The following is a 72,089-nucleotide window of genomic DNA, read 5'->3' as shown; positions in this document are numbered from 1 at the left end:
AAATATAAATATCATGATCTCTGCCAATAAGTACATCTTGTAATAACAGAAGCAAATGCTTCCTTGGTCATTTCAAATTTTCAACAATTTCTTCAAAATGAGGAAATTATTTGTCTACTTCGTTTTGTTTCAAAGTGGGTATTAACCTAATATTCTTACTAGCATCAAAACCTGAATTTTTATGTAAATTGGGGGACTATTTTTCACTTGCCAACTCTAATTCTTTTAATCTAGATTGAAATTCCCTTTTTTTCATTTTCTCTTTCTCTCTGCATTTGCATTTGTTTCTCTCTCTCTTTCTCTCTCTCTCTCTCTCTCTCTCTCTCTCTCCAATTGCACGTGTTTTTCTTTCTGCAAGTACATTTGTTCCTCTCTCTTTCTGCAACTGCATTTTCCTCTCTCTCTCTCTCTCTCTCCTCTTTATCTAACTGCGTTTGTCTTTCTTGAAGCTCAAACTTTCTTAACTCTATTTCATTCTTGTATTTTAATTTCAATTCCATAACTTGTAAGTTAGAATCCGATGGAGACTTACTTATCAAACCCAAATCACTTTTATCCAAAACATTCTTTTCTACCAAATAATGGACCAAAATATTTTTCTTGCTTCATTAAAGAAGCCTTTGAAAAATATGATCATATGTTCTGGCAAACTGAAGCAATTCATCCATTTTCCAGGAGTCTAACTGTTCCTGGGTGGGATTTGAAATAAAGATCTCAACTTTGGATGGCATTGTAAAAGATTGTTGGCTCTACTAAAGATTTCGAAAATGTAAACTAATACCTGGGACATTGGAAATTCCAAAACCAGGTAAATTTAAAATTTCAAAAATAAAGTTTTCTGAAATATTTTAGAGACATTCTAGAAACCAAAGTGAAAATTAAAAATAGAACATACGGTATTGCTAATTAAAACCCAAACTGATCAATGAATTACAAACACAAGTCCTAAAAATTAAAGTTATGAATAAACTTTAGCGGAAATTCAAATTAAGTCAAACGTTGAAAGTGTTGATGTGCCTATGATGGTTCGTAAAGTGTTGACGTGCCAACAGTCTTTTCAAGGATCACAATAATATAATCCAATAATCAAATCCTTATTTGAAATTTCACGGTAAAATCAAGTCTCTGTTTCCAAGAGAAGAAATAATTTGAATAATTCCAGATCAAATACTGTACACAGCAATGATAACTTGATTTTGCCCAGATGTTAAAGCAAGAATAACAGACTTTCAGAAGAAAATAAAAAAAACCATCAGTTATATAACAAAGACGCAAACCAAAACGGTGAATGAGTATCAAAAGTTCATTGTCCAAGAAGGAACATAATGTTTGTTACCATAAGGCACGTGACGGAAATCACGTAGTCAGGTGAAACTATATTATAAAAACTACACTATCCTTGACTCAGCTTAACATGGTGATCGTCACTTTGACAAAAATTAGTTGTTTACAAAATTGTCACTGATTTTGTACCAGGTCAGCAACTACATACGATGTTGGTTTCCCAGAACAAATAATGAAATAAAAAAAATATAAAAATTAATAAGAAACAATCAATGCGAATTAAATATATATATATATATATATATATATATATATATATATATATATATATATATAGAGAGAGAGAGAGAGAGAGAGAGAGAGAGAGAGAGATATATTGATGTAAGCAAATTACCATATAGTAAGTGTAAGAATATGTTATCTTTATTTATCTCAACATTTTTATTTATTTATGTATAGCTAGCAAACATCATCATCATCAACAATTACATCTCTATTGTGATCATCGTAGTGACTTATGTATAGTTGGGAGAGGATTATATTTAGTGTCATAGCGGACAAACACTGCTAGAATGAAATTAATTTTGTCATCATAAAGCACAAACACCACAAGAATGAAATTAATTTGGTATCATAAAACAAAGACTACAAGAATGAAATGAATTATCATAAAGCACAAACACTAATATCATGAAATGAATTTTATAATACATTCTATATGACATAATTTGGTACACATTTATTAACAATTAAAAAATAAATGGATTTTGTCACTCAAGAAAACGGTTTAATGACATTTGTTTCTCACTAAGGTGTTACGTGAAGGGTTTGCCAGCCCTTAATTTCCATTGTCAAATGTCATTTCAGCTCGTAAACGAGCAGTTTTTTTCTATCTTGAAAACTGGTAATAATAAACATATCCCGCCCTTTATCAATAGAAATTGCACATGGCATTCCTGGTGCTCCGATGTTGATCACCTGTAGAGCAGACCCATCAGGAGACAGCTGATGAATATTGCATGACAAATATCCAGGAATATAAATGTTGTCATCTCTGTCCACTGCAACTCCTAGAGGATTCCTAAGACTGCCATGACAGTAGGTAAATTGGCTCTGACCTTTCATGTCAAAACAATACACATAACTCTTTTGATACATAGAAACATACACTCGTGTGTTTGCATTATTCAGAGCTATGTAGTTGTATGTTCCGTATAAATAGTCATACTGATACGAAGCCTTTACCTCTCCTTCAGTACTCATCAGAATCCAGAAACCATTTTGACCATCCCAGTTACCGGTCACAGCCATATTCCCCTTTCCAGCAGATGCTAATCCTTGACATAAGTAGTTGGTTGTTATTGTTCGGACTGGACTTATCACGTCATCCTTTACTGACAAGATCTGAATTGTCTCCATCTGAAAAAAGGACACTGCCACCTCCTGGTCACCTGTTACACAAATGTCGAATGGATTCGCTATTAATGTGTGACTGGCGATAAACTGATAGGACGAGCTCAGTAGGATGCATTGTGTACTGTAAGCATCAGCAAGCATCACCCTGTCTCCAGGTAGGAAAGTGACGCCAGTATAGTATGGATTATTCACATAAGGGACATTAACATCAATTACATTGATTCGCTCGAGCTGACAGTCTTTAGTTGGTTTTCGGACACGCGGAGGGAGCGGTTTTAGGACAACTAAAGGGAGGTCATTTGAGCTTCTCGTAGGCACAAGTTTTCCAATCTCAGCGACAGACAGCGATAAAATGGATTCTATCTCAGGAACTAATTCCACCTTGACTGTTAATCTGTCAGTCATCTCGAACTTCTCTCTGACCAAATTCAAATATGAATGCAGTTGTGGCATCATCTTTTCCGCCGTCATAAATTTTTGTATTTCACTCCCGTATTTATTGACAGTTTTAAACAGAACACACGAATTTTTCACTGCATGAATGAGTGACAAACATTTCTGATTCTCTTCTTGTTTCCTGATATCTTCTTCTTTGTAGATTCTGCTTCCTTCCGTCTTCAGTTCTTTCTCCAATTCATCTAAAAGCGAATTGATTTTCCTTCTAATTTCACCAATTATATCCGTAATTTTACTGACTTGTGACTCAAGATTACGAACACTGGACTCATTAATCTCCATAAACTTCTGTAGGTGAGACTCTACTTTCTCCATATCTAACATAATTTCTTCTGGCTTGATTTCACAAAGCAGAGCAGGAACTTCTTCTTTCAGATCAATCTTATTAGAACAAGCACTATGGTTGTGGAAAAAGCAAGTGCCGCAGCCAGCGACTTTGTGATCTTTGCAATAGAATTTTATATACTCTCCTTTATGTTGAAAACAACATAAGTCCTCGCCAAGTTTCATCACATTTTGTGGATTTCCGTCGAATTCTTCCACTTTAACAATGGCATGATTTTTTGTCATTTTCTGTCTCCTATGAAATTTCAAGCAATCTTTGCACATGGCCTCCATGCATACGGCACAGAACCCTTCCGCCAAAACAGCTACGTCTTCAGAGTTACAAGAGTCACACATACGATCTGCTTTCAATTTCGCTGGCAACATTGATTCTAGAAGTGCATTGACTGGAAACAGAGACGCCCATTCACTTGTTGGTCTGTCCTTTATAGAGGGACTTGAAGTTTGTGTACATATCGGGCATTTGATATGTCTCAGTTCATTACACTTTGTAGCCTCAGTTGTTATGTAGGACTGTAGACAGTTGTGACAAAAGTTGTGAGCACACGGTAGTTGTCTGGGTATGTTGAATTGGCCCAGACATAATGGACACTTAGATCCATCTTCTTCGTCTATGTTAGCAGTCGCCATTACCAGTGTTGAAATGTACAATGTTATTTCCCTAAGAATAGTCCCTTATTTTCCCACAGATAAATATTTTCGCTGAGAACAATCTTGACCAACCCACTATGAATACTTTCTTGTTTATATGGCTCTCAGGTTAGACTGGTACACTTATTTGTACATCACTAACATTATAATAAAGCTGCCTACCGTGTATAACCTTAAAATACAAAATCCAAGTGTGAACCTGAGCAAGAAATACAAACATTAAATGTGTTTCGTTTTCTTACTAAACGATGCTACGATAATTGTTAGATATGATCCTTGGAAAATATTGTTAGTTTATCGCATTTTATGAAAACACGCCGCTTCTCTTTTCACGATTATATTTAATTGTTCTAACGAATATGGTAACAAACGCGCAAAACGCTTGAAATTGAAATAATTTTTGAGAAAGTGGCATCAGGAGCATATTTGTTGTTTCACTGTGCATATAAATAGATTCATCTTTTAAATCTATTTAGTTTTGATTAAATCAACTCATGCGCATTAATGAAAAAGAGGTTCTCTGAAAACTAAATACGATGGCGAAATTTTCATTTTATAGAAGAAAAAAAGTCTTTAAATGACACACATGTAGCGGATTCTTTTCTCCGGGAGAATTCGTGTAATAATAGCAGGGTAGGGTGTTAATAAGTGTTATAACTATTTGAAAAAGTCATCATATTTAGGCCGTAGAGCAGATCAACAGAGAGAGAGAGAGAGAGAGAGAACAAAAGAAAGTACGAGAAAGATGCTATAAGACAATTTCTTTAACCTTGCTAGTCATGCTACTAAGAGCTAACATAAAGGGATATCATTCATAAAATGTTATTAATCAACGAGTGCTAGATTATTGAAGGTTGTACATGGTGTAATTTAAACATAGTTCCCGATTCCAGAAAGTAGGTCAAACCCGTGTCAACATGAATATACTAAGCCTGTCTTGTTAACGAAGTGTGTACTAACTTACTGTTGTGAGATAAGATGAACACAAACTGGATACTAAATCAAAAAGCGAAATCAAAGATCCTGCATAATGAAATAAAATATGCATGAACATAATCGACTAAAATGCCATATCTTAATATCATGGCAGAAAACTCCACCACGAAGCCATGACAAGAAGTTTTTGAAATAGAGTTAAGCCCCTTCAGTCCGAGTTTCTATTGAGCTCGAAACGTTACCCATGCATCGGGCAAATTTATACCGAAAACAATTTGTAGTTCATACATTATTATTTCATTTGTCGTTACTTCGTGTGTTACAAACACATTGTTTAAAAATTTTTCATAATTATATACTGAATTCATAATCATATTAGATCGACTGAAAAAGAAAAATTATGGTGTGGAGGGCAATGCGTGAGGACGGCGATATGAGAAAATGTCAAGACGCAAAGGATCAGTAGTGACAGCAACTGCATTCACTTGAATAATGAGAGATATGCATGCAAAATTCATGAAAATAAAAAGAAATGATACACTTAGCTGGAATGCATGATTTAAAGGCAAAATCTATGCAATAATAATAATAATAATAATAATAATAATAATAATAATAATAATAATATTATTATTATTATTATTATTATTATTATTATTATTATTATTATTATTATTATATCCAATTGCTAGTATGGACCTTTCTAGTAAACATTTTATCAATAATAATAATAATAATAATAATATTATTATTATTATTATTACATCCATGAGTAGTAAATGGGTGCACCCTAGCATCAAGGGGAATTAGCATTACAAGACCCCTTGGGCAACTCTAGCGTCAAGGGAAAATTAACATGGAGAAAAATCGTGGGTCAGATTAGCGTCAAGGGAAATTAACATGGAGAAAAATCGTGGGTCACTCTAGCGACAAGGGGAATTTAACATGGAACTATAGTGTGGGTCTGTCTAGCGACAAGGGGAAATTAACATGGGAATAGAGTTTGGGTTTGTCTAGGGACAAGGGGAATTGAATATGGGATTTTTTTTTTAAATTTAAATTTAAATTTAAATTTAAAAAAAGGGGTAGGCAATGGAAAGGCTATCTCTTTTCGAGAAATATGGCTGGCCCTGAAAAGGGCCTTTGGGTTTATGTTAATATTAATATTAACATAGATGGCATCTGTCACATCTTCTTCTTCTTCTTCTTAAACTCCTTCTAACTGCCGGTCCATACACAAGTACCCTCTTGAGACATCCTTGTCTTTCTATGTAAACTCTCCTCATCCATTGACTAGTATCTGTCCTATCAACAACAGTCCACTTGGACCTGACATACATGAGCATGTCCGTCCTAAACATCATGGAAGACACAAGGGTGGATGACTCAACTGTGGTCCACATCTTGAAGCGACGAGAATAGGTGAATCAATGCAGTGAACTGCGCTTATTTATAGGTACAGGAAGGATTGAAACGGATTGAATTCATTCACCAATCCGAACACGCGTTACAAAATTCAGTCAGCTCGCATCCAATCCGAAGAGAGCAGTCTGTGACGTCACGTGGTCTATATAGATTCGTTAGCGCTTGTGTGCAGTCAATCTATGCGACAGTGATTCAACATGACGGAAACTCAGAAAACGATCCATTGGGGTGCACCAGCAGGGGAGACTGCCCAAGGGAACCCGGACTTACTTTCAGAAGAGGTGAATTGGGATTTTGTGAATTTTCTCTCCTCGCAAGAATTTGTTCCGGAACCTTCGTTACCTTCTTCATTACCGCAAGTGGAGAATTTTAGACAGAGACAGAAAGAAGAATTGGAGAAATTTATGCAACGACAAAAGGAAGCGGAACAAGCTTTTCTCCTACAGCAACAGCAACAGCAACAAGAAGAGGTAAGAAAAAAACAACAGCAACAACAGCAAGAAGAAGTAGCAGCAAAGAAACAAGAGGTTGAAAATCAAACGGCTACGGTACTGTTGGACATTTTAGCGGAGTTAAGAAGTCTGAAACAAATGTATCAGACTTCTTTATCACGACCGAAGAGAATACGACCTTCCCTAGCTAAACACGCCAACCCTGTGACTAAGCCTATCGTACCACCCTTAGTGATTTCAACCCAATCATCAGAAGTAGGCCTTGGCCGTGGCAAAGGCTTAAGGCAGTTAAAGTTGATTGGTTAAACTCACCCCTACACCAAAATAAAAAGGCCCTTTTCAGGGCCACCCACATTTCTCGAAAAGAAATACAATTTCAATTTGCCAATAACTCAAAAATAAACCCCACCCATTTTACCCTTATAGTACGTGTCTGTGTATGCGTGCGTGAGTGTAGCTTCTTATTTTAAAATCAAAACTCAAAGACACTTACCTTATATCATTCATGTATTCTTTTATCCATTTTTTACAATCCAATTCACAGCACAACACTTTAATTAAAAGTTCATTGACTTCTTCTTTCTTCTTGTTTAGTCTCTCTGTTTTTTGAATTTCTTCACCGTTTTTTCCTCATTTTCTTCCCTTCTTCTTTTCTTCTCCTGTTTCTTTGCTTCTTTTAAATAGAATTGTCTTCTTTCTTCCTCTGAAGAATCCCTCTCTTCTTTCGAAGAATCCCTCTCTTCTTCCGAAGAATCCCTCTCTTCTTCTGAAGAATCCTTCTTTTCTTCTGACTCCTCTTGTTTCTTTTTTGGGCAATCTGGAGACCAATGTCCTTTTTCTTTACAATAATAACAGGTATCTTGACTTTTGTCTTTTTTAGCCCCTGTTTTTTTTTTTTTTGACGGTCTGGACACTCTGAAGACCAATGCCCTTTCTTCTGACAGATATAGCAAGTATCCTGACTCTTATCTCGAAAGGAAGGAGAGTAGTCTGTCGGCTGGTCTGAAGAGAATTTTCTAATGACCCCTCTCAAAGCTCTGACGAAACGTTCGATTTGGCTAGTCTCTTCCATTGTTCTCCTCGGTTTGAGAGTGAAATGAATAGTGAAAGGACAAGACACACCCTTTTTATATACGCTGGTTTGCCATGACTATAAATTAGTCTATGGTGTTTGAACTTGAGTCATTTGACGTTTTGCACTCAAGATGAAACGATCCTATTCATTCGAGAAGAAAGAAGAAGAAGAAAGTAAGAGGCAGAAACGTGATCTATCGCCTCGTACCAGGGCTGAAATCTTGGCACAAATTCATGCCAGTGATTTTGAAGAGGACATGAGTGAACCAGAATCCGAACCCTCTAAACCAAGTTCACCACCCTTAGTCAACCCTGAAAAGTACTATTCCATTCGAGAGACGGAAAAGCGCTCCTCTAGAAAATTTAGAACCACGGCTTACACCTACACGGTGAAGTTTAAAGATTTCAAGGCCGACGTACCCTTGGAGAAAGCAGAAGGGTTTATCATCGAGATGTGGGATTCTTTGCTCACCGCACTCAAGCGACAATGTCAACCCAAAGAAGACGATCGCTTGACACTATCCATAGATCATGACGGTTTGAAATCCCCTGTTTGGATCGAGTTTAGCAGACCCGCAGAACTAACCCCTTCCAAAATCATGGACAAGATTCAACACATACAACAATCTAATGACCAGTTTGACATCACCGATGGTAAAGCCACACTGAAAATGGCCCACGTCTCTCTTCCTCAAGGGACAGGACGCAAAAAGATGTTATTGGTGGACAACCTTCGCAACACCAAAACAAGTCTCGTCCGAATTAACAACCCTCAAGACCAGATGTGTTTAGCCCGTGCCATCGTGGTGGGACGAACCTATGCCAACAAGAACGACACGGTAGAATGGAAAAGAACCTGGAAAACTATTCAACAATCCGATCGAACCAAACAACGAAATGAAGCAGAAATCCTGTTACAACAAGCCGGACTGTCCAAAGACACACCCTGTGGCATTCCTGAGATGCAAAAATTGCAAGATGTCCTAGCTCCACGCTACACCTTGAAAGTGCACCCTCAAGAAATGCGTGGAACTCTGTTGTTTCGAGGCCAAGATTTTAAGGACGGAAAATACATTCGTGTCTATTATCACGATGAACATTTCGATACCATTACCAGTATCACTGGATTCCTGGGATACAGTTATTATTGTGAGAAATGTGATTATGGTTATAACAATCGAGAGCAACACAAGTCTTGTGGATGGAAATGCCCAGGATGTTTGGCCTCTCCACCCTGTCTGAGCGAAGAACCAGTGCCTTGTTCAACTTGTCTGCGCACGTTTGTCAGCCCTACCTGTTACCAGCAACATTTGAAAACACAAGGTTCACAGAAGAAATGTGCTTGTCAACTCCTGAGATTGTGCCCTACGTGTGGACAAGGCATACGTACCAATAGTACCAAGGCACACGTATGTCGAGGAAAGAAAAAATGTCACATTTGTCACCACATCGTGGACTTGGAACACGAATGTTACGTGCAAAAATACCAACCCCCGCCAGAGGAAGAGGACGGTCACAAGAAGAAAGGCAATTTCATCTTTTTCGATTTCGAATGCATGCAAGAGACCGGCATTCACATTCCTAATTTCTGCGTGGCTCATCGAGCGTGCGAGAAGTGCATTCAAGAACCTATCTTCAGTTATTGCCCTCACTGCAGCAAGATTCCCGGAGGACGTGAAAAAATCTTTCGAGGACCAAACACGTTAGCCGATTTTGCCCAATGGGTCTTAGACCTCATCGACAAGATATGGAGCAAAGAGGACATCGAACGTTACGGAGATTGTCATCGTCATGCCACGGTGATGGCTCACAATTTCTCCGGATACGATGGACAGTTTCTTCTCAGATACTATACGGAACAAGGCACCGAACGTCCTAAAGTCACTTTGAACGGAGCCAAAATCATTTTCATGCAAGTGGGACAAGTACAGTTTAAAGATTCGATGAGTTACTTGGCCATGCCTTTGAGTCGAATGCCTAAAACGTTTGGAATGACAGAAATGGCTAAAGGGTACTTTCCACACTTTTTCAATACGGAAGCCAATCAACATGCCGTTCTACCACATTTACCTCAGGCTCACTATTACGACCCCGACAACATGCGTACCGAACAACGAGAAGCTTTCTACGCTTGGTACCAGGCTCATGCCTCTGACCCCTTCGACTTTCAGGAAGAAATGTTAAAGTATTGTCGTTCCGACGTGGACATTTTACGACGTTGCTGTGGAAAATTTCGAGAACTGTTCATGGAACACGGAGGGGTCGATCCTTTGAAAGAAGCTTGCACCATTGCCAAAGCGTGTTCCTTAGTGTACCGCTAACGATTCATGCCTGAAAACACCGTGGCTGTCATCAGTCCTCAAACGACCCACTATGTCAAGCGTCAATACTCGGTCAAAGCCCTACGTTGGTTACATTACTTGTGCGACAAGGAAGACAAATGGATTCAGCATGCCCGCAACGGAGGAGGCGAAAAGACCATCGGAACGTATTCGGTAGATGGCTGGGACTTAGAAAACCCCAGGATCGTGTACGAGTTTAACGGTTGCTTATTTCACGGATGTCCCATCTGTTACCCTGACCGTGACACTAAAAATCAGTTTTTGCAACGAACCATGGAAGACTTGTACCAGGACACTTGTCAGCGACGCCTAAAGTTAGAACAGCAAGGATACCAAGTGGTGGAAATGTGGGAACACGAGTACGATCACCGTTTGAAAACCGATCCCGAGTTTAAACGCCTCGTGGAAAGTTACCAGTTCATGAACCCGCTGAACCCGAGGGATAGTTTGTACGGAGGAAGGACCAATGCCACCTGTTTGCTGTACCAAGCCGACGAAGAGAAAGGAGAAGAAATCAAATACTTGGAGGTGTGTTCGCTGTATCCCTACGTGTGCAAATATTGTCGCTTTCCTGTAGGGCACCCGCAATTGTTCACGGAACACATCGACCTGAAAAACATTCGACAATACGAAGGCTTGATCAAGTGTAAAGTTTTGCCTCCCACGAACCTATACCATCCCGTCTTACCTCACCATTGTCAAGGCAAACTGATGTTTCCCTTGTGCCGTACTTGTGCCGAAACGTGCAACCAGGACCAACCTTGCCATCACAGCCAGGAAGAACGTGCCTTGACGGGAACCTGGGTCAGCGTGGAATTGTTCAAAGCTCTGGACATGGGATACCAACTGTTAGAAGTGTACGAAATTTGCCACTTTCCCAAGACACAACAGTACCACAAGGGTGACCCTACTCAGAAAGGCATTTTCGCCGACTACGTGGATGCCTTTTTGAAACTGAAACAAGAAGCCAGCGGCTATCCTTCCTGGTGTCACACTCCCGAAGACCAAATACAATTCAAAGAGAAATACTACGCACAAGAAGGCATCTCTTTAGACCACATCGAGAAAAACGAAGGCAGGCGATCGTTTGCCAAAGTGATGTTAAATTGCTTGTGGGGTAAAATGGCACAACGACCGTGTTTACCCAAGACGGAATATTTGACAGAACCTTCCCGCTACTTCCAGATGATTCACGACAAAACCAAATACATGAAACACGTGGACGTCGTTCGAGAGGATTTGATCTTGGTCAATTACGAAGAAGATCTGGACTTTGTACAAGACGACCCTTTTGGAAATGTCATCATTGCGGCTTACGTGACAGCTCATGCTCGCTTAAAATTGTACGAAGCTTTAGAACTGTTAGAAGAACGCGTCCTGTACTTTGACACGGACAGTTGCATTTACATCCATCACCCGATTCAACAGCACCCTGACATCGAAGGAGACCGTTTAGGAGCCTGGACAGACGAGCATCCCGACGACAAGATTCTAAGTTTCGTCAGTGGTGGTCCCAAAAATTACGGCTACGAATACCGGGACAAACAAGGAGAAGTGCACACGACGTGCAAAGTGAAAGGACTGACTCTGAATCATCGTACCAGTCGAGTGGTCAACTTTGGGGTATTGAAAGAAGCCTTCAATCGGGAGAGGATGGAAACTTTAAAGTGACCACTTATCACCCGAACAAGATTGTACGTTTACCCACTCACCACATCGTCAGTCGGCCCCTGGAAAAAATCTATCAAATCGTGTACCAGAAGCGAGTGAGACTTCCCAATCACTTTACGTTGCCGTACGGTCACATCGATATTGGTCAGCATATAAAAAGGGACAACGTCCAAGACCAATAGTTCATTGTTCATTGAAGTAACTTACCATGTCGTTGACGAAGAAGAAACCAGATTGGTTAGGAGTCAAATGTTGGACATCACCGAGACCAGGGTTTTGAGGCTTGGACACAAGAGGTGGCCCAGTATGCACGAGAGTTATTCAAGGAAAAAAGTTACTTTTCAACCTGTGTTAGTGACGGTGCCAGAAGAACCCGTCACCCAGGACAGGACTGTCGTGGACAGGCCTGAAAGACCCTTTCGGGAGGACACTTGAGTGACCTTACCCCCTACTATAGAACTGGTTAGAACTTTACCCAAAACATGTGGTTGTTGTACAGACACTTGTTTTTTATTCCACGTTCATGTGCCTTTTATTCTTGTACTTAAGTCTTTGGCTTTTATGTATTTTTGTCTTTCGTATTCATGTTTGAAAAAAACATACAATAAACGTGTTCTGAAAAAGTATATAAACTCTTGTCTTGTTTGTTTTTTCGTGTCACAAGTGACATTCCTCACACCATGGCTACCTCTACTGTCTCTGCTCCCTCTTCCTCTACTGTCAAAGTCATCGACGAACACTTAGATCGTGCCAGTTGGGAGGCTTTGTATCTTCGCCATCCCTTTAACATGCTCATTGCTGGACCTAGCGGTTCTGGCAAAAGTGAATTCGTCAAACGTTTGATCGAACATAAATATCATTTGATCGATCGACCCCCTCAACGCATCGTGTGGTGTTACAAAGAGTGGCAATCGGCGTACAGCCTCTTGCGAGAAAGTCAAGGCGATTCCATCGTGTTTGTGGAAGGCATTCCTAAAGAAGACGACGGCATCGTCTCTGACTCCCGTCAAACCCATTTGGTCATTTTCGACGACATGTTAGGAGAAGACGAAGAAGAAATTAAACTGTGGTTCACGCGCAAAGGGCATCACCGTAATGCCAGTGTCGTTTACATCACCCAAAATTTGTTTCAACAAAGTAAAGCCCATCGCACCATCAGTCTCAATGCGCATTACGTGGTCTTGTTTAAAAGCCCTCGAGATAAATCGCAAGTGCAAGTCTTAGCCAAACAGTTAATAACGCCTTGGCTGACTCAGGCGTACGACGATGCCACTCAAACGCCACACGCCTATTTACTCGTCGATTTGAAACCTACGACTCCTGAGGATTTGCGATTTCTTACCCACTTGTTTCACCACTGGTGCCAAGACGGAGGGCCTGTCCTGTACACGTCTCCGTCCTCGACTTCATTTCACTCCCCATAAAAAAATCTATAAAAACCTCAGACCCTTTTTCGTCTGTCTCACACAGTGTGAACATGACGTCCCTTCAGTCGCATCTTCCCGTCAAATTGATTCGTGCCTTGTATGGCATCAGTCGAGAAAAAAATCCACAAACACGAGCTCGTGTCTTAGAAGCTAGTCTCAAAGAAGTCTTACGATGGTTCACGGTGACGGCACGTCAATTACTCCAAGGAATCATTCAGATTCCTCATCAAACCAAACGCTTTTTTGATCGAAACAAAGTCGCTTTGGTCCAACTGGCCGATCCCCGCATCGACACTCAAGCCAAAAAACAAATCATTTTGAAACCTGGAGGGAGCGGTACTCTAGGAGGGGTCATCATTCGCTCACTCTTAAGATGGGATCCTAATGCCCCCAAAGTTATACCCAAGACAAAAGTCCAACGAAGCCCCAAGAAGAAAAAGACCAGGTCCCCAAGGAGAACTTCTCCAGTGGCAGGATCCTCCTCTGACCAGACACCACCACCACCCCGGAAAAAGAAAAGAAGCCCCCAGAAAAAGAAAAGTCCACAGAAAACTAGTCGCAAGAGAGGCACTTCGACCAGGACGCAACCTTACACTCGCAAACCACGACCTGCCACGGCGGTGACTGCGTCTCCGGCAGCTTCACGTTTGTCCACTTCTCCGTTAATGACACCCAGAACTGAAGAGTACTTGGAGACGTTGATCACACCAAGAACTTCTCCGTTGATGACCCCCAAAAGAACTTCCCCAGTGGCAGGACCTTCCAATTTAGTGGCAGTGGCTGCTGCTCACAAAGTACCTTTTCCCAAAATCAAAGTTCAAGAAAGATCGGGCATGTTACAAAGTTTACTGGATTTGTCCAAGCAAGAACTGGCTCGATTTAGTCCGTTACGTACCCCTGCACGACGTGTCATGCCTGTCCTCAAACTAATACGACGTAAAGACAATCAGTGGCGACGCGTTCCAGTATAAAAAAGGCCTGTGACCAAGTCGGGTATCAGTGTTTTTTGGTGCTCCTGAAGACTCAAAGATGTCACCCTCCAGAAAACCCCAAGGAAAGAAAAGGAAAGGACTGCCACCACGTTTAGCCAAACATGGGGACATGTTATCTGTCCTGTCCAAAGCTTCTCCACCCCTACGAAAAAAACTCATTCAAACAGCCTCCAAAGAGGTCATCGATACCGTGTGCGAATGTTGTTTGAACGTTTTGAAAGGCACGATCCCTTTGTCCAAATACCATAAACAATGCTTAGGCAAACATCGTCACGTTCTTCGCCAAATGGTTCAAAAGAAAATTCCCATTCGTCAAAAAAAGAAGATGTTAGTGCAACGTGGAAGTATTTTACCTCTCTTGTTAGGCCCCATACTGAAAGGATTCTTGGGAACCATGTTGGGAGGACTGGTGGGAGCAAGATAAAAAGGCCTCGGAAGTTCCAAGATCTCAGAATCGACCCCTGACAACCCCATGGAAGGACGAAAACTAGCTTTAGTGCCTTACAAACGATGGATGGAATACCATCGGTGGCAAGAACAACACACCCCGCATTTACCTCCCAATCCCCATTTGAGCGAGATGTCCCAGTTACAACACGAATTGCAGTCCTTGATGGATCGCCAAGATTTGTCCGAAACAGAAAAATCGCAAAAGTACGGTCAACTCTTGCAACGACTGCAACTCTTTCACCAGAAAGCTTTAGACGAAACAGCTCTGCCCACTCTGAAAAATTTTAAGACCTTGATGAAAAGTCCAGCACCATCACCCGTACCAGTACCAGTACCACCAGTACCCGTGACCAAGACAGAAAAAGGAGAAGAAGAGGAAGGGTTTCAAACTCCACCAGAAAAAGTACGCAAGTTAACAACACCACCTACCTCCAGAATTGGATGGATTAAAAAGATGATGGCCACCCCTTCTTCCTCGCAAGAGAAAAAGAAAGTGAAGACAGAAGTGAAGACAGAAGTGAAACAAGAACTGATATCCCCCGCTCAGACATCCTTCTCCTCTTCGACACCTATTGCTGGCCGCACACGCAAAGCATTGCAATCCAAGAAAATACCCCAAGAGAAAAAGAGTAGCATCCTCCAAGAGTGGGTGTCTTATTAACACACCAACCAACACAAAAAAATGGAAAAAGTCTTAGCCAGCATTTACTACGATCCCTCCCATCCTGCAGGTTACGCAGGAGTTCAAAAATTGTATCGTGCAGCCAAAACGCGACTGAAAAGTCTCCGTTTACCTCAAGTGCAACGATGGTTACAAGAACAAGCTACCTACACTTTACACAAACCCATTCGACGCAAGTTTGCCAGAAGTCGCACCCGAGTGGAAGGCATCGATCATCAATGGCAAGCCGATTTAGCCGATGTCTCTCATTTGGTCAGCTACAATCGTGGCTACAAATATTTGTTTTGTGTCATCGACGTCTTTTCCAAATTTGCCTGGGTCGTGCCCTTGACTTCCAAATCGAGCAGCGAGTTAGTGCGAGCCCTGCAACGGGTGTTGAAACAAAGCGGTCGTCACCCTCTTCGATGGCAAACGGACAAAGGCACCGAATTTCTGAACCAAGCTTTCCAAAAAGCATTAAAGAAACGTGGCATTCATTTTTTTACCACCGAGAATCCCGAAACCAAAGTCAGCATCGTGGAACGTTTTCAACGCACTTTGAAAGAACGCATGTGGAAATATTTTACGCATCACCACACTCTGAAGTACATCGACATCTTACCGCACCTGGTGCAAGCGTACAACCAATCTTACCATCGAAGCATCGGACGTGCCCCGCAAGACGTGACTCCCGACAACGAAGTGCTGGTGTTTGAGCGCCTGTTTGGTGCGTCCCCGACGAGGGCTGTCCCCAAGAAAAGTGGAGAGTTGGTCGTAGGAGATTGGGTGCGCATTGGCAAAACCAAACGCACTTTCGACAAAGGTTACTTACCTAACTGGACGACCGAATTGTTTCGCATCACTGGACGAGTGCATGGCCGTCATCCTGCCGTCTATAAATTGGAAGACATGAACGGAGAAGTGCTCAAAGGAACGTTTTATTTGCCCGAGTTACAACGTGTCACCAAAAAAGAAGACGACGTGTACGACATCGAAAGCATTCTCGAACGCAGAACCCGTAAAGTGGGCAAACGACGTGTCAAAGAAGTCAAAGTACGTTGGAAAGGATATCCGCCCAGTTTTGATTCTTGGATCGACGCTTCGCAAGTTATCGACTATAAAAAGAAGTGACCATCATGCCTTTTCACACAGACGCAGCTACGTCGACCACTCCTCCTTCACCCAGTTCTTCTGTGCAAGATTTACAAAAACAACCCTTGTGGGTGTGGTGTGGAGAACGTGTGCCTAAAACGCAAATCGTCTTTTTCTGCCAAATCTTCGTGGTGTATTGTGTCATCGGGGCAGCCATCGCCAATTTGAGTTTGCAACAAGGAGACAAACAATTGTGGACCATTTTATTGAGCAGTTGCATCGGTTACCTGCTTCCTAATCCCTCCCTGAAATTCACCTCGAACGGGAACCACGGGAACCTTGTGTCCAGTGCCAGTGCCAGTCACCACTCCAACCACAACCAGAACCCCATTTTGGGTGGAGACACGCCTCTGACGTCCACTAACCCCTCGGACAGCCACAGAACTCTGGAATTATGAGTCACCAAAACCAATTTTACTTAACCTTACCCAGTGACAGTTCCATGGAGGTGTTTCCCAAGAACACGTTGTGCTGTTACACGGCCAAATTACCTCAAGCCATCCCCTTAGATCACGAAGCCCATTGGGAAGTGGCTTTAGTAGAAATGATTCACCCGACCCAAGTCCTCAATGTCCTTCCCAATCAAACTTTTTTTGATGTGGAAATTCATGACGAACAATTGCAACAGTGGATGGATAGCAATGTCAAATATGACAAGAAAACCCGTACACAAAAGTACACCACCTATCACTTGTTCATTTCCCCAGTCTATTATTTTAGTGGTCAACGTTTGGTCAGCACCATAGCCTCCAGGTTTAATGCCGTGTTTCTGAAAGCTTTGGAGCATGTTAACAAAAGTGTCACCATGGAGTACCACAAAACAGCTCGTCGCTTCTTGATGAAATTTGAACGGAGTAAAATCCTGTCCATTTTATTTTGTCCTGAATTGTATGACATGTTGGGCGGAGACATGAACCTGAGAATGAGCATGATGAAGAAAAGCGAATTACCCATCGTTTACGACAACGAGTCTTTTAGCAAGTTATTTCGTGCCCCGGTAGAACTGAACCAAGGACTGAATTGGATGTTTGTGTACTCCGATGTGGTGGAGTATAACGTGGTGGGACACACCTCCGTACCGTTACTGCGTGTCATTCCTTTCAAAGTGGATTCTGCCACGAACACTGACGAGGAAGGTGGAAACACTGACCACGTCCACCGCGAATTTGTACATCCTCACTATTTGCCTGTCAGTAAGTCGTATTTGGACACGGTCAACATTACTATAAAGGGAGATTTGGGACAAAATATTCCATTCACCAAAGGAAAAGTCACGGTGAAACTCCATTTTCGAAAACGGTTTTCTCACGATTCGTAAGTCATGTATCCAGTGTACCGAGGGGTTGCTCGACAGCGAGGACACGGTTTAGGAGATATGTTAAAATCGGCCTTTCGTTCCGTGGCCCCGGTGTTGAAACCGATGGTGACACGCGGATTGCACGCCTTGAAAGATGCGGCACTGACGCAAGGCAAAGAATTTCTCCAAAATGTCATCATCGACAAACAAAACCCTAAAGAAGCCTTCATGAGGGCAGGCAGAAATGTCTTGCTGCAAACGGGCAAAGACATTTTAGGCCAACGAGAAACACCTATAAATGCCCTGCACGCTACCGAGACAGGCATTTAACAAGGACAAGGCAGAAAGAGACGACGAAGAAAACACCCTTTCACCAGACTTCAAGCAAGAAAGGCCAAGAAAGGAAGAACCGTTCGAGACTTAGACGTTTTCGATTATTGAGAAAAGAGACAAAAAAAATGATGCACCGAGAATCTTGCGCTTGTTCCAAGATGGAACTGGATCTGTTTGCAATGCCCCCCCACGATGATGACGATGCAAGAATCCCAGTGGGTGGAATTTCACCCCGTCTCCTCACTGACCGATTCCGCTCCCATCGAGTTTGAAATCAAAGGACAGCCCGAAGATTACATCGATCTGAATAGCAGTTACTTGTACCTGAAAGTCAAAATTCTAGATAAGACTGGAGGTGCTATAGACGATGAAGCAGTAGCTCCCGTCAACAATTTCATGCATTCCTTGTTCAGTGGAGTGGACTTGTACTTGAATAACAAACTGGTCAGTAGCAGCATGGATACTTACCCTTATCGTGCCTACCTGGAAAATCTCTTGACGTACGGAATAGATGCCAAGAACACTCATCTCAATGCCTGTGTGGTATGGGAAGCTGACGAACCTATCAAGTTTGAAATATTGGAAACTGATGAAAAGAAAGACAACAATGATGGATTTGTAGAACGAAGAAAGAGAATCACGGGAGCCGACACAAGTTTGCATTTGGACATGTGGTTGCAAGAAAAGTATTTGCTGAACGGGGTGGATGTCCGCCTGAGACTGAATCGTAGCAGTGCCGCTTTCCATTTGATGGCTGATAGTGACGGTTACAAAACCAAAATCCTAGAAGCCAGACTCTACGTACGCCGTGTGGAAGTGTTACCTAAAGTGGGAAACGACATCAGTCAGACGTTGAGCAGAACGACTGCCAAGTATCCCATACGACGCGTGGAAGTGAAAACCTTCACCATTCCCAAGGGACAGCGATCCATGATCGAAGATCATCTGTTCCAAGGACAGTTACCCAAACGTTTGATCGTTGTTATCGTCGAGAATACAGCCTTCAACGGAGCTGCCGAAAAAAATCCTTTCTACTTTCAACACTTTGGCGTGTCCAAAATCGAAGTCAGTCGCGATGGCAAGACCTTGTGTACCCGACCTTTCGAACCTGACTTTACCAAGAAGAATTACTTGAGATCGTACTTGTCCCTGTACGAAGCCACCGGACAGTTAGGAACCAATACCAGTCACGGTATTACGTACGAGGATTATGCAGGAGGCTACGCTTTGTGGGCTTTCGATTTCACTCCAGACCAAGGCAGCGACGAGGGACATTTCCACCCTATAAAATCCGGCCAGATTCGTGTGGAAATTCAGTTTAAAGACCGAGACCCCGATGAAACGGTGAACGTCATCCTGTATGCAGAATTCGATAATACCATAGAAATCAACAGTTTGAGAGAAGTCATCCTAGATTACTAGAAACCATGGAAGACTGTTATCCCTCTTTACCTAGTGGAGAAACTTTTAGTGTTGGATTATTGTTAAAAAATGTTAGAGTTGTTGTTGTTTAGTGTTAAGTGATTTTTGAATAAAAAATGTTGTGTTTTGAAAAAATTGTTTGATGTTATATTGTTGGATTATTGTTAAAAATGTTAGAGTTGTTGTTTAGTGTTAAGTGATTTTTGAATAAAAAAAGTTGTGTTTTGAAAAAAAAATGCCTTTGTCTTTTGTTTAGCTATAAGAATGTTGGATTGATGCTCTTTCATTTCTTACTATCCCTCTCATGACACTCACTAAACGTTGCGACTCAAAAACCGTGTGGGAGATGTTTTCCTTCACGTCCGCGCTTTGACTTTAAGAACCGGGTTGTTTCCAGTCTAACCATCCATTGTCGACTCATCCTCCTACGAAGATGTGCTCCAAACTAGCTAAACTCAACGAAGCCTACGTGAATTTGCATAGGGTCAGACACAGTCTGATACCGAAGCCAGAAGAAATAGAGAATGTGAGAATGTTAAAAATCACTGAAGACCTGATAGAAGAGCTCTTCAGAGAAGAAATGAACAGGGAAAAAGAAGAATGGACAGAGAAGTACAGACTTCAGAGACAGCAGCAACAACAACAACAAGAGCAGCAGCAGCAACCTGAAGCTGACAGAGGCTTTGTCGATTGTCGTATCGACACCAAAGAGTTCTTCTTCTCTTTCCGAAGAAGCAGACCTATCGCCAGAAAGTCTATCCTCAGAGGACATCGCATTCTTAGAAACTAAAAAGAATGCCATAGCAAACAAAAAAAAACCCAGCCCTTTTCAGGGCTACCCAATACTCTAGAAAAGAAATAACAATCGATTTGCCAATGTGTGTAGGTAGAGTAGTGTGAAAATAAACACTAACTCTTTTTTAAAAAAATGTGAGGGTATGTGTTTGTGTGTTTGTGTTTGTAAGTGGTTAAGTAAGTTGGTATGGATAGTATATTAAAATGATGTCTTTTTTGGTGTTTGAGGTGTATATTTGGAGTTAGATTGGATTGCTTTGCGTATGTGGATAGTCTATTGAAGTGATTTATAAAAATTTTTAAATAGTGATGGGTAGCATAAAAAAGTGAGTGAGTGTTTCTTTTAGGTCGGCGCGTTGTTTTATGGTCATGATCTAGGTAAGATCAATTTTATGTTTTTAGGGGATGTTTTCGTTCACGTCCGCGCTTTCACTATAAATTGAAACTCGTTCGGCAGTCCAGCTACCCTTGTTGATTGATCAACACCAAAAATGAACACGAGACTGGAGAAACTGTTGGAACTTCATGTGCATGTGGAATATGCCAGGCGCATATTAAATGAACTGGCCGCGGAAGCCATTGTGGAGGAGGGAAGGATAAGAGAGGAGGAGGAAAGAAGAAACAAAGAAGAGGAGGAGAGAAGATATAAAGAAGAGGAAAGAAGATACAAAGAGGAGGAGAGAAGATACAAAGAAGAGGAGGAGGAGGAGGAAAAGGAGAGAAGAAGAAGAAATTTCAGAATCCCAGAGAGCGAAAATTGGGATTCTGAAGCGACATATCCTGCCTCTGCTCTCTCCCCCCAAAAGGTAAAATGTAATTGGGGGATAAGATGTGTATGCGGCGCCAGGCCTGGAAGGTGCCACCATTAACCAGGTGTCCATGAAGTTCCAAACAAAAAAAACAGCCCTTTTCAGGGCTACCCAATACTCTAGAAAAGAAATAACCATCAATTTGCCAATGTGTAGGTAGAGTAGTGTGAATATAAACACTAACTCTTTTTTAAGATAGTGTGAGGGTATGTGTTTGTGTGTTGGTGCTTGTAAGAGCTAAGGTATGTTTGTGTGAATAGTAGATTATGGGTTTCTTTATTGTTTCTTAGCGTAGGTGAAGAGTATAGTTTGGGTTTTGTAAGCGCTCACGTACGATTGTGTGGATATTAGATTATGGATTTTGTTTATTGTTTCTTAGCGTATGTGTTTGTGTGTTTGTGTTTGTGTGTTTGTGTTTGTACCCGCTCACGTACGATTGTGTGGATAGTAGATTATGGGTTTGTTTATTGTTTCTTAGCGTATGTGGAGAGTATAGTTTGGGTTTTGTAACCGCTCACGTACGATTGTGTGGATAGTAGATTATGGATTTGTTTATTGTTTCTTAGCGTATGTGTTTGTGTGTTTGTGTTTGTGTGTTTGTGTTTGTACCCGCTCACGTACGATTGTGTGGATAGTAGATTATGGGTTTGTTTATTGTTTCTTAGCGTATGTGGAGAGCATAGTTTGGGTTTTGTAACCGCTCACGTACGATTGTTTGGATAGTAGATTATGGATTTGTTTATTGTTTCTTAGCGTATGTGTTTGTGTGTTTGTGTTTGTACCCGCTCACGTACGATTGTGTGGATAGTAGATTATGGGTTTGTTTATTGTTTCTTAGCGTATGTGGAGAGTATAGTTTGGGTTTTGTAACCGCTCACATACGATTGTGTGGATAGTAGATTATGGATTTGTTTATTGTTTCTTAGCGTATGTGTTTGTGTGTTTGTGTTTGTGTGTTTGTGTTTGTACCCGCTCACGTACGATTGTGTGGATAGTAGATTATGGGTTTGTTTATTGTTTCTTAGCGTATGTGGAGAGTATAGTTTGGGTTTTGTAACCGCTCACGTACGATTGTGTGGATAGTAGATTATGGATTTGTTTATTGTTTCTTAGCCTATGTTTTTGTGTGTTTGTGTTTGTGTGTTTGTGTTTGTGTGTTTGTGTTTGTACCCGCTCATTGAGTCATCCACCCTTGTGTCTTCCATCATGTTTAGGACGGACATGCTCATGTATGTCAGATCCAAGTGGACTGTTGTTGATAGGACAGATACTAGTCAATGGATGAGGAGAGTTTACATAGAAAGACAAGGATGTGTTAGAAGGAGTTTAAGAAGAAGAAGAAGAAGAAGATGTGACAGATGCCATCTATGTTAATATTAATATTAACATAAACCCAAAGGCCCTTTTCAGGGCCAGCCATATTTCTCGAAAAGAGATAGCCTTTCCATTGCCTACCCCTTTTTTTTAAATTTAAATTTAAATTTAAATTTAAAAAAAAAATCCCATATTCAATTCCCCTTGTCCCTAGACAAACCCAAACTCTATTCCCATGTTAATTTCCCCTTGTCGCTAGACAGACCCACACTATAGTTCCATGTTAAATTCCCCTTGTCGCTAGAGTGACCCACGATTTTTCTCCATGTTAATTTCCCTTGATGCTAATCTGACCCACGATTTTTCTCCATGTTAATTTTCCCTTGACGCTAGAGTTGCCCAAGGGGTCTTGTAATGCTAATTCCCCTTGACGCTAGGGTGCCCCCATTTACTACTTCCATGTGCTAGTATGGACCTTTCTGATGAATATTCCATCCATATTTACCTCCAACTCTCCACAGCTTGTTTTTAAGCTATTCAACCATTAGTGTACTGTTTAAGGGGCGCTCACCAGTTATTGTGTACTTTTGAGACAGTGATTTATGTAAGGTGAAGTTGTTTGTATTTAAAACGTGCAAAGTGGAGAGAATATTGCCATAGCTCTATGCTACCTTAATGTAATGTGGCTAACATTGCTTTGGATATTGTACTTTTGGAAATTGTACACAATCTAAGCACACTGATAACGAAAATGACTGCTCCCTTGTGTTAAAAAAATCAGCCTGAATTAGTCTAAAGTACCCTATCCATAGCAGCTATTGAAATAGAGAAAATGAATTTTGCCAGACTAGACAATACCAGCTTCTGAAAGTGCAGTGAATGAATTAACAAATATATAAGATGTAAAAAAAGTTATCGCCTCCTTTTTGTATAATTTACCTCTGAAGTTCAGAAAGTGAAAATGACTAAATGGAGCTAGTACTTTTGAATGGTGCACATCTGGAGTAAGGCCAAGCTGTATACTCTATAACCCATAATACACCCATCAATCATACACCAAAATAAAGGGAATTAAAGGTTCTTTGAACTATACCTAAGATATACAAGATATTTTTTAAAATGCCAGTATAACCAGTGAGGAAAACCAGAGAAATTCTTTTTCTTTAAAATTCTACGCAAAATACGAAACTATAGAGCGCCACCCTACAAGTACTGGATTATACGACCGCTACAATGGCCTATTAGAGCGTCCGCCTTGGATGCAGGACGTCGTGGGTTCCATCCCTGGCCGAGTCACACCAAAGACTTACAATAATGGTACTAACAGCAGCCTCGCTTAGCGCTCAACATTAATAGGTTAGTATTAGGACTGGTTGGCCTGGTGTCAGGATAATGTGTCTGGGTGGGACATCATGCTACATGTCTGCGACATGATGCCCCAGTGCTAGACATCACTATAAACTGCCACACTGCAGACATTGGTTAGTTATCGTTAATCTTTAATTTTTTGATGCATTTCTTTTTGATAGAAGATTTAAGGCTTTCTGGTGTTGTAACGGTATTTATGTTGTTTAGTCTGTTGATGAAATTATTTATAGCAAAGTGCTTAAGATTTTTCAGTTTTTTTATTTCAAGCCCTACAAAAGGAGACCAAGTTTGTCTTGAAAGAGGATTGAAACTCTAAATTACACGGGCGTGAAGGAAAACATCGTTGTGTTCATTCTAATCATGCTTGCCGTATCTCTTTGTGTTTTAGAGGTCATATTTCTTCTTAAGTAAATACACGCATCAATAGACAGACAGATTGGGTCATCATCCTTGAGGTTCACTGTACTTTCGGTTCTTTACTTCATGCAAACCCCAAATTTATTAGTCTGAAGAAAAAAGAAAGATAACATGCCCCTCAATACTGTAACACGTCTGTTCTGACTCTACCGATGTGAGTGTGAGTGTTTATCTTAAAATGTTTAAGTAAGATATAAAAAAATGGTCAGCTTGAAAACGCGAACCAATACTGTTACGCTCAGTATTTTGATGTGGTAAGAAGAAATGGTACAATACACAAAGAGGGCTTATAAGTTCACATTCCAGTCTATCTGCACTGTAATGGTAACAACGCAAGAGCATAGGGATTATTATGCCACACAGTCCTAGAACAAAACAATGTATCAGCCGTTGTAAGCCATTTCATTGGCTATACTTATTTTCTTACCGCGTTCACTTCGAATTGACTTGAGTAGCTATTCACACAGTAACGAGAATGGCCATGCTTTACTGGGTCTATCCTATAGGCGATTTATATAAAAAAATATTTAAAAAAATTAAACTAATGCACGAACAATCATACCATGGGCGATCCCATGGAAATTGTGTCCGTCGTATTGCAAAATACATCAACATTTAATTTAACCGTGCAGATCGCTAGAACAAACCTCTAATAATACACATTTTGAAAAGTGTTGTGTGACACGGATCGCCATTGTCGCTTGGTGTCTGCTTTCTTGTTCGAAAATAGATCGTTTCGTCTTGGCTATAAAAATTTAATTTGACTAAGTTTTACGCACTACTTGAACTCATAAATTTACGTTGTAGGTGTAAGCCATCGTTCTCAGTTTTCTGGAAGTTCGTTTTTGCGTTTCTCAGATGTGATACTATTTTTTATGGACCGAACGAAATTTCTTTTGGCGTGAATCAGGACTCGTGGTTTTGTGGCATAAATGCAGAGCATTGATTAAAGCTCAGTTATGTCGTCTTCGAAATCGCTGACACGGATTTGAACTATCACTTCAGGTCTTGTGTGAGGCGATACGGTACATCATTGCCTTTTACTTTCTCAATGAAATCGTTTCATCTTATTGCAAAATTACATTTGACTAGGTTTCATACGCAGCAGGTCCCGGTATATAGGGAGAGTGTCTTAGCGTCAGAGTATTCATTCCACTCTCAAACGATCAAGAATATAGAAGAGTCAGCACAGATCGACCTGCTGGTCAAATATTTGCTAAAAGTCATACGAAAGCATAATTCACAGACGAAATTGGCAACAAAACTTACTCTGTTGGTCGTTGATTTGATGAGTCATACGAAAGTGTGTAAGTGCTAATGAAGTTTGCTATATCTGCAAAGGTAAATGGGTATTTGTCTCCAAAATACCTGTTTCGTCTAAGAAAGAGAGACAAAAGTCAAGATACCTAACATCGTTGTCGTGAGAAAGGACACTGGGATTCAGAGTGCCCTACGAGAAAAGAGAAGAAACAGAAACAAGACGAAAAAGAGAAGAGGGATTCAGAAGAAGAAGAAATTGAAGATGAGGAAGACCTTGTGCCAGTGAAGACATGGAAATGGAAAAAATTGACAATGTGAGCCGATGCAATGGCCCTGATGTGAAATTTCATACTACCTTCTAAAAGAGAATAGACCAGAAAGAAAATGTAAGTGTCTCTTGTCTTGACATTGTATAATAAGGATGGCGTGTTTTGTTTTTACTCACGCTTTATGAAATTGTGCTCTTTCACCTCTCTCTATCCCTCTGGATCATGTTTTAGTTTAACTTGAAATGGAAGGATGTTTTCTTTCACGGACGATCTTTAGGCATGCAAGTCGGTAAACAATGGTCAGTCTATTCATCCATCATTTTGTGTCTTGATGTTTCCTAAATCACACACTGATGCCATAAAATAACGGGTTAAATGGGTTTTGTAGTGTTGGGGGTGGGGGTGGGGTGTGTGTGTTTGACAGAGTTGGTCATTGCAGGTGAGGGCTTAGGTGATTTCAAACAACTTTTTCTTCTTCACTCTGTGTTGATGGAATATAATATGCTTTTTTCTTCACTCTCTGTTGATAGTATATATAAAGGGTTATTTCCTCACTCCGTGTGGATAGTGTATAATGATTTTCTTCTTCCCTCTGTGTGGTTAGTATATTATGGCTTTTTCCTCTTCCCTCTTTGAGGATAGTGTATATTGGGTTATTTATTTCTTCTTCCCTCTGCGTGGATTGTAGATATGGGTTTATATTTTTACATCTCACCTACGTGTGGATAGTAAGTATGGGATTTGTATTCTTCCTCTTCCATGTGTAGATAGTATATTTGGGGTTTGTATTATCTCCCTTCTGTGTTGATAGTATATTTGGGGTTTGTTTTTTCCTCTTCCCTGTGTGTGTGTGTGTGTGTGTGTGTGTGTGTGTGTGTCTGTGTGTGTTTATGTGTTCGCGTACGTTGTGTGGATCGTATATTAAGTTGTTTTTCTTCTTCTTCCTCCCGAGTGTGGATAGTATATTTGGGGTTTGTACGCGTTAGCGACGTTGTGTGGATAGTATATTTGGGGTTTGTATGCGTTCGCGTACGTTTGTATGGACAGTATGTTTGGGGTTTGTATGCGTTCGCGTACGTTTGTGTGGATAGTATATTTGGGGTTTGTATGCGTTCGCGTACGTTTGTGTGGATAGTATATTTGGGGTTTTCTGTGTTCGCGTACGTTTGTATGGATAGTATATTTGGGGTTTTTATGCGCTCGCGTGCGTTTTTATGGATAGTATATTTGGGATTTGTATGCGTTAGCGTACGTTTGTATGGATAGTATATTTGGGGTTTGTATGCGTTAGCGTACGTTTGTATGGATAGCATATTTGGGGTTTGTATGCGTTAGCAACGTTGTATGGATAGAATATATGGTGTTTGTATGCGTTCGCGCAAGTTTGTATGGATAGTATATTTGGGGTTTGTACGCGTTAGCGATGTTGTGTGGATAGTATATTTGGGGTTTGTATGTGTTCGCGTACGTTTGTATGGATAGTATATTTGGGATTTGTATGCGTTAGCGTACGTTTGTATGGATAGTATATATGGGGTTTGTATGCGTTCGCGCAAGTTTGTATGGATAGCATATTTGGGGTTTGTACGCGTTAGCGATGTTGTGTGGATAATATATTTGGGATTTGTATGCGGTCGCGTACGTTTGTATGGATTGTATATTTGGGGTTTGTATGCGCTAGCGTACGTTTGTATGGATAGTATATTTGGGGTTTGTATGCGTTCGCGTACGTTTGTGTGGATAGTATATTTGGGGTTTGTACGCGTTAGCGACGTTGTGTGGATAGTATATTTGGGGTTTCTATGCGTTCGCGTACGTTTGTATGGATAGTATATTTGGGGTTTGTACGCGTTAGCGACGTTGTGTGGATAGTATATTTGGGGTTTGTATGAGTTCGGGTACTTTTGTGTTGATAGTATATTTGGGGTTTGTACGCGTTAGCGACGTTGTGTGGATAGTATATTTGAGGTTTGTATGCGTTCGCGTACGTTTGTATGGATAGTATATTTGGGGTTTGTATGCGTTCGTGTACGTTTTTATGGAATGTATATTTGGGATTTGTATGCGTTAGCGTACGTTTGTATGGATAGTATATATGGGGTTTGTATGCGTTCGCGCAAGTTTGTATGGATAGTATATTTGGGGTTTGTACGCGTTAGCGATGTTGTGTGGATAATATTTTTGGGGTTTGTATGCGGTCGCGTACGTTTGTATGGATTGTATATTTGGGGTTTGTATGCGCTAGCGTACGTTTGTATGGATAGTATATTTGGGGTTTGTATGCGTTCGCGTACGTTTGTGTGGATAGTATATTTGGGGTTTGTACGCGTTAGCGACGTTGTGTGGATAGTATATTTGGGGTTTGTATGCGTTCGCGTACGTTTGTATGGATGCTATATTTTAATTTTGGTTTTATACTGCGATCTATGCGTGCGTGTGTGTGTGTGTGTGTGTGTGTGTGTGTGTGTGTGTGTTAGTGTAAGAACGTCTGGATAGTATATTTGTTGGTTTTTTTCCTCTTCCCTGTGTGAATATTATATTTTGGGTTTGTTTTTTCTTCTTCCCTCTGAGGTGTGTGTGTGTGTGTATTGGTCTCTGTTTATCCCTATAAAACTCCCTTTATCCCTATCAAATACATTCTACCTACCTACCTACAGTAGCGCGTATTCAGGTCAGCCACTTGCAACACTGTTGCCATTTATCCCCTAGTTTCCAGTACAGTGACGTCACTGACGTTGGAAATTTAGAGACTATAAATATGGACTTGGGGTTTTCCACAGGTTGTAGCTATACATATGTACTAGAGTTCATAAACAGGAACGTCACTCAAGATGAGGCTATAAAAATATAGTGGGGTTTTCCAAAGGAATAACCCACAAGTTGTAGCTATAAATAGATAGTGAGATTTCATAGGAATTTCAGCTGATTATAGCTATAAATAGATACATGGGTGTTTATCCACGATCGTCACACAAGTTGATATTGCAAGTAGTTACTAATTTTATCCATTTTAGTCTAAACCATTGTTACTTAATTTTCGGGGATATGTTTATTTTCCTTTAAATTCTGGGACAATTTCGTCATTTTAGCGTTACTTTTAGTCGCATCCATTTTGTCGTTGAGCATTTCCTTGATTATAGCTATTTATAGCATCATTACAATTATGCAAATTTTTGAACACCCAAGCAAGATTTCAGGTCTTGGTAATGCTTTATATATAAATCTCACGCTTGTACTAGTGTATGTTTGTCTCTGTCTCTGTTGTGTTTGACCCTCTACCATCATTGTCCCTAGACATTCCCACCGTGTTCAATTCCCCTTGACGCTATACAGACCCACCATGTTCAATTTCCATATGTTAAATTCCCTTGAGGTTATATCCCCCAGGGGTTTCCGTAATGTTAAATTTCCCATTGTCCCTAGACAGTCCCACGATCTATTCCCCATGTTAAATTTCCCATTGTCCCTAGACAGTCCCACGATCTATTCCCCATGTTAAATTCCCATTGTCCCTAGGACAGACCCACACTATAGTCCCCTGTTCCATTCCCCTTGTCCCTAGACAAACCCAAACTCTATTCCCGATGTTCAATTCCCCTTGTCCCTAGAGTGACCCATCAATTTTTCCCATGTTAAATTTACATTGTCCCTAGAGTGACCTAGCAATTTTTCCCATGTTAAATTTACATTGTCCCCAGATTGACCCAGCAATTTTTCCCATGTTAAATTTACATTGTTCCCAGATTGACCCAAGGGTGTTTTTAATGGTAAGTCCGATTGTCCCTAGGGTGCCCCTATTCACTACTGTTGTGGCTTAGAAGCCATTAGTTTCGAATGTTTTCAGTGGTTACAAGTGATCTACACGCTTACATTGTCAGTGATTACAGGTCTTCTACATGTTTACATTGTCAGTGGTTACAAGTCTTCTACATGTTTACATTGTCAGTGGTTACTGGTCATCTACATGTGTTTTTTCTTAGTGGTTACAAGTCATCTGCAAGTATATATAGTCAGTCGTTACAAGTCTTCTACATGTATACATTGTCAGTTCTTGCAAGTCATCGACATGTCAATATTGTGACTGGTTACAAGTCATCAAGATGTGTATATCGTCAGTGGTTTGACTGACACATTATTAAATGTACAAGCATGTACATAAAAATTATATCCATGATTATAAAGTGTTGAGCGTCAGTTTCATGTGCTTAAGACTATTCAAAATGCAGATGTGATTAATAATATTCAAACTGCTGATATACATGTAATCCTTTTGAAACAACTGACATGTGTTTAACACTATTCATACTACGGACATGTGTTTAACACTATTCATACTACGGACATGTGTTTAACACTATTCATACTACGGACATGTGTTTAACACTATTCATACTACGGACATGTGTTTAACACTATTCATACTACGGACATGTGTTTAACACTATTCAATCTACTGACATGTGTTTAACAATATTCAAACTAGTGATATGTGTTTAATAATATTCAAACTATCGACATGAATTTAATAATATTCAAACTAATGATATGTGGATAATAATATTCAAACTACTGACAAATGTTTAATAATATTCTAACCATTACTATGTGCTTTATATTATTTAAATGCAAAGCAGAGAAGGCTGTATTTAATATAGGTAAGTAGCCAGAAGTGATCTAAATGCTACATTAAATCTATTTTTGCTGTCAAAATCAAGTTGCACAAAATCATTAAAAACAATTGACTATGCTTAATTAGGAGTGAATTTAAAATTGCTTAACGAAATATGCATGGATTTCATGAATGCTACATGTTGGTACGTATTCTTCATTCATCGCGTCCAACCTCATCGTCTTTGCAATCCGTTCCCGTGTCAGTCGTTACAGTTTTCTCCTGTTTTTTAATTGGGGCAGATTCCTATTTAGACAGATAGTTCCAACTGCTCAGTCTCGCAAAGACTCAACTCTGACAAAAGGGCAAACAAATGACTTTCCTTTTGCAATGGCACGTTGCTTATAGCGAGTGTGATATCATTCAACTGTGTGACCGAACTGCATAATATGCACCAAGGCATGCGCCGATAATAGGTCGTCGTATCTGGCAATTGTCATGACCAATTACGTCCCAAAAATGCCAATCATCAAGTTACTGACATTGACATATTTTTATTTACATAGTTTGAGCGTGCGATAGTTATATATTTATGCGAAGTGAATTATTGACAAATACCACGGTCATAGCTTAAAAAATTCTAATTGGATGTTTGTGACCGACAATTAAATTTCTCATCGTAGGGGCTGGGATATTATGATGAATATAATCAGTTCGTTTTCCTATAGGACAGAGCAAGATTAATTCGTTTTGCTATAGGACAGAGCAAGATTAGTTCGTTTTCCTATAGGACAGAGCAAGATTAGTTCGTTTTCCTATAGGACAGAGCAAGATTAATTCGTTTTCCTGTAGGACAGAGCAAGATTAGTTCGTTTTCCTATAGGACAGAGCAAGATTAATTCGTTTTCCTATAGGACAGAGCAAGATTAATTCGTTTTCCTATAGGACAGAGCAAGATTAATTCGTTTTCCTATAGGACAGAGCAAGATTAATTCGTTTTCCTATAGGACAGAGCAAGATTAGTTCGTTTGCCTATAGGACAGAGCAAGATTAGTTCATGCTATTTAGGGCTAGAAGTAATTTTTCCAGAAATTTCAGTGGTCGGTTCCTGACGTACAAGAAGATGAATCGAAATTTCCCTAAGATTGTCTTGTATTGACTATCATGGAAATGGAATGCGTTATATGCCTTGTATTGACTATCATGGAAATGGAATGCGTTATATGCCTTGTATTGACTATCATGGAAATGGCATGCGTTATATGCCTTGTATTGACTATCATGGAAATGGCATGCGTTATATGCCTTGTATTGACTATCATGGAAATGGCATGCGTTATATGCCTTGTATTGACTATCATGGAAATGGCATGCATTATATGCCTTGTATTGACTATCATGGAAATGGCATGCGTTATATGCCTTGTGTTGACTATCATGGAAATGGCATGCGTTATATGCCTTGTATTGACTATCATGGAAATGGCATGCGTTATATGCCTTTCACATATTACTTGAAAAAGATAGGTTTCCAGATTTTGAGATGTTTTGTATGTACAGTTACAGTGGATGAGCACGCTTTAAGAAATATTGTTTCTGTACAGAAATAATTTATAGAGCATAATAAGTTTCCAGAGTTTGAGGAGAGATTTTATATGTATAGTGATAGCGATTGCACAAGCTTAAATGAATATCTGGAAATGAAAGTACATATTAACTCAACAATTATATATATATATATATATATATATATATATATATATATATATATATATATATATATTATACAACAGTCAATGACAAGAGGGTATGGAATGTGCTGTCGTCTGTTTCATAACTTGATAAAAGGGGGAAAAATCAGATACCTTGCAGAAGATTTAGCACAAATTCTGGTACATTCTATTATGGCCAAATAATTTGACTACACTGCAAAACGATTAATGGGAAAATTCAAGCAGCATATTTTATATCACTCGACACCAGAATGGGGTTTTTGTTGCTGCTATTTCTACAAAATAAATCGCTCGAAAGTATCACTGCCAGTCGTCATCAGCGACTGTCATTAATGTCATAATATCGGTTCTTTTTTCTTTTTCAACTCGTTTGGTGATCTTCTGATGTTTTCGTGATAATCATATGATTTCAATCTACAATATGATCCGTACATGGTAGATACGGTAGATTTTCAAAACATATTAATCAAAATATTTAGTAAGCATTTTCATGAACCTTCCTTAAGAACAAAGACAATACCTGGAAGTAAATTTTAAGAGCTAGCACGTCAGTATATAAAATGCTATTGTGTAGTAAATACTATCGATGCAGATATGTTCCATTTTCCACTTAAGTATGTGAGCTTTGTATAGTTTATAACAGTGTCATCAATAGTGTTTGCGTCATGATTATTTGTAAATTTATGGGTTTTAAAACACAGCGTGCTACATATTGCCATGAAAATGCCTTACGTCTGGCGAGATAAACGTTTATGGAGACGGTGTTGGATTGTCTCATCTCATTTGACGGTAGTAACGTACATTTTGTTTGCTGCAAAAAGGAGTAAGTTTGAATAATTCGTTGAATTAAATCATGCCATTAGTGGACAGATATATGGGATCTGAGTTATTAGGAAATGGGTAAAATTGCCAGTGTACCTTTTATTTTGGTTTGAATCAACACAGTTAGAATTGATATTGTTTCTTGTGAATGAGCCATGAAATAAGCGTTGGTCATTTCATGTCAGACATGAAATTAGTTTTGGTCATTCAATTTCTGTCAGGCAGGAAATTAGCATTGGCTATTCTGTTTCTGTCAGAAATGAAGAGGTTGTTTCCTAGATACCCTTTTGTGGAAATTAAATTAATCCACGATATTAGAGAAATTGGCGATTTTGACAAAACGTACTGAAGTATGTTCTCAGAACAATGTTTAAGAGTAATAAAGTGATTACATATATTGGCGACTTCTATGTAATGCGTACGATCCCGTTTTATCTTAGAGGGGATGATATGTTTCCCAGTGATAGTCGAAAATTCAAATCGTACAAAAAAGTAAACTAACAAACCAACAATCGAAAGGGCTTCAAGGTCGCGAGCGATTAACTCTAGTATGGAGAATTTTACCTCTACATGTAGCGCACGACTGTAAACGAAGAAGGCAATCAGTGATTCACTATTCGGTGATAAGGAAATACACCTCACGAGGTGAACTTTGTTATCTGCAATACTTCGAAGAAATGAATTCTTGTATCTCTACACCTACAGATGCACAATCATTATTTTTTCTAAAACTAGATTATATACGGTCTAAAAAATATGGATTTAAAATTTTAAATTTCCTTTATATCCATTGAATTAAGGAATTTGACTTTCCGTTGACGGTCGTGTAATTTATGTAACATATACCTTCCACTCTTTACGAGTTATTAAAATACAACATAAATACGAAATGGATCTATGCTATAAAAATAGCGCGACAAAACATGGAAACTATTATAAATTTGCCAACAACGTGACTCCAAGACATTTTAAACAAAGCTGGTTAGCTCCACCATTATACAGGGCTATATAGAGAGGGCAGAAAATTAACCCTCGTCTCTCCCCTGATAATTTCCTCTAGAGTAGGACGCCAATGAGAAATATGCAACATTTGAAATCAAGTACACTACATGCATTAAACTCTGTCATGATTTATTATTGAACGACCAAGATATGCGCTCTTAAGAGTCTCAGGACATCAAGTACATGTCAACTGTTAGCCTCGGATATAGTGACAGGACCGAATAGGTAAGAATTTTTCAGTTGGATTTATCAAACGAAACATGTGAGTGTTGCGTATTTGCTGTACATGTTTTACCTGTTAAAAAGAGGCAATATAGTATCAATATGTATGAGTATTAACAAGAGCAAAGAAGAAAAAGGAATAGTATATTGTGAAAATTGTTCCACTGGATGTAAGAGATTACATTTCTTCCAAGACTAATTGGATACTAATAAGTCAGTGAGTAATTAAAAGGTAGATTAGTTTATGGTAGATACTGAAGAGTGTATATACCATTTATAGGTTCTTTTAAATGCTTAATATAGTAAGTAAAAAAATATTATTTGTGACGGAAACATTATTTGACTCTTCGTCTACTCTTATCTTGCACTATTTATATTTATTTAACATGACTTCCGGGTCCTACAGAAAAAAACAAAAAACCATAGACTCCTTGATCACCACGTTCAAGACGGCAGTAATAGGCACAGCCAGCGATTTCCTTGGGAACCATAGCAGGAAAAATAAGCCCTGTGTAACATCAGGTATTCTCGACCGCTGTGATGTGAGGAGAAAAACGAGGAGCAAACGAGGAGACCTTAAAGGAGCAGAAAAGTAAAGGGAGAAAACAACAGGATTAAGAATAGCAAAGAGAGAGTTAAGGAAGGTAGAGTAGAGGATCATTATAAAGAAGTCGAGAAAACCCTGACCAGAATAACAGTCAAATGGCATACCATTTGCTTAAAGACTTGACAACAGCGAAACAAGGCAAGGCTGGTAAGAGTCTCACAGAAGATCAATATATTCTTGACCGATGGACGGAATACTATGCAGAGCTTTACAACCAGGAGAAATCTGGAGACCAAGCTTGACTAAATTTCCAACTGACCACAACAGAGGTTGACCACCCGATCCTGATCAAAGAAGTAGAGTCTGCTGTAAAGACACTTAAGAAGGGGAGTCAGCTAGGGTAGGCAATGTACCAGCTTAACGTCTTCAAGCAGAAGGAACCTCTATTATAGGTGTCATCACAACAATCTGCAACAAAATCTGGCAAACATGAAAATGTCCCACTCCATGGACCCAATTTCTGACCATCACCCTTTCGAAGAAAAGGAATCTATAGCTGTGCCATAACTATCGATCAATCAGCCTCATCAGCTATACAAGCAAGGTTATGTGTACAATCATCCTCAACAGACTGCCACCCCAAGCGTAATACATCATTGCTAAAGAACATGCAGGTTATTGAACAGATCTTCAATTTTTGAATCCTGTGTGAAAAATATTTGCAGCATCAGCATAATGTCCGCATTGACTTCCAAGAGACTTTTCACTGGGTATGGCTTGCAGTCTTGTGGACCATAATGCGGATATACAACATAAACGCAAAATTAAGCAGAAACATATAAAACCGATATCACAAAACGACCAGCGCTGTTCTTCAAAATGGCAACATAGAAGATTGGTTCAGAACCGCAGTCAAAGTCAGACAGGGTTGCCTTCTTTCATCCACTCTCTTCAACATCGACCTGAAAAGGATTAAGTTCGACGCCTTGAAAGACCATGATGGCAATGTCAGTGCTGGAGGCAAAATAATCAACAACCTTCCGTTCGCTGATGATATCGGTGGCTTAACAGGAGATGAACAAGAAATGGAAACCTTAGTGAATCGTTTCAAGCAAGCATCACAAAGGTAAGAGATGCCGATCAGTGCTGAGAAAATCTAAGCTAATGATAAACAACTTGAGGGGCGTTCAAAAGGAAACACAATCGAATGGATAGAAGCTGGGCACAGTGACAAGCGTCAAATGCCTAGTTCGAAACCTGCGATTCTCTCCAGGTTTGCGCACACAACAACTGCAATGGATAGGCTGATGCCAATTTTGTACAGCAGCACCATCACACTCTGATACAACAATATGTTTATGTGCCCCCTTCTCATGTTCATATTACTGTATGCACGTGACACATGGAACCTAACAGCAGAACTAGAGAGTAGAATCCATGCCTTTGAGATAAGATAGTGTCGAAGGATCCTGAAAATCTTATACTTAGACCACATCCCTAATGAGGAAGTGCGCATTTGAATCCAAGGCGTAATTGAACCTCATGAAGATCTGCTTATCACCCCAAAGAAACGAAATAAAATGGTATAAAAAGTCTCAAGGTCATGTGACATGTCAAATAAAATTCTTCAGGGCACAGCGAGAGGAAACGAGGAAGGCAAAAGAAGAGATATGAAGATAATATCAAAGAATGGACAGACACGGACTTTGTAACATCCCAAAGAGCAGCGGAAAACGTAGTAAAATGCGGAGAGATTGTCACACAGTTATCAGTGGCGCCCCTACTACCAGCCCGATTACGGGAGACGTGAAAACAAATTATGAATGAAATATGACTTAATTGTCACGAAGGAAGACAGAAAAGCATAAACAGGTCTTGAGGATTTTAAAAATGCAAGATATGTAAAAGACGAATATCAGTTTTTATTGATTATTAAACACTTACTAAAGTAAGGAGAAATATCTATGTAAACGTGTGTATATTATTCCTTTAATACAAATATTTATATATACGATGTCTATGTAGATGGGATGAAATACATTTTGATGTTATTTACACTATGCTTCTCAATTAAGAACTCAGTTACAGTAGGGCATATAGGGATATGTATATTCAACAGACTACACTCTTTCAAATAAGGTTTTGCTTCGTATTTTGTATCAAGGGCCAGAGGCCTGCAACATTCAATAAATCTTCACTAGCAAGGGAATCGATCGGAAAACACATCTACAAACTCAGAAGTCTGTACTTTGCTCTGTCATCCTGTTGGCGTTTATAATCGAACAAGAGTTTCTTTAGCAACACGATCACCCTATTTGCTTGGGCCAGTATATATTTTCAAGCAACATAAAATGTGATGTAGTTTACCTTCTTTCACAAACTCAATAATTTGGTACGTTTTGGGGTTACATCTCTTTGAAGACATGTATATAAGAATTTTTCCTATTTATTTGCTCAGTTTGTGTTAGAAATTCTATTACTAGACATTGCAAATATTGGACTCTGACGACAGACTTTTTCCTGACAGATTATTCTAGAAACCAGGAATGGATAGTTTGCAGTCTGTCGGTTTGTTTTTATCGGGATTTTCGGTTTGCTTTCAAACGCCAATAATTCGGCAGTGAAAGGACCCGTTGGAGTCAGTCAGGTTAGAAATTATAAATTAATGAAAGGAATGACTTAAGTGTTCTACATTTATTATATCCTTGATTATTTTCGTTTTATAATTTGGTGTCTGTGTGGTTGGTGGTACAAACAAACGGGAGGGTGTGCGAATACTATAGCAAGATTTCAGTATTACTTGAAAGAACGTCTTCCTTTATATGTCACTTCACGTTTCCTCTTGCCCATAATTCGAAAAGTAGCACATGTTGACCTAAATTTTAATTACCCCATATGCTACAGTTTCCGATAAATGGAACTGAATGCAAAATCTTCCTGTAGAAGTCTTCACTGACAGCGCCAGAGGAAAACTAAATCATCCTTCTCCCAGCACAATGCTTTTAAACAAAAAACAAAAACGCATGAATTTAATTATTTACTCGAAACGAAACATTTCTTCTCGTGAGATGAATACAGTAAGAAAACGTTTCATGTACGTGAAAGGTCGATACATTCCTCGTGCACTGAGAAGAGTACATTACAAAAGTTTTACTAGTATAAACCTGTTCGAAAGTTAAAACTCCGGTAAAAAGAAAATTTAATTTCCCATCGTGATAGACTTTAACCATTAGGCGCAATATATTGTTTTTATAACTACTTTATTTGAATCTATTTAGAACAATTTAGATAACATACAGTCTGTAAGTTTTCTCTCTCTCTCTCTCTATATATATATATATATTCTCTCTCTCTCTCTCTCTCTCTCTCTCTCTCTCTCTCTCTATATATATATATATATATATATATATATATATATATATATATATATATATACTCTTTGAATTACCTTTCTTTCAGATTCCGGTGGAGTAGCATTGCGGAGATAGAGAATTTTGCCGCACTAAAGTATTTTCTACATGCAACAGGATGAATGGACGAAACTCTTCCGGCTTTAAAGGGTGTGTCCATATCTATAGTTTGTAAATTATATTTTAAAATAGCTACTCTCTTTTTTAAGCCTTATATCTCTCTTTTTTCAAGAAACACAACAATACAAAACAACAAAATCACATATGTTAAAGGTGACCATGCTAATATAGGACCGTTCAAGGAAATGTTAATTTGATTTCTCTTGAATGAAACTGGCCAATTACAAATGTATTTTACCAGATGTCGTGAGTGTACCATGCAGGTTTCAATAGCCAGATGTCATGAGTGTACCATGCAGGTTTTCAACACGCCAGATGTCATGAGTGTACCATGCAGGTTTTCAATAGCCAGATGTCATGAGTGCACCATGCAGGTTTTCAATACGCAAGATATCATGAGTGTACCATACAGGTTTTCAATAGCCAGATGTCATGAGTGTACCATGCAGGTTTTCAATACGCCAGATGACATGAGTGTACCATGCAAGTTTTCAATGCGTCATAATACTTTGGTGATATGCAAAATGTTTAAAACAGGAAGTTGGAATGTCGGTAGATTTGGGTCAGTAGCATACATGTATCTAGAGATATAATGATCATTTGACCCTTATATAAAGAACATCGAATATGCTAAACTTCATGCTCACCTGGCTATTACAAACTTTATAAGTTGTTTGCCTCTTAAACCCTTTGAGGCATATCGAAAAATGTTTATTTTATGGATAAATGCTCCTGTAAAATTATTCCTTGTATTTAAAGGATACTTTTCAATTTCATAGTCTCCCTGTTCCGGTATTGTCCCATATATGCTGATCTCACTATATATCATCAGACGATAGTCTGAAAAAAGACAACGGTCACCAAACAAGCACAATTTTATTAGTTTCCCTCTTTAGTAATGTCTCTGAGCCTATGAATCATTTTTGACTCTTATTAGCTATTCAGTAAGGAGACATTTAAGGGGGTCAAAGATTCACATATTGGTTCAGGGATATTTTATTTCTTAAGTTCTGAACGTTTTTCTTATATGTTTTAAGGAAATAAAATTTTCTTTTTCATGGAGTATTAAATGCCCAAAATTTCAGAACCTGAGAGAGAGAGAGAGAGAGAGAGAGAGAGAGAGATGCTAAACACACTAAAGCATGTCACTTCCAAATAACGAAAATTGAATAAGAAAAAAAACAAATTGTCTCGTTTAACCGGAATCTCGCGTTCTTCCTCGAGATCCACATCAAGATTGCTATATCTCACATAACCAAGATGGAGACTACCTATGTGTTCAGTATTAATTTCACAATTACGAAAATGAAATACAAATACACCTCTTACGAAGCATATTTTCTCATAATGTGTAAAAGCATCAAATATATTAAACCATACTAGTGTTGGATTATTTATTTATCAACTTTAAAAACTCGAAGTACGGACTGACACATATTTCAATTACAAAGGCATCTCGTTAAATATATATACATAATTGGTTTGGTATTGTGAATTTAACATACATGGCAGCAAGATTATTTGGTGCAACACGAACACCAGTTTGATCTGTGTAAAATCCTTCGACCCACGCTAAGCCTGCTGAGAAACTTTCTCACCTTTCTATTTTGGCCGAGCCGTAATTCGAACCTACGCTTACAAAAGTAAAACGTGAGTGATTTGAAAGGAAGAGCCAGCGACTTACATAGCAAGACCTTTCGGGATCCCCACATGCACACATACTCTCTCTCTCTCTCTCTCATACGTGTGTGTCTTGGTGTGTATCTGTGCTCATGCAGGTAAATTTAAAATTTGTTTTTTCTGTAGCTACACACTGGATTTAAAATATCGAATATATATGTCTGTCATTTCACAGGGTTCTTTATCTTTAAAGCTGAAACTAAAGGTCTAATTTGCTACATGCATATCGATTTGTTTATTCTGTTTGTCAGCTAGAAGTAATTACATTGTGTCTTGAAAGCATTTCCAAATACAATCGATAAATTTAGAAGACGTTGAAACATAATCCACGGTTGAACTTCGTCGCTGAATTTTTATCTTGAATATTGTAACAGGGAACAAGTAGTATTTTGCCAGATATTGATTATTTTCCACCTCTTTTCGGTCCACAGTTTTATCTTCGCTTTTTTTATTTATCGTTTCTATTTGCTTACAAATGCAGCCCGCTCATAACATTGTTTCTAACCAGTATGGGACACGGCATAGTAGCATGTTCATTGCGTAGGCATTTTGCTATTACCTGTTCGCTGACAAACGAAAGGGTCTAAAATAAGATATTTTCTCGGAAAAGCACATTTCTCCTTGAAATTCACCAATGTTTTTTTGGTAGGCTTTGGAAATATATGCTTAACTGTAAGATACAACTTGTTGGTATTATAGAATTTTTAAAATTACATTTGTTTCGCGTATAAATGATCTGGTTCAATTGCGCACGGATGGTTTTCCATTAATATACTACAATAGCTATAACGTTGGATGATGTGTGTACAGTGCACATACGATAAGTGCATAGCATGGTTCAACGTCAGATGGAGACCCTGAAACATGTTGTTGTTGTTGTTCTACGGTTTAACGCCATTTTTCAGCACAAGATAGGCTATACATGGCGGCCAGTATAACAGGTGGAGGAAGAACCCTGGAAAACCCAGAGAAGAACCATCGACCCACGAGAAGCTACTGGCAGGCTTTCCCACGTACCCACCCTAGCCGAGCCTTGGACTCGACCCCACGCAGACAGAGGTGAGACGGCAGCGATCCGGAACGGTGAGCGCTTTAGACCACACGGCCACTAGTGGCACCGAAACATGTATAATATAGGACGATATGCATACAGTGCGAACAGGATATGCCTCGAGCATGGACTAAGCCCGCCATTTAATATTTCTTGGTAAATGGGAACAGCGGCACATAACAAATTCGGAAGTGTATAGTCACCACATAGCGCTAAAAATAGACGAAATCGCAAAATTTCAATCTGTAGGATATATTTTTCTCGAGAAATCTAATCGATGCTTTAGTCTTTTTATCGAGACACTTCAAATATTTATGTATTACCTTTTTTGCTGTGTCACCTTTCGCTCAAACGTACATGCTAATCATTGAGAATCGCATATCTAGCGATCTAAGGTGAGGCAATAAAAGGCGATATTGACATACCCAGAAGAGTTACATGGACACTGAAGTGTAAATTTACAACCTGAAATATGTATTTGACACTTTCCTGTTAGACCCTGGGTATAAACAAAACTACGTTCATGCTAAATTGGAATGTATGTATCCAGCATATGCGCATAACGTTCAAGGTTTTACCGCAACTTGCAAGTATTCATCTACGTGAAATTAAAAATCCAAGTTTATACAAGAACCTGTTATCAAATAGCATATTAAATATCGGAAAAATAACAATAGAATATGCAAAATGCATTGTTGTTTCTTCATTAATTTACAGGTATCTGTTGTATCTATTTAATTTAATTGTTTGTTTGTTGGTTTTATTTGTTTATTTCATTACATGTTATTGTAATGTAACATTGTTTGCTGGACTTGACCTTTTCCGAAACTGAGTTCATTTCTGCTTGACCTGAATGACTTTTGTATAATTTGTTTGGTCTTTCATTTAGGTAAACAACTTATAATAGCTTCATTATGCTCTATGTGTATGAGCTTATTATCAGGGTTATTATTCAGGTAAACAAAGAAGGAGTAAATAAGTTGATCAGGGTCAGGGCTTTGGAGATTTCTAAGTGAATTTTGTAGGTAATGGTGTTGTAAATAAACAAGGCTCATTAGGTCATTCTAGAAGGCTATTTTCCATCAGGTAATGTTGTTTTTAGAAACTGCTAATTGTGACCTGAGGTCAAGCAGAGAACTATATTATTTAGTGACTGTTAGAATTTTACCAGTCGTGCTTTAAGATCTAGCACTTTAAGTTGTATTATGTTGTGACCAGTTTATTTTCTTCAAATGATTGAATTCAAGTGATTACTTTCTCTTGAAATACAAAAGTGCTCTGACAAAACTCTTGGATAAAGACATTAATTTGAATTTGTACTGAATTCAAACCTGAAATAATATTTATGTGATTCAACAAGAGACAGTTGACACATCAGCACTTCGTAGACTATAACAGACACCTCATCACCTTCAAGTTTGGATTTATTCGGATTTTAAATGAGCTTTATTCCGGACATTTTATTACTAGGACTTGTGTCTTTAATTCTTTGATTATTTTTGTATGTAAGTTCTTTTTTTCCCTCATTTTTCACTTTGCATTCAAAGGAAATAAATTATTTGTTAAATTTCACAAAGCGTGCTGTTTTCGCTCTTTTCTGTCACTTATTTTAAGTGCATAGACTCGTAACAGCATCATCCGATAATAGTGGAGGACGAACCGTTTCCATTGTGCTTATCAGCTGCTACTGACACCAATGTTATCAGAGTGGCGCATGTATTCAATAATTCCACACTGGCTACAATTGGTCACATGTATCAGATGCTTCGATCGGTTTTACAGATCGCAGATTTAAAATCCCGCAACAGAAAAGAATTTGAAACAAACATGAAAGTTCGTCGACTTCATTTACTCTTTGTAAAAAAGCTAAAAGGCATCGATAAATACCCTCTGATATTAATGTATTCGCGAATTTAACGTTATTTCCAGTACCACCGTCAGCAAACCACTTCTCTCGGACCTATATATCAATAAACCAAGAAAGAAGAGAAACACTTCATTTTGCTTCCATTCTTCAGAAATATTGTTATTACTGAAAACATTATTACATAGTCTTCAATCAAGTTAGTTAAATATCATTCAGGTAATGGACACTGTTTTACAACATGACTGCTTGCTAGATAATTGCTGAACTGCATTCAAAACATTTGATGCCTGCTAGATTTGTATGGTCCAATTTTTAATATCGAGGCAATGGGAGCTAAGTGCCTTGCCTAGTCATGCACAGTGTACCCGGTCTGTTAATCGTTAGATTATAACACACGAACATGAGGGTGCTGGTTCAGAATTCAGTCACTAAGCAACATCGGCTAGAGTATGTAAAAATGGTATTTAAATTGTACCTAATTTAAATAGTTGGTGTCAGATATGGGAATATTCCTGTATCCGTCCAGAAGAGACTACAATCATCATAAGCATGAAGCTTTAGGCTCTGAATTGCATCCTTATTGGATGGAGAAGTGATTCAGGATGGATGGTGGAATGAAGTAGAAAAGCTATTGACAACCTAATTAATAACGTGCTACCATTTGTTGCAATATGAAAATGTGAGAATCTTTCAGATTCCGTGACAGCATCAAATCGATCTCATCTGATATACAAGTGGAGGAGTACAATGCTTCAAGTACTGTGAGTGATGAACTTGACAACCCCGTATTCAAGACTTCCAAGAGGGTACAAAGAGATGAGAAAACTAACGAATTCAGTGCGATTGAAGACAGATTTCTTTCACTTGACGGAGTACGGGCTGGCATTAAAGCGGAGGGCCTTGAAGCCTGCAGACTGATTTTCGGTTGAGCTTAACTTTGTATCTTCTTCGTCTTTGAACATATATATTCGTTTTCCTTCCTAATGACCGCAATGTCTGTCTGTATCCTTGCCTGTATATCTCCTTAGACATGTTCTAGTTGTTCCCTTTTCTGCTGATAAGTAACAGGAAAGAAAAATAGAAAATATTTGATTTATATTAAAATCGCTGTATTACAGAAACCTACAAGTATTAGAGAGAGCCAGTATTGGGAATTGTAGCATTTGGCTAATCAATGATGCATTACCACACACACACACACACACACACACACACACACACATATATATATATATATATATATATATATATATATATATATATATATATATATCACTTTAATCGAACATGCCGAATGTGAAGTGTGTGGGACAGTAATCATATTATTTATCTATTGCGTTTCCATTTTCATAGGAATCGATTATACGATGAGCAACCGGAGCCAAGGAAAGAATACATTTGGTGGGAAGAATCTGCATGACCTTGGAAGTTTGAACCCATATCAAGAGGTCAGGAGGACAAAGAACAACACTCGTATCTTATAATTTACTGTTTTTATGAGGGGAAAATTTAGGATTACATACATCTATTCTGTAATGGGTGATTTTACATCTACACGTATTAACCATTTTAGATTACACATTTACCAATCAATAATGAAGTGACGATTTTTATACCTGGGCTTTGGAAAAATGTGGGTGCGTGTACTAACATATCGGAGTACGTCCGTCAAGTTTCCTGTAAGCGCAACCTTTTTAAATATTTTATTGTTTGCAGTTTATAAAACGTTAGTAAAATTGCCGAAGTTAAAAATATATCCAAGATATTTTGAAACAGCCATTATAAATGTACTGGAGAGAACACTCACAGTGGTCAATAATTCAAACCATATTAGATACTAATGTTGTGTTGGCAGGGTGGGTGGGGTGGTAAGCTTAGTGTAGTGTAACAACGTCATGTTTAATAGTTCATTTCTATATTGCAACTGTTTGGTTAGTTCTACTGCACTACTCCCACGGAGTCTGTATCGCTGTTGTATATAGTTTATATATAATTTACTAAGCATAACATATTCATATCATTGTGTGCAATATTTTTATGACTTTTACTCAATTACACGTAGTTTGCATGTAAACGAGTACAGTTATGACTCACACGATACCCTACCACCATACCTTATCTTCACCGCCATAAAACCCTCATCATAGCAAATGACATTCGTTACATCAAAGGCTACCGTTTCGGAGAAACAATTTTATTTTTGATGAAATCTAATTTGTTTTATTGCTTAAAATCAGTCCAACAACCACTTCAACGAAAGATTTACAGCTTGACTATGAATCTATCCCCCACTCCGTTTTCTCTTGTTTGTTTTATTGTAGTTGTGCTTCATGGTCGGGTTAAAAAGTTCACATCGATATGGTGCAGCAATTACGGATATTATTGATGTTTGAGTTAAATATAACTTGCCAGATGATTATAATTTTAGTTGTCTTTCTGACTAATTAAATGTTCATCAGATAATTGAAATTACCACAATTTTTTTTTCTCTTTCGATGCGATTGAATTCATGTTTAACTTTCCTTGTTCGCTGTATCAAGGAGCGTGGTAGAAAAGTGAGTTTTAAACTTCAAAAATATATAATTTCCGGTAATCTTCCATTATGGATTGACATCCAGTTAATGGATCGTAACCAAAGTCTTTAACACAAATATATAGATACTTTTAAATCGCTTGTAACGTAATTTGCAGATTATGACTGTCTTTTAGTTGTATAAAATTGTATATTAGTTGTATAAATTTGTATATTAGTTGTATAAAGAATCTGAAACAATGATCTGGCTGTGCAATACATTTTTAAGCTGTCTAAAGCTGGCATTGTATTAAATATAGACAGGCATGTTCTCTTAGATAATTTCAAATGTTTTCCTATTAAAAGTCCTAGAAATACAAGACAAACATTATCTTCAGATGCAAAGTAAATTATCACTTTAACAAAAAAAGAACTATCGAAATATGTTGCGCGTGTTAAAAAGACCTATATGTAGAATAACACTAGCTAAGCTCTAACGTTAGGCACTTTTGTAACATCTAGTATTAGAATAACACTAGCTAAGCGATAACGTTAGGCACTTTTGTAACATCTAGTATTAGAATAACACTAGCTAAGCGATAACGTTAGGCACTTTTGTAACATCTAGTATTAGAATAACACTAGCTAAGCGATAACGTTAGGCACTTTTCAAACATCCAGTATTAGAATATGCTCGTGAATACGCTTACCAACAAGAAGATTAGGAAAGATCAAGAAATATCAGGCAGAAGAAGAGAGACTCTTTAAATGTCTGTCCATTCATTGTTCTAACGATTATCTTCATGCGGAGATGGGATGGAGAACTCTTATACACAAAATAAAGTGCGAGTTTCTTCTACAATGAAATATGACTAATCTACCGACTCGTAATGCTTGATGGACCACATCAATCCGTGCCAGACTTACAACTGACTCTCTCTCTCTCTCTTTGATGATGTCATATACATACATACATATATATATATATATATATATATATATATATATATATATATATATATATATATATATATATATATATATATATATATGTGTGTGTGTGTGTGTGTGTGTGTGTGTGTGTGTGTGTGCTGATGCACATGTAGAAGTGGGGTGCAAGTTATTGTCAGAAAGAAAGTGAATGAGAACGATGGTTTTATTTTATTAACTTGTTTGATGAGATTGTAAAATGAAATGTGCATACACCAGCCTACTTTTTCCGACATCGATATAGTCAGGATGAAGATAGAGAGTGAAAGGACAGAATACCCTAGGTCAGTCATGCAAATATTGCAAAGTCAAAGTATATGGGTACATTATTAAAATAAAGACAAACGTTGTGTTTGATGCTGGCCACTTTCATGACTTTGTAAATGATATTAGTGAACCAGATATTCCCTATGTATTTACAGCATAACATGACTATGTGGACAAATTTTATAGCGTAAACGTGCTAAGAAATTGAACAATGAGACATAGCGTATAATACAGAAATTTTTGGAGGCTGCAACCACCATAAACAGAAATTCAGCAAATACAGTTTGCTGAATTTCTGGCAGCCACGAAAAGGTGGGTGGGGCAAAGAACAAAAATGTCCAGCATCAAAGAAAAGATCAATGTTGATCAAAATTAAACCGATGAATTCTCTATTGCCAGGGCAGTAGAGCACCCTCATACTCGCTGGTAGTTGGATTTATCCAGCATGTATGGAGGATTGGGAAGAAACTTTAAAACGGATGAGCGTACTTTCTGAACGCGCTGTTGGTCTTTCGGAGCTGTTAGAGTACACTCATACGCTCCTGACGGTCAGAAAGGCAAGTAGACATAGATTAGTCCGGGTCGAGTGAATGTTATCTAAGCAGAGTACGGTCGATGACCAGGGTTCTAGGTCTGTGAAACCCACGAGACCTGAAAGAGAAAGTAGCACACACGGCGGAACGGCGATCTTAGAAAAAGTGATGGAAGGGTTAAAAAGTTGAGACCATTTTGCCTAACCTTATGCATTTTTTATATGCATCTGAAAGGGCCATATTGGTTATTGAAACTGGGACAGAGAACTCGGTCAAAAGAGAACTCGGTCAAATTGTCTGATGTGAACTCTTTATATAGCGTCCAAGCCCGCTTATACGTGGTCTGTGTAGCTGGATGTAGGATATTTGTAAGCAAATGGTCAAGAGTACGCTCTAGCTGGGCAAGGTTGGAAGAAGCGGATGAGGATGAGGGTGTGAGTCCGCATAGGTAGCTATGGCGTGGAAACTCGAAACCTGTTGGCTAGAAAGGACATCATCAAGTCTGTTACGTATACCCAGTATACGTTTTTCCCTGACCAAGATATTTAATTGAAGGCAAGATAGTTCAAATTTGCGAATGAAATGCATGATTTTTGCATCATTAGAGGATGGCTTATTTATGATTTCAACTAAGGCTTGATTGTCAGTGTGGAATTATATACATTTATTGGATAAGTGTTCTCCCCAGGCCTCAAATGCCAGAACGATGGGGTAGAATTCTAGAAGCGTTATATTTTGATATGCCCATGTCTGATCCCAGATGCCATAGAAATAGTGTGTGCCTCGGATGGCACCGTATCCGACTGTGTACAAGTCCAAAGTGTCGGATGTCAGCCACATGTCCGGTAATACTAAAGATCTACCGTTAAAACCAGATAAAAAGTTTTGCCAGGCCCTTACATCTTCCTTTACCTCTTTTGTTAATCTAATGTGGTTTTGCGATGCCAATTGTCAAGTTGATGAGTCGCCTAAGAAAAGCTTGTCCCGGCAAAACAACTGCGCAAGAAAAGCTAAGAGTACCTATGATGAATTGCAACTCCTAGAGAGTAGTTTTATTTCAAGCCAGATATAAATGTACGAGTTCATTACATTTATCTAGTTTGTCCATGGGAAGGCGAACCTCCATTCTCACGGAATCCAATGAGTTACGTCTTAGTTTTTGATGGGGCAAATGTTTTATCCGCGGCCATAGTAACATCGATGTCGGTACATACAGTCAGGTAGAGATCGAGCTTATGCTGGCATTGGAACGAGTTGCATCTAGTATAAAAAAAATCGTCCAAAATATGCGTTACGTATGTTATAGATAACTTTGTGTTCGCTATCCAATGAAGAGGATTGCTAAAGGTCTCAAATATCTGGCAACTGGAACTACAATCCATTGGCAATCATTTGTCAAAACAATACATGTTACACCACAAAAAGCCAAAACAATTATATGGCATGGGACAAATAGGAAGAATACGGAAACATCTGATATGTCTGTTTTTGCCATAAAACACTGTCTGCCCAGCTGTTCTATACATGTGATGGCATTATCAGTGCCTTCGTAATGTACTACTGATTGGTGAGTTGGAATTCCATCATTAACCGAATCGCCCAGTGGGAAGGAAGGGTGATGAATTAGTCTGAAAAACCCAGGAAGTTTCTTTTCGACTGGACCTAGGGGCGAAATTTGTAAATTGGGAAATGGTTATGCACGAAAAGGCCCTACAAAGCGACCCACTGCCAATTCTTTCTGTATCTTTTCTTCGGTAATTTGGGCATTAGTTTGAACTAATTTCAGATTATTGCATACGTGTGTTTGCAATGTACCCTTAAACCCCACATGGGAACCCTTTTGAAAACCTAAAAGCAGGAATTACTTTGTAACAGGATCGAAATCGTGAAGCCAATATTGCAAGCGATCAGTTTTGACCGGGGTGGGCAAAGGATCAGCACTATTTGCCGACAGGTTTCTTGTTGTTCGGGTTAGTGGTTCGAGGTTGTTCGGATCGTTGGAAACGAAAAGGCTGGTTGTTAGGTCGCTGTGGGTGCCGTCTGTATTGCGGAGGTACCTTAAAGGGCTGATAAATTGGTTTGGGACAGCGAATGAACGAGTGTCCCCCTAAACAGTTGAAGCTATTGTGCTGAAAATTGAATGAAAATTCTGACGAACAGCGACCGCTTTTGTGGTAACTAAAACAAACACCTTTCGGATAATTTTGGTTTGTAATTTGTGAAGGATTGTTTTCTGCATAGTTGTTATGACTTGACACTAGCACGGCCTTCATGTAGAGTTCTAGATGCGTGGTGCCCCATTTAGGTTCTCCATTTGCAACCAATTGTCTAAAGAATTCATCATAGTACCTCCAATCAGCGCGTCTCTCTTCAAGCTTAAGGGCAGTTTCCATGTGGATGGGAAGAGAGCTACTAACCAGGGGATATTTTTCACATAGGACACTAGTGAACCTGCTCCAAGCGGCAATCAACTGTCCTATTGTGAATTGGACGTTCCTAATTTTTGGGGCAATGCCAAGTACAGGACCAGTACAGTGCATATCTAACTGAAATTTGAGACCAGTAACCTGCGAGTTCTTCATGATAAACCTATGTATGAGCCCGCCCATATGTTTACCTTAACTTTATCAGGGATTAGAGTTGATGGTGCGACCGACGAACTTACAAATTTTGATTGTGAATGCCACCCGGAGGCAGAAACGATTTGGACAAGGCTACCTGTATCCACAGCTGTACCTGTAAGTGAAGCCGGGGTTTCCACAATGACGCGGGAGACCATGGATGCTGCTGGTTTGTTGTCTGTTGCTACGGAGGGTCCAAGCTGAAACCCAGATTGTGATCTATTTTCCGTGGACGGCCTTCGTATAGCTACTAGCTGTTCCTATTTGTGTTGGATCTCCTGTGTCACACTTGGGTGGTGAGCCTGTCGGAGATATATATATATATATATATATATATATATATATATATATATATATATATATATATATATATATTTATATTTATATATATATATATTAGAAATGTATAAATACCTCTCTAAACACATCTTTATGGAGCTAGTTTAGTTATTTATCCGATGTGTGTATCTGGCTATTTTAATGCAGAAGTTGAAAGCTGTTATTTCTACTATCCTTTATTAAATCGGCCTGCTAGTAGTGTAACGTTCAATTTATTATTGCAAAGAAACGTGGAACTAATTAGTGAAACACACTTTGCAATATTCCAGAATGTTTTTGAATGTATGAACAAGATAGAGTCATTCATTACTTAATATTATATTCTAAACAGAACAAGTATCAAAAAGCGAAATGGACAATGATGGATATTATGTATGTTTAAATTAATTATTTGTCTGTTAGTTTTAAATTTTTATTCCATTGCATGCTATTGTAATGTAATATTGTTTGCTGTAGATTACTTTTGTTCAGAATTAAGTTCAGTTCTGTTTGACTTGATTGATTTTTTTAAATTTATTTCATCTATGTAAATACCTGATAATAGAAACACCGCATCTAGTTGCTGACCTTAACATCAGTGACATTTTTGGTAAACAATTTTTATAAGTTGCTTTTTATTCTTTCTCAGAGTAAGAATAATTTAGCTGAGTCAAGGTCAATCCTGGACTATGTGACGTGAGGCACGTGCTAATTCGTAAACAGGCTTCTATTTTTTTCTCCAAAAAGACGAACTCTTTACCCTCAAAAGTGGGGATCTTTGTTTTAAATCTTACCCAGGAGCAGTTAGACAGTGGATAAAATTGTTTCGATCAGTAAGTCTTTATCAGGCTCTGACATAAAAAGTAAAGGAATTAAAATTAAAATACACGATGGAGTTAGAATTAAGAAAGCTGGAACGTCAGAAAGGGGAGAGAAAGAAACAGATTCAAATACAGTTACAAACGGAGAAAGAGGAGAAAAGGACAAATGTAGTTACAGAAAGAACAAATGCAGTTACAGAAAGAAGAAAGACAAATGCAGTTACAAGCAAGAAAGAGGAGAGAGAGAGAGAGAGACGGATGCAAATGCAAATACAAGAAGAGAAGGAAGAGATGGAATATCAATTTAGAATAAAAGAAATAGAGATGGCAAGAGAAATGCACGTTCCCACTTCACATATAAATTCAAGTTTTGATGTTACTAAGAATATTAGGTTTAGCCCCCTTCTAGAGAAAAAGAAGTAGACAAATATTTTATTTGTTTTGAAAAAATTGCTGAATATTTGAAATGGCCAAGGGAGCATTGGACTAAACTATTACAGTGTACACATTTTGGCAAAACCCGAGATATATATAGAATCTATGTTGGTGTTTGGGCCGAGACAAGGAAATCTCAGTCAAGGGTTTATATTATTTGTCTCCCCACGAGGCTTGCCCGAGTGGGGATACATATAATATAAACCCGCGACTGGGATTTCCTTGTCTCGGTCAAACCCCAACGTAGATTATTTTTGTCACCCGATATTTTCCTTTAAAGTTAAAAGAATTCTTGACTAGTGTTCACGTCCAATGTTTCCATGCGGTGCATGAATATAAATATGTTAATGAGGGCTATGGTGTGACCGCTGAGTCGGAAGTTTATACGCGTGAGCAAAGAAACGTAACAACATAAAACGTCGCATAATAATGAGGTATTATCACATTTAATATATGGATGTTATATGAAACTGGCAACAAATAATTAATATTTATTACAAGAAACTCTTTTATTTTCATCAGTTCCAATTTTGAAAAGTTATATTGTAAATAATAAAACGATATTGGCTACTCAGCTCTACTGTAGTTATATTTAGTACAAGCTGTAACGAAGAGTAACATCTTTCTTTAGATTTTTCGTGGGTAATTAGAGATCTGTGTCACTATCGTATATAACTATTCTTTTCTTTGTAGGAGGTGAAACTGTGTGTGACATACTTGTGTTGTCCTTAATATTGATTGTAAAATTACCCCCGTGTATAATAGACCCTCCAAATACGGACTCTAGCGGATAAACATGTGCAAAACTTTCAAGTTCACGTATTCTTTGAACATTTATTTTTCTGTCCTGGAAATATGGCAAGTGCTACATTGAAATTTGCTTATGAATTAATGTGCTGACGGATAAATGATTCCTTCTGGCTAGTAAGTGTATTATTTGTCATTAAATATTGTAGGTATATTTTTTATTCAACCTGGGCACAATGGAGATGCTTAACAAAATGAGAAAAAGCATGTTTTATATAACACTTTTCTGGATGTTGCTAAGTTTTCCGTAGTTGTTAAGAGTGTTGAGAGCCTATGAAGTATATAGGTATATAGTCTATATGCATGGATCAGCGTTTTCTGTTATATTGGTCATTGCACACAGCATTAAGAATTTTATCCTATCTGTAGCACAGTCATTTTCAGGTCAGCGTCATTAAATGTAGTTAACAGTATATAATTTGTTTCGCACGTAGTATTTAAAACTAGTTAGGTAGCTGTAGCTATATTTAATGACGCTGATTTAAAAATGTCTTGAGCTAGGCCAGCATATAGGATAAAACTGACCATGCCGTGTGGAACGAACTAGCATAATACCAAAACACTCGACATCATATGCGTTTGTCTTTGTCTCTCTCGAAATGTTTTTGTATGGTGTGTACGCAAATATGGATTTAAATTAAGTTACTATGTTTTTGTTCTGTATTATTGCTGTTGTTGTTGTTTGATTTTAGTACAACTACGTCAGGTACAGCAGAAGACAACAATGGTTTCTTTTTTTAAAGAAGTTCTGAGCGTGTGGACAGCTTGGCTGAGACGATTGGTCTGAGATGACTAGACTGAGACAGGAAAAGTAAGGTTAGCAAAACAAGTAGATTTGTCTGTCGCATGGGTGAGAAATATACATCTCTGTCAGTACGGCAGAGTGCTGACTATGTTCTGGTGAAGGAATGCATCATAAAGAGTCCCTGAGGCAAAAATTCAGGAACTATAAAAAGAAGCTGGGCAAACACATGTCGAATTGCAAGAGGAAAAAACCAGTTATTTTATAGGTGATGCTTAGCCAAGAATATTGATCAAGAATATGAAAATCTCAGACAACTCGTATTACTGGAAGAATTAAAGAGCTGTGTCCATAGTGACATTAAGACTTGTCTTGATGGGCATATGGTCGAAACCATAGACAATGCTGCTCATGTTGCTGACGAGTATTCCTTAGCTCATAAGGTTACTTTTGTAAGCAAGTCTTCCACTCAGCAGTCTTCTGGTAGAAAAGTATTTCAGCCTTATACAAGCCCTTCTAAATTTCAATCTGGCACAACGTTTAGAAATCAAGCTTCTGATAAGAACAATCAGAAATCCTATCTCTTCCTACGTTTACCTATTACAAGAAGAAAGGACACGTTATATCTGATTGCTACAAATTGAAAAATAAGGAACATGATCGGACAAACCGATTCCAAATCCTCTTATTTCTAAGAGGTCATGGTCACGGGTATGTATTGAATGCAATACATATGTTTGGTCTAATAAACCCCAGTCTGACTTTATTATGGAGAATTATAAACCATTCATGTCGAAGGATTCTATATCACTCCTGAGTGTTTCGGAAAATCCCATCCCTGTTAAACGTTTAAGGACACAGAAACTTCTCAGCGTCTCTTATTGTCAGTTACTTTACCTTTGTCTGCGAAGTCTTCTTCTAATGAGATTGTTCTTATTCAGGGAATAGAGTGCGGCTTTATTAATGTTCCTCTCCATTGTGTAAATTTGTCAGCAGACTTGGTCTCATGAAACATGACAATCGGAACAGTATTTTCTTTACCTTTTGAGGGAATTCAATTATTATTTGTCTAGGACCAAGGCTGAGATAAGGTTCTGGTTAATCTACGTGTACCCGAACGCCTTGTTTGGATCAGACCGTCGATCCTATTGAAAAAGAATTCCGTGATTTATACTCAGCAAGTCTGTCCAATCTGATGAAGGGTCAAATTTTAGGTCTGGAATTTTCCAGCCCATTATGTTTGATGTTGGCATCCAGCAATTCAAGTCAAAATTGAAATTACGTTTTGACATAACTACAATGGAGATACTTTTTGAATCTGGTAATATAGTTCCGTCTCTCTTGCTATATCTTCACAATTGTCTTCAGATTAAGTATTACTGTCCTTACAAAGTTAAGAACAAAAGGAATGAGTTAAATTATAAGAATCGTACTCCTGGGATGTAAATAAATTAAAGGAGTACCAGTATATTGAGAGAGATAGCCAGGTTAAACATGCAATTAATTTAGTTGTACCTGTCCCAGTCAGTGAGGATTTAAGCGAAGGAGTGCAATCGGATTACATTGATTTTGGAATGACAAATCTTTAAAATTCAGAAACAATGAATAATCTGGACCAGAAACATTCACATTTGCAACAGCAAGAAAGGAATGAACTTAAACATTTGTTACTTGAATATGAGCATTTATTTTCAGATGTTCCATGCCTTTGAAATTGGAAATTCCACACCTGTGTAATAACACCCGTAGAGGAAGAAACCTCTCAAATAAGAATTTTTGAGAAAGGAAATTCAGTATTTGCTGGAAAATTATTTCATACAGCCCAGTAAAAATGTCTGGAGTTCACCATGTACACATGTTTTGAAACGAGATAAAACGTTCCGAATGTGCACTGATTATAGAAAGGTGAACAGTGTGACAAAAACAGATTTATTTCCATTACCAAGAATTGATACAATTGGAATTTAAAGTATGTCACCAAATTTGACCTTCTGAAAGGATTTTGGCAAATTCTTCTGTTGGAAAGGGCAAAGAAACTTTCGGAATTCGCGACTCCAAGTGGAATTCATCAATATAAAGTGATGCCGTTTGGGATAAAGGGTTCGCCAAGTACTTTTCAACGTTTAATGAACATGATTACGTCTGTCTAGATAATTATGATGCTTACATCGATGATATCATCATCTGCAAGGACACCTGGAAAGAACGTTTAGCGACAATTCGGAAATACTTTGACAGATTCACTGATGCAAGTTTCACAATCAGTTTATCCAAAAGCGAGTTTTGATGTGCTTGCCGTGCTTGTATAACATTTCTGGGACATATCATGAGACATGGACAAGTTAAACATGTAGAGGCAAAGGTCAAGGTTATCTCTGAATTCCCTGTGCCTATCAGTAAACACAACTTATGCGATTTTGGATATGGCTGGTTACTATCGAAAATTTTGTTCCAATATTTCCATAATTACTGAATCCCTGTCAAATTTATTGACCAAGTAAACCAAGTTTAATTGGATTGAAAATTGTCTGGAGGCTATTGTTATGTTAAAGGCCATACTTAAGAGTGCGCCAGTTCTTAGAGCTCCAAACTTCGGTCAATCATTTAAACTGTCTGTTGATGCAAGTGATGTTGTGGTTTGAGCAGCATGGATTCAAGTAGATAAAAATGGTATTGATAATTCAGTTTGCTATTTCTCTAAGAAATTAAAAAAGCAGCAGAGAAAATATCCTAGAATGGCAAGGAACGTTTGACTTTGATATTGCCATTACAATACTTTGAAGTTTGCATTATTTCAACTGCTTCTCCGATTATTGTGGTTAGTAAATCACAACCCCCTTACTTTCATTAGTCAAGATGAAGAACAAAAATCCGAGATTATTAAGGATGAGTTTGTTGTTACACGAATTTAATATTGACATCAGGCATATCAAGGGAAAAAATAATTTCATAGCAGATGAACTTTTCCGTGTATAGAAATATATTATTTCACGTATAGATTGTATCATTCATAAGATTTCTTCTTATGTTGTTTTTTTAATAAACAACATGTATAATTAACCTATGGTAAAAAAAAAACTCATTATATAAATAATTCTTTCTCTTTTATGGGAGAAGTGTTATGTATATTCAAATTAATTATTTGTTTGTTAGTTTTAAATTTTTATTCCATTACATGCTATTGTAATGTAATATTGCTAACTTCACTTGACTTTTTTCACAATTAAATTCAGTTCTGTTTGACTTGATTGATTTTTAAAATTTATTTAATTGATGTAAATACATAACAAAAACATTTTATCTAGTTGCTGACCTTAAAATCAGTGACAGTTTTGATAAACAACTTTTATTAAAATTCTTTCTCAGAGTAAGAATCGTTTAATTGAGTCAAGGTCATACCTGCACTACACTACATGAGGTAAACATACTTTTTTCTCCAGAAAGATGAACTTTTGAGCCCCAGCTGGGCATTTGTTTTGCGTTTTGTTTTAGTCTATAACTGATTTTTTAATAATTCTATCAGTCGTGCCTTTACACTTGAGAGGTCAAGTTGTTTTATGTTGTGTCAGTTTGGGGCTGAAATCTTTTATTTTTTTTCAATTCCTGAATTCAAGTGATTGTTTTCCCTGAAAATACATAAGTGCTGTAAATTGATTATGGGACTATATTATTCCAGCTTTTTAATTCCGTACAAATTCCAATAAATTATTTGTTACAAAGCTTGTTGTCTTCATTCTTTTCTGTTACTTATTTTAAGAACATATTCTCGTAACAGAAACATGCTTTCTTTGTAGATTTTTCATTTTATAATTGATGCATACTATATTGAAGAGGTAAATGGGTCATTTGTTTTGCGTTGAAATGCTATGTACTTCATACATGCAATTCTGCTAAACCTTTATGTATGCTCATGTTTGTTTGTTGTTTTCTATGTCGATATATTTTTGGTTTCATTTTGTACAATATCTGTCTTGTGTGTTTTGAACGCTTTTGTTCCATGTTTTGCCATATAATCCATACGAGGTAATTATCTTGTGTAATACAACATTGTCCAATGAAAATCAGTAACATCTGTTTCAAATAAACCATATAGTGCATGTCAGAACACCTTTTTGGTCCCATAGGCCATGTTATAGGGGCAAAAACGAGATTTCATCATTGGAAACAACTTGGTAGGTTGAAAATAGGCATTACTATTGCGTCATATAACGTTCTTATAACACCAGAGGTCATGGATTAGAAGGTCGAATAGGGCGTAACCATTGCATGGCACAATACACATTGCACGGCGCAATGCATATTTGGCCCCAGAGGTTATAGCACGCCATATCATGGCATAGCATCTGTATGACTCGCGAGGCAATGACATTGAGGATCACAACGCTTATAAGATCCTAAAGATCATTCAAATTGGATATCATCATTATATGCTATTTTTTATTATTAAATAGAGGATCCCATTTAAATTTGGCGAAGAGTGTAGCGAAAGTTTTGAAAATATTAAATATCACAACTATTAGTCGACACTGCCTATCATTTACTTCATCTTTCTAATTCAGTGCTTGCACTCTACATACCAGTGGCAAATATAGGCAATTTTAAAACATTTCTGCATCTATTTTGCTCTGCATTTTTCAATTCCTTTCTTACATTGAATATCACAACAGGAAATCAAAATAACAATCTTACTCCACGTAAATCACAAAACTCCCAGTTTAACGATAGTAACATAAATATCAACAGAGATTAAATTTTTCAATATTAAAATTAATTTGCAGCGTTACGTTCCTAATTGGTTTTTATAAATGGTTCTTTTCCGTAAAATAAGTACAGTTTTATACCTGTAAAACATTTTCAGAAACCATGCTTGGAATAGGTATAGACGTGTTAGAAGGCTTTCTTGCCATTACAAGGATTTCATGCTAATCTGACATTATTTTCTTTTTTCAAACCGTCAGGTAATCTGTATTTTGGGAGAAGTTCTAGAACCCCTCAATAATGCCCCTGAAGGGGCCATACCTGCCTTTGGCTTTGGAGATAGTGTCACACAGGACAAAAGCATCTTCAAACTTAAACCAGAAGAGGTAAGTATTCGATGTAGTTGATAGAAAAACAATAAAGATAATGAATGATCTTACGACCATGTTTGAGTGGATAAACATGTATTTTAGTTGAACATGATTCGCATGGATGATATGTATTTGTCTTTTCGTCTATTAATAACAAATACAACAAACAATATGTTGCAACAAATACACAGAATAATACGTGTTTTCAATGTAGAATAAAGTAGTTATTCATTATATATGAATTGATAGAGCACCAGATTCGCAATACAGAGTTTGGGGGTCTGATGCCAAGCTTTAACGGAAACGGCTTCTTCAACGCGTTCTTGGGACCGATATTCAGCTCCGTTTCCTTGCATAACTGAGCCACAATAAAGCGTAAGAATTCTCGTTAAAACCAATCAGCCATACAACATAGACGTTAGATACAATTGGCTACAGTAAAATGTACCAAATATAAAATTGACGTGTTGAGAAACGTCATTCAAATCGCAAGTTGAATGTTGGTAGTCCAAAAAAAGAACGAAACACACTCCCAATTGTTATAGAACAGATGTAATAGGCAAATTTGTTTCTTTGGTAATGTTAAATATTTTTGTTTATCATGAACGTGCAACTGCCCGCCTTGATTCATCAAAATTCAGCTGAAGACATAGCTAATGGCCTTTCATGGAAATTGATCAACATATTCTATTTTGTTATTAAAAACTCTAATTCGAACATGGCCTAGGGCTTTTATTGTGTCGTAACAGACGTTTGAAGTGGACAGTGACCAAGCATTTTGACACATAATAATGCTAACTTTATTTGTACACTTCTGGCCTAAAAGCTGATGCATATATCTGATTTGATTCATATTTATTTTAATTTAAGTTGTGTCAGTTTTAAAATTTTTATTCTATTATATGCTGTTTTAATGTAAATTTATTACTAGGAGATGATATTTTTCCAGAAAATCAGTTGACCTGAATCAATCTTTCTTAACACCAGGTGTTGATCTAAATCTCGAAATTGTTTCGGAATTATAGCAACCTTCGTAAACAAGTTATAATTTGTTTCAAAATGATTTTTTTTTGTCAGGGTCATTTCGGTGTACGTGACATAAACACAATCACGTGACCCCCTTTTCGATTTCGCAATTCCGGTTTTTTTCCAATACTGCGCATTTGTTAGCTTTAATAGAGATGCGTAGATAGAGATTTCTCAGTTTTGGGCTTTTTACAGCGGCGTCAAGTTATTTTGTTGTAGCCAGATTTTGAGTTATAATTTTCTTCAGATCAGTTGGATTTCAAAAGGATTAATTTTTTTATGGAAATATTTTGGAAAGACATTGCTTGCAAATTTAATATGGATTTCCAACACTGGATTGTCACTAGTTGTCTTTCTACAAGGAACCGTAGATAAGCCCAGTACTGACTACAGCATACTTCATCGTCATCTATCTTGGATTTTCCATGAGGATTCGAACTTAAAATTATTAAAACATTTATTACTAAACTTTTCCAATTTCATTCGTGGATTATTCTTATATTATTTTGGGATTATTCTTGGATTAGTTTTGCATTTGATTCTTGATACCGTAAGTTCTCCTCATTTTTTCATTTTTGCAGATTTTTTCCAGGGAAATAAATTATTTGTTAAATTTTAAAAAGCTTGTTGTTTGCACTCTTTCTTTATTCGAGCCTAAACACGTAACATAGAAATTGGGTAGCTCGTCCGAAATTGTTGTATTACGGCTAACATATTTCGGAAAACATTGTTTTTTTGAAATTTGTATTCCCCTAGATTTAGACATCTTTAGTGAGATCGACAAGCTTTTTCTAAAATGTCATCAAAAGTGGAAATCTTTGTTTCAAGTCCTACCCAGGAACCATTAGATCTTTTCAAAAACGATGATTTGATTCAACTTGCCAGAAAATACGACCTTTCTGAAGTAAATGCTTCTTTAACGAAACAAGACATAATAAATATTTTGGTGAAGTATTTCGTAGAAAAGAATGTTTTGGATAAAAGGGCTTGGTTTCAGTCAGTAAGTCTGTATTAGACTCTGACACAAAAAAATGAAGGAATTAGAAACAAAATACAAGATGGAATTGGAGGAGAGGAAACTGGAGCTTCAGAAGGATAAAGAAGAAAAACAAATGCAAATGCAGTTGCAATTGGAAAACGAAAAAGAACAAATGAAATTGGAAAAAGAGAAAGCACAAATGAAATTGGAGAAAGAGAACGAACATATTAAATTGGAGAAATAAAAAGAACAAATGCCATTACAAGCAAATGAAAAAGAAATACAAATGCAAGAAAAAAAAATGCAGTTAGATAAGGAAGAAAGAGAGAAAGTAAGATAAATGTAGTTACAAAAAGAACAAATACATTTACAGAAAGAGCAAAAACATTTACAGTTGGAGAAAGAGAAGCAAGAGAGGGAATATCAATGTAGAATGAAAGAATGGAACTGGCAAGTGAAAAGCACATTCATACTTCAAATCCAAATTTAAGTTTTGATCTCGCAAAGAATATTAGATTAATGTCACTTTTCATAGAAAAAGAAGTAGACAAATATTTTCCTTATTTTGAAAAAAATTCTGAAAATTTGAAGTGGCCAATGGAACATTGGACTCAATGATTACAATGTGTACTCACTGGTAAAGCTATTAATATTTACAGTACACTGTCAGTTCAACAAATTGGTGACTATGATACGGTCGAAAAATGCATCTAAAGGGGTTATGAGTTAGTCCCTGAAGCTTATCGGCAAAAATTCAGAAATTATATAAAAGAAGCTGGACAAACCATGTCGAATTTACTAGAGAAAAAGAGCAGTTATTTGATAGATGGTGCTTCGCCACGAATGTTGAACAAAATTATGAAAGTCTTAAACAACTTATATTACTTGAAGAGCTCATAAACTGTGTACATAATGACATTAAGTTTATCTTGGCGATCATCAGACTGAAACCTTGAAAAATGCTGCTCGTGCTTTGATGAGTATTTTTTAAATCACAAAGTTCCTTTTGTAAATAAGACTTCTACACAACAGTCTTTGGGTAGAAAAGTATTTCAGCCTAATACGAGCCCTTCTAAAACTCAAAATGGCACAACTTCTCAAAATCAAACTTCGGAGAAGCTGATTCAAGATCCTATTCTCTTCCTACGTGTACCTATTGCAAGAAAAAGGACACGTTATTTCTGATTGCTACAAATTAAAATATATGCATCAGAATCAAGACGGATCTATTTCAAATGAAATTATTTCTGAGAGGTCAAGGTCACGGTAATGTATTGAAAGCAATACATTTGTTGGATCAAACAAACCCCAGTCTGATTTAATTATGGAGAATTATGAACCATTCATATCGAAGGGTTCTATATCACTCTTGTTTGATTCAGCAAAACATATCCCTACTGAAAGTTTAAGGGACACATGAGCTTCCAGAGTCTTTTATTGTCGGGTACTTTGCCTTATCCTGAGAAGTCTTCTTCTAATGAGAGTGTTCTTATTCAGGGAGTAGAGTGAGGCTTTGCTAATGTTCCTCTCCATTATGTAAATTTTCATCAGACTTGGTGTCAGGACCCGTGACAGTCGGAACGGTCTCTATTTTACCCGTTGAGGGCCTTCATTTATTACAGGGCAACGACCTAGATGGAGATTAGGTTGTGGTCAATCCACTTGTAATTGACAAGCCTTGCTTGGATGGGAAAGTCGATCCAATTCAAAAAAGAATTCCTTGATGTATTTACAGCTTGTGCAGTTTCCAGAGCAATGGCAAAGAAAGCCCTTGAGAATGGTGTTGATAAGGAAAGTATTCCTTTAGATGGCACATGTATTAGTCAGGCTTTTGATGAGGTCACTTCCACTCCTTGTTTGGATCAATCAGAAGGTACTGATCACTGTGATCCTCTTTTAATCTACTCATTCTCTTTATTCCAATTAGTGTAATGTAATAAACGACAATCACTTGTCGTCGAACAGGAAAAAATTCCGAGATCTCCTGTTTGTTTCAAAAGGCCATTAGTGAAACTGAAGCTGCTGAAGTTCCTGTATGTTATTTCATTAAAAATGGAATTCTTATGAGCAAATGGAGACCTCCCGAGGTACCTGCTGATGACGAATGAGCCGTGAACTAGCAAATATTAGTTCCAAAACCTGACAGACAGGAAATACTTAGTCTGGCCCATGAAACCCCATTGGCCGGTCATTTAGGGATCAATGAAACTTATCACAAGATCTTAACTCACTTCTATTGTCCAAAAATCAAAAGTGATGTTTGTAAATACTGTAGATCTTGTTATACCTGTCAAATGGTAGGAAAACAAATCAGAAAATTCCCAAGGCTCATCCACAACCTATTCCTGCCTTTGACAAACCATTCAGTAGAATTATGATAGATTGTGTTGGTCCCTTACCTAAGACTGAGTCAGGTAACCAATACCTGTTGACCATTATGTGTGCGTCAACAAGGTTGTCAGAGGCAATTCCTTTGAGGAATATAAAATCCAAAATAATAGTAAAAGCTTTGAAAAAAATCTTTTACTCAATTTGGCCTTTCTAACTCCAACCAATCGGGTCAAGAGTCAAAGTTTAGGTCTGGAACTTTCTAGTCTATTTTGCTTGAATTTGGCATTCAGCAATTCAAGTCAGAAGTGAAGTTTTGGTGTGACAGAACTATAGTGGAGAGAACGTTTGAATTTTGTAATAATGGTGTTCTGTCTCTCTACCACATTCATCAGACTTTTCGTCAGATTAGATATTACGGCCCTTACAAGGTTAAGAAGAAAATGAATGAGTTAAATTATAACATTAGTGCTCCTGGGATCTAAAACAATTATAGGAGGACCTTTATATTAAAAGAGATAGCTAGGTTAAACATGCAATTCATTTAGTTACACCTGTCTCACTCATTGAAGATTTAAGTGAAGGAATATCATCAGATTCTACCGACATTGGAGTGACAAATCTTTGGAATACAGAAACTATGAAAGATCTGGACTAGAAACTTTCACATTTGCAAGAGCGAGAAGGAAATGAACTTAAACTGTTGTTATTATTTGAACATGAGCACTTATTTCCATATGTTCCTACAAGGACAAGCAAACTTTTCCATGACGTTGAAATTGTAAATTCCAAACCTGTCAAACAACGCCAGTACAGGATGAACCCTCTCAAACAGGAATACTGGAAAAAAGGAAATTCAATATTTGCTTGAGAGTGATTTTATAGAGCCCAGTAAACGTGACTGGAGTTCAGCATGCATACTTGTTCCAAAACCAGATAAAACGTTCAGTATGTGCACTGATTATAGGAAGATAAACAGTGTAACAAAAACAGATTCATTCCCATTACCAAGAATCGATGACTGTATTGATAAGGTCGGAAATGTCAAGTATGTCACCAAATTTGACCTTCTGAAACGAATTTGGTAAATTCCACTAACGGAAAGAGCAATGGAATTTTCTGCATTCGTGACTCCAGATGGACTTACCAATATAAAGTAATGCCGCTTGGGATGAAAGGTTCGCCAAGTACAGTTCAACATCTCGTGAATATGATTACCTCTGGTCTAGACAATTGTGATGCTTGCATCGATGTTGGTATCATCTATATCGACACCTGGAAAGAACATTTACCAACAATTAGGAAATTCCTTGACAAACTCACAGATGCAAGCTTGACAATTAATTTATCTAAAAGTGAGTTCTGCCGTGCTAGTGTAACTTTTCTAGGACATATTGTGGGACATGGACAAGTTAAACCTATAGATACTAAGGTCGAGGATATCCGAATTTCCCGTGCCTGTTAATAAAAAGAACTCATGCGATTTTTAAGTTTGGCTGGATATTATCGGAAATTTTGTCCCAATTTTTTCTATGATTGCTGAACCCCTGACAAATTTATGGAGTAAGAAAAACATGTTCATTTGGACTGAAAAATTTCAGGAGGTTTTTGACAAGTTAAAAGCCATACTTAAAAGCACGCCAGTTCTTACAAATCCAAATCGTAGCCAATCTTTCTATTTTCTGTTGATGCAAATGATGTTGGGGTTGAAGCAGTTTTAATTCAAGAAGACGGAAATGATATTGATCATCTAGTGTGCTTTTTCTGAGAAATTAAATAAGCACCAAAACAATTATTCAACAATCGAGAAGAAATGTTTGGCTTTGATATTGGCACAATAACATTTTGAAGTTTACCTTAGTTCAGTTCCTTCTTCGATTATTGTGTTTAGCGATCACAACCCCCTTACTTTCATCGGCAAGATGAAAAATAAAAATCAAAGACTGCTAACGGGGAGTTTGTTGTTACAGGAATATAATTTTGACACCGGGCACATCAAATGAAAAGATAATTTAATAACAGACGCACTTTCCCGTGTATAGAAATGTATTATTTCATGTACACTGTTTGTAATTCATAAGAGTACTTCTTATGTTTTTCTTGAAACTCATGTATAATTAATATATCGTACAAAGAAAGCTTTATCATATAAATCTTTATTTTTATGGGGAAAGGTGTTACATATATCTGATTTAATTCATATTTATGTTAATTTAATTGTCTGTCAGTTTTCTTTTTTTTAAATTCTATTATATGCTATTATAATATAAATTTATTCACTGGAGATGATATTATTCCAGTAAATCAATTGACCTGAATCATTATTTCGTGAACACCAGGTGTTGATCTAAATCCCGACCTTGTTTCAGAATTTGTAGCAACCTTCGTAAATATGTTCTATTTTATTTCAAAATGATTGGTTTTCGTCAGGGTCATGTTTGGTGTACGTGACATAAACACGATCACGTGACCCCCCTTTCGATTTCTCAATTCCGCTTTTTCCATTACAGCGCATTTGTTAGTTTTAATAGATATGCGTAGAGAGAGATTTCTCCGTTTTGGGCTTTTTACAATGATGTCAAGTGATTTTGTTGTAGCCAGATTCTGAGTTATAATTTTCTTCAGATCCGTTGGATTTTAAAAGGATTATTTTTTTTCTGGAAATATTTTGAGGAGTACTTACACAGAAATTTTGGAAAGACATTGCTTACAAAAATTATTTTGGATTTCCAACAGTGGATTGCCATTATATGTATTTCTACAAGGAACTGTAGATAAGCACAGTACTGACTACAGCAGACGTCATCGTCATCCATCTTGGATTTTCTATCAGGATTCGAACTTGAAATTATTAGAACATGTATTACTAGGACTATTGCAATTTAATTCGTGGATTATCCTTGTATTAATTTTGGATTTAATTCTATTAAACCATAAGTTTATATTATTTTTATTTCTGCAGAATTTTTCCAGGGAAATAATATGTTAAATTTTAAAAAGCTTGTTGTTTTCACTCTTTCTGTGTTACTGTTTCTTCGAGCCTAAACACGTAACAAAGCCCAATACGCTCACCCCCGTGGTTCACTAGTTACGTACACAATAGTTAGTTATGTCACAATTGTAAATATGGTGACGACAGGGATTCTTACTAATAAAGAAATGTACACAACTAATGACTGGGGACCTTCCTGATGAAAGCTGCCCTCCACACTCCCCTGGTAAAACCTGTAACAACAGTGGAGTGCCATTATTTGTATTTCTACAAAAACAAGTTACAAAGCCAAATACGCTCACTCCCGTGGTTCACTAATTACGTACACAATAGTTAGTCATGTCACAATTGTAAATATGGTGACGACAGGGATTCTTACTAATGAAGAAATGTACACACCTAATGACTGGGGCACCTTCCTGATGAAAGCTGCCCTCCACACTCCCCTGGTAAAACCTGTGCATAATTATCATCACTGTATTGTTTGCACTGAAGGCAAATCTATGGAAAGAACCACTCCAAACGTTTCGACTTAAATCAAGTTCTAATGGGACAGTGAAACACGTGCACAGGAACAAGAAACACGTGCACAGGGACAGAGACGCACAGACAAGTGACGCGTGAAGTACAATACGTATTTTGTCACAGAGAATGTAACATATCAAAGTTAATGAAACGCTCTTAACTTAAGGGAAACATATTTGGACATAATTAACATTTATAAGAAATTAACATTTATAAGAAGTTATATATCTTCTAAAAACGACAAAACGAGATATTTTTAAAGCTCTATGTTCAATAGTGGAAAGCTGTTTGGGTTTGATATCGCAATGACGTATATAACAGTGGATAGTTAACTGTGATAATTGGTACAAAAGACAGGGGTTGTGCTACAGTATGTAAATTGCATAACATACATCGAGGTTTAAATACTCACCACTCCGATTGCGTGCCAAGGTTCTAATAAAAATTCTTTCTTTTTCAGGGAGAGTGCAAAGGTTTTATGGAGGTACTAGAGGTATATGAGAAAATAACACCCAAAATACGGCTAGGTGGACCAACTAACTTTGCCCCTTTAATTGAAAAAGCTGTTGAAATTGTAAAAAATTCTGGTAATATGGTAAGTCATTTTTCTCCTTTTCGTTTGTATTTTCTCTCCCTGTCTCGTTATCTTCTAGTCCTGTCAAACAATCAAATCCATTGACAAATCTGTGAATCAATTTTTTTTTAATCAATGAATCTTTAAAATAGGGTTATATTATTATGTTTAAGCTGTCCTTAATTTTGAATTAAATTATTATTATTATCATTATTATTATTATTATTATTATTATTATTATTATTATTATTATCATTCCACAGTACCACATTCTGGTGATCGTTGCCGACGGCCAGGTCAGTAATGAAGAGGAGACAAGGCATTCCATCGAAAAAGCTTCTGACTACCCACTGTCCATCATAATGATAGGCGTGGGCGACGGTCCGTGGGACACGATGGACGAATTTGATGACCAGTTACCACAAAGGAGATTTGACAACTTTCAATTTGTCAATTTTTATGAGATAATGTCAACAGCCAAGAATCCCCAGGCCGCATTCGCTCTAAATGCCCTCATGGAAATACCTGACCAGTATAAAGCTATCAAGAATTTGAAATTGATTAAGAAGTAGAAGAACTTACAAAAAGGCTATATATTTTCATTCCCTGTATTGTTATGGGAATCATAATTGCATCTTGATCTCCCTAATTTAATGCAAACCCTGTACGTGAATTTCCATAACTTTGTGATCTGTTCGTTTGATATTAACATCGTTCTCGGAATGAAGTTGGAATCACTTAGAAGCAAATCCGATCAATAAAGTACACGTTTTCTTTTTAATTCAGATCTAAATAAACACAGACTAATAGCAGTTTTTTATACTTAGTTAGCAATAAAATATTATCATTGTTTTATTATTATTATTATTATTATTATTATTATTATTGCTATTATTAATTTGATGCTTAATAATAAAGCCACAATTCTGAATGTGTGTCAGACAAAATATCGGCTTGAAATATTAGTCAGTACTATTATTATTCTTTTAAGCAGACACAAGTCAGAATATCATCATGTTTGACATAAATATATTTGAAATGTTCTTATTTTCTTCTGATGATATTTGATTTAATTAAGCAACTTGAATGAGTGTACTTCAAACTTTCTAATACAATCTACTTGTCAAATATTCATTTACAACAGCATCTTTACCTGATATTAATCATTTGTTATCTTTTTAAAATAGAGCCAAAATACAAACTCCTAGTCTAGGTCATTATTTTGGCATGATTTCGATTTCACTGAAGTGATTTTTCTGCTTACAGGATATACAAGGTTATATATAAATGAATAAAAGTAAAGGAAAAAGATTCCCAAAATTGTTGGCTTAATTACTTCTGCTGCTGCTGCTTCAACTGATTTACTACTACTACTGCTACTACTACTACTAATAATAATAATAAAATGAATATGGTGACTAGTGAACGCTTATTAAGTATTATTTATAGTATACACAAATAGATGGTAAATAGGAAGGCAATTTTATAATCATTTGCATAATTTGCATCTTTATGCAATTGATACAATGAAACAAATTGATTTTCTAACATATGATGAATTCCTAAATATAATCACTGACGACTCTGCACATGTTTCTTTGCTTTGGAATGAGGTGAGAAGAATGCTAAATCGTTTCTTTACTTGAACACTGTTTGTAGAAAGCATTTAAAGTAAACTGACATGCAGCAAAATATTTAAAGAAAATGCGAATTTGCAGGTGTTAAGCATATTTTTGAACATCACGAATACTGGAAAGAAAATATCTATTACTTTCTGACATTAATGATAATTGAATAATAAATAAGTAGTTTTTACAGATTCATTTTAATTTTATTTTGTTATATTTGGAATGCTGATTTCATATGATTTATGAATGATCTAATATAAATAGTTCATCAATATCATCTACATTGTTTTCAATTCGCAATCTTCACTTTGTTGCTACAGGAATAAGTACCATCTGAAAGAAACCCGTCTTCAACATCACTGATCAGTTAATGACATGTCTGTATTACGTATTACGTTGTAAATTACTCCAACATACGTTGCAGGTGCTCGTTTTGTTATTGACTGATCTCACTCACTTACAGTAATTAATTTTCCTTTTCAGATCTTCTTTTCTGTCTTTAAAAGAAATTATGTGTGCCACTTATTTTTTTAGAAATATTGTATATTTGTGTGCTGGCAGACAAAGATGCTTTTTTTCCCGCACGGAAGGAATGATTTGTGCTAGCTTTTGTATTTTTGGAGGTCGTGACGAAATCGGCAAATGAAAGGAAAAAAAATTACCAAAATACCAGTTTCACTCAAGAGCGTAATACTCAGGCATTTGAATATGACAATAATGATAATTAGTCAGATAATAATTACGATAAGAGACGATGTGGGTACTTTCGTTGCAAATAACTAGTTCAATAAATCTGAATAATCGTTTAAACTAAGTTTAAACCCAATCATCAATTTTCCCATCTAAATTGGTGGTACTCTACAAGCTGATGTTCAGTCTCTGGCGGTTCGACAGGGAGGTTTAGTAACAAAAAGAGGGCGAAGTGAGTACAAATATGCAGAGAATTGTCATAACGATTTCCTCCAGGACACTTCTCTAACAGTGTGACTCAAGTAAATTTAGAAACGTCACAAAACAATATTAAAGTTCTAGGAAACAAACAAATATTTATATAGATCCTAATAGTCCCAGTTTACATTTTAAAATAGATTATCAATTATGCCTTCGTCGTACGATCATATCACAATTCATCAAGTGTGTTCTGCCTTCCGGGAACATCGCGATCGGCTAAAGCGTTTTAACAAAGAAAGACTACATCGGCGCTGACGATCATCCTTCGGATGATCTCATCTTCGACGATGAGCTTCCCTAATCTGGTATCTTCCTTAATTCTTTATGGGGAGTTGTAGTATGTAGGGTGCAAATAAATTTTGCGAACTTGGCGCGTGAATTTGGTTTTCTTGTATCATTATCGTATTTCTCTGCTCCTGCATCGCGATAGCCTTTTACGAAGTCTATTATTTGCTCGGAAAAACCGTTACCACACCTCTTTATATTTAAATCGTATATTAGTGACCATTACGAAAGGTAAATTGATAATGGAAGATTGTGATATTGTATTCTAATTTTTGTGGCCATATAGTGTTTCATATTTTCTCTTTAGAAGTGTATGATATTACGATTCAGTGATGAAGCGATTCAGGTATAAGTCTTCGATGACGCTACCTTTTGACACTTAAAAGGGGCACCAGGGGGGTTAATGAGTAAATTTATCACTATGTTATCGCCAAATCGTTTATATTCTTTCTTATCTTATCATGTGCGTATTTTTACCTATTTTCTTAAATAGGTACACATTCGTCATTGCTAGTTGATAGGGGAAATAGAGGCTATTGGCTTGAAACCAGTGAATAACGGATATATTTCATCGATTGAGAAACGGATATATTTCATAAGTGAATAACGGATATATTTTAATCGTGTGAATGATGGATATATTTTTTCTAGTGAATAACGGATATATTTCATCGAGTGGGTGAAAATACTTCGGTTTTTCACCCATGAGATTATCATTTGTGTTCATTGGTCTTTTTGTGATTAATCAAACAGAAAATATATACAATTACATTAGTTGCCTTCCCAATTAAAATTAAAATATCATAGTAAGAAAATAAAAACTATAATTCACTCCTTGTTGGATTTGACCTAGATTCATTTTTTATGGGAGGCAGAATTTTTAATACTAGGCCACTTCAGTATTTATGAATAACTTCGAATTTCATTGTGAACTTGTTATCGACGCGGCAGTAATTCACGCCACTGAATTATTACAATTATCTTACTTGGAAAATCCAGTATGTAACGGCATATCATAACGAAAATATGGATATTCTTCACAAACACGATTAATAGCGGATAATGATAAGGTATATAGACATACATACGTGTATTTCGTCATCGATTTGGTGTCAGGTAAAATAATAAAATCGTACTTCAGTCCATCCGCCAGTTCGTTTCATCCCAAACCTTTTCTAGAACACAGTAGCCGACAGTTCAGGCAACGTATATGGAGCATTGTATGTTGCCGCAAATATCTACAAAGGGTACTATTTTTCAGCTTCCTCCTCAGGAGTTCCCAGATGGGGTCCAAGTCCTCGTGTGCAAACTTTAAATTTTCTGATATTCCTTTGAGTCAATCTTTGTGTGTGTGTGTTTGTGTATATATATATATATATATATATATATATATATATATATATATATATATATATATATATATATATATATATATATATATTTCTTTTATTTTATTTATTTCTTTTCTTCATTTTCGTTCATTTATTTCTGTCCCCTTACACCCGCTCTAGAATATAGTAAATATTTAGGTCTCACTTTATTGCCAAGTGTGAAATATTTTGAACGAATATCTACCTTGCTTAAATGGAACAGACAGTTTCTTTAGTGTTTCACATATGTGCACTGTTTATGGAATAGGTGAAATTGTGTTTTGCAAGCTCTTTTAAATAATCGGTAATTGTTCTCATATTTTTATGCTAAATATGCAACTTTCCCAAGGCGACAAGGTCTTAATTCTGTATAATTATCGTACTAGTATATGAGAAAAAGGTTTGATTGTTTTTAGTTATTTATTAACAAACAAGAAATCAGAAATATATAAGTAACTATTAATCCTTTCCATGTCATAAATGTCCGCTTTTTAACATGGTACGTAGATTAGATTCCTAGTGGACCGTTCATTCCATCGGTGACAGATCTTGCCAATATAGCTTACAAGTTTCATATGAATCTACATCAAAAGAAGGGTATTACAGTATTTGAAAAGGTTTTCTATAGTTCTAGTTCATTTGATAACTACGTTACGATTTGATCGTCAATTTAATAGACTGACGAAATGAAAAGAAACCCTGAACTTCTACTACGGTGAAGTGGTTGAGGTTCAAGGCTGCGTTTTTATTTCTGAATATAGTATACATTAAAACAAAGTTGTATCACCGAAGAAAGATGCATAATTATGTTGTTTGAAAAGGACCTTTATAATTATTTATGTAATTCTACATAGTTATCCGATGGATCGTATCGGATCAGTTTACTTTTGGTCATTGATTTCATCCTGCGATGTACATGACCTGGGGTCATTCTTTTCTGTCAGATGTCACTTTGCCATATGCCGTCATAATAGGAGAATATTTCATTGCAGTTGACGTTTGTTCTGACCTCTAACTTGCAGCTTGTTTTGTGCTACGTTGTAACTTACTGAAAGTTATATTCTAATCGGTATGACGCATAACAGTTAGTTTGCCTGTATTTTCAATACGTGACTGGCTATATCAAGCCAAGGACATGAGAATTCAGTGCCTTTACTAAAGGTACATTAAAGCAGCCAACCAGGGATACCCTGGGCACATATCGAAAATGCAACTCTTAGAATACGAGTCCGACT

At 37.4% G+C, this 72,089-nt stretch overlaps 2 protein-coding genes across 10 annotated transcripts; one reads left to right on the top strand and one right to left on the bottom strand.

Annotated features, from left to right (window-relative positions):
• Nucleotides 1-1,685: 1,685 nt before the first annotated feature.
• LOC149783434 (uncharacterized) lies at nt 1,686-4,254 on the bottom strand. The gene has a single exon (XM_089933113.1). The coding sequence runs from the start codon at nt 4,129-4,131 to the stop codon at nt 2,143-2,145; it is 1,989 nt and encodes a 662-aa protein (XP_089789239.1). The 5' UTR covers nt 4,132-4,254; the 3' UTR covers nt 1,686-2,142.
• Nucleotides 4,255-34,279: 30,025 nt separating this feature from the next.
• Nucleotides 34,280-67,931, top strand: LOC149783433 (uncharacterized). Of its 9 annotated transcripts, none has more exons than XM_089931662.1 (7): nt 34,281-34,409; nt 38,413-38,513; nt 43,776-44,005; nt 44,435-44,529; nt 58,086-58,211; nt 66,507-66,641; nt 66,884-67,931. In XM_089931662.1, exons 2-7 carry the CDS (start codon nt 38,482-38,484, stop codon nt 67,190-67,192), a joined length of 927 nt encoding a protein of 308 aa, XP_089787788.1. In that variant the 5' UTR covers nt 34,281-34,409; nt 38,413-38,481; the 3' UTR covers nt 67,193-67,931. The 9 variants fall into 9 exon arrangements, with proteins under 9 accessions (XP_089787793.1, XP_089787788.1, XP_089787790.1 ...); XM_089931664.1 differs by lacking the exon at nt 34,281-34,409 and adding an exon at nt 34,428-34,446; XM_089931660.1 differs by lacking the exon at nt 34,281-34,409 and adding an exon at nt 34,453-34,623.
• Nucleotides 67,932-72,089: the final 4,158 nt, after the last annotated feature.

Source organism: Sinohyriopsis cumingii, chromosome 14, assembly GCF_028554795.1.
Source record: "Sinohyriopsis cumingii isolate HCF-2022 chromosome 14, ASM2855479v2, whole genome shotgun sequence".
Taxonomy (NCBI): Eukaryota; Metazoa; Mollusca; class Bivalvia; order Unionida; family Unionidae; genus Sinohyriopsis; species Sinohyriopsis cumingii.
The sequence above is the reverse complement of the archived record's forward strand: the minus strand, read 5'-3'. Positions and strand labels throughout refer to the sequence as shown.

Coding starts and splice junctions, on each gene's coding strand:
- LOC149783434 (XM_089933113.1), bottom strand. CDS start 4,131: ATGGCGACTGCTAACATAGACGAAGAAGATGGATCTAAGTGTCCATTA.
- LOC149783433 (XM_089931662.1), top strand. CDS start 38,482: ATGAATGGACGAAACTCTTCCGGCTTTAAAGG. Junction 44,006..44,434: donor AGCCTGCAGACTGATTTTCG/GTTGAGCTTAAC, acceptor CCATTTTCATAG/GAATCGATTATACGATGAGC. Junction 66,642..66,883: donor TAAAAAATTCTGGTAATATG/GTAAGTCATTTT, acceptor ATCATTCCACAG/TACCACATTCTGGTGATCGT.